The 72,089-nt window shown below is 42.4% G+C and overlaps 1 protein-coding gene across 2 annotated transcripts; it reads right to left on the bottom strand.

Moving 5' to 3' along the window:
• Positions 1 to 20,978: 20,978 nt before the first annotated feature.
• smarca2 (SWI/SNF related, matrix associated, actin dependent regulator of chromatin, subfamily a, member 2) lies at positions 20,979 to 66,320 on the bottom strand. Of its 2 annotated transcripts, none has more exons than XM_035165585.2 (34): positions 66,192 to 66,320; positions 64,678 to 64,935; positions 64,331 to 64,460; positions 63,584 to 63,997; positions 63,122 to 63,223; positions 62,705 to 62,957; positions 60,789 to 60,915; positions 60,031 to 60,204; positions 59,312 to 59,485; positions 58,944 to 59,114; positions 58,140 to 58,190; positions 56,062 to 56,192; positions 55,444 to 55,501; positions 55,063 to 55,160; positions 53,871 to 54,018; positions 52,069 to 52,232; positions 50,429 to 50,495; positions 50,209 to 50,319; positions 49,526 to 49,768; positions 47,457 to 47,570; positions 46,610 to 46,714; positions 45,767 to 45,853; positions 45,206 to 45,252; positions 43,787 to 43,953; positions 42,650 to 42,813; positions 40,709 to 40,951; positions 40,244 to 40,321; positions 38,840 to 39,058; positions 36,089 to 36,312; positions 29,669 to 29,774; positions 29,421 to 29,522; positions 27,521 to 27,647; positions 26,793 to 26,926; positions 20,979 to 23,125 (listed from the first exon to the last, which is right to left on the bottom strand). In XM_035165585.2, exons 2-34 carry the CDS (start codon positions 64,903 to 64,905, stop codon positions 23,090 to 23,092), a joined length of 4,797 nt encoding a protein of 1,598 aa, XP_035021476.1. In that variant the 5' UTR covers positions 64,906 to 64,935; positions 66,192 to 66,320; the 3' UTR covers positions 20,979 to 23,089. The 2 variants fall into 2 exon arrangements, with proteins under 2 accessions (XP_035021476.1, XP_035021477.1); XM_035165586.2 differs by having other exon boundaries at positions 40,724 to 40,951.
• Positions 66,321 to 72,089: the final 5,769 nt, after the last annotated feature.

Genomic DNA, 72,089 nt, shown 5'->3' with positions numbered 1-72,089 from the left:
AAGGTAGAACACATTTCACTTGTATTAGTATTCTTTTGGTTCTTTTCCTTCAAGGGTCTAAAAACATCTTCCGTCCCTGATTACAATAATGTTTTAAATGAGGCCACAAAGGGCCTCTTGAAAGACAATGAGTTCTTGTCTTGCAGTTTTTCTGTCACACGAGCAAATGATATTTACAAAAAGCAGACGAGAGAAAAACAAAACTGATATTTGTGTGGTGAAAGCCCATTGTTTAAAAATCCCTTAATTACAGCCTGTGCTGCCTGGAGCTTGTGGCAACTGGTGCTCAGTGAGAGAAGATGATTACTTGGCTCCTGCGCCTGATTCTAACTGGTATAATTATGCCAAGTGAAAATAGTCCCTGCGAGAGGACGGAGCCACCGTGGGTCCAGACCGAGGGGGACATTAGGGCTAACCTAATTACAAGACATAGGTATGTGCTTTCAAAGTTGGTTTCTCTAAAACGACAACTATCACCGCACTGGAACAAAGCTGACCCCCACTTGCATTATAAAAGGGGGCAAGCCGAGGCATTTCAGAGGAGGCATCTGGGTTGTTTTCTTTTCTCTCTTTCACGCTTTGTCCCCGAGACACAAAAAACGCCCGAGACAATGACTCGTGACGTCTAACAGCGAAGTTATTCCAGAGACACAATGTGCATCTAGGTGGTGAGCGGAGCAGATGCCCCCATGGGGTCAGCGCTGGGTTTTGTCCCGCGCTGACACCCCAGCAGAGGGTAGGTAGGGCAATAAAATTCCTCTGTGCTAAAGGAGACATTCCAGCAGAGGGAGGGGAGTGCTGGGATTTGACATAATTTAAAACATGGTTGTCATATTGTGAATGGGAGCCCCCACACCCCCCCCTCCTAAGTGGAAACCATTTCTTTGCTGTTCTGTTTTCTGCTGCTCTGACGTCAGCAGGGCCGCGGATAAACAGGGTTTTTTGGGGGAAATGGGAGATAAACAATTATGCCGAGGGCAGAGAGGTGACGGTGATGTGTCGCAATATGCATATGAATGGAGGGGAAGTGATTGGACACAAAATGTAAACAGATTAAATACGCTCATCTATTCCAGAGTGACAAGAGATGTGAGCTCCAATTATACTGTCAAAACTAATCATGACAAATCAATGCATTTAGTGCTCGGCCGATAGGAGACACTTTTATTTTACAGGATACAAATGATAGAAAAGATGTGAATTCACGATAATAATATGTTATGTTTCTTTTCAGAATCCTAGTTTTATATTTCTATATCTTAATCTTATTTCTCACTACTTTCTGTTCGATATTTACTCTATTTAATTCAAACCACAGATTCAGGTTGACGTAGAGTGATAATTCCATTCAGTCAACATTTAAAATCAGACATTTAATCAGTGAGTCTCTGACCTCAATGAAGTTCTTGTTTTCCTCTGACTGTGCAAATGTGTTACACAGTTAAAGTGTTTAATTGCCGTTTTAATTGTGAAGCCATCATTAATCTGCCTGAATTGTGTGTTTACCGTCTGTCATCCAACGGAAGCCTGTCACACAAGGAAAGACATAATAATGGTATTTAAAAATGGGGATAATGCTGCTTGTTCGGAGACGGTCTCTCCTGCAGGGCGTTCACAGTGTTGCCTTCACTTGTGTGGGTGGAGCTGCTTCACCGTCCGACAAACACTTTACAGAGAATGTCAGACACCGTGTCTGTGAGTTTGAATAAAACAATATCCATTTAAGAAAAGAAAATGGTAGGTGGCGACCTACTGTCACTTATTTATTCAAGAAACAAGATTCAGCCCAAAAACGTTTTCTTTTCTTTTCAACTTTTCATATTTTGTGTTTTACAGATCACTAATGGATTTTGCCCTGTGTTGATTGCTTTCCAACACTTTGGCCTTATTTCTGATGTTCAAAGTAAAAAGCTTCAGAAAACCTCTAAATTGAGTTTGTAATGAAACTGATTACTGATCTGGTGCAGGTCAAAAGGTCAAGAAAGAACAGTTTTAAGTCAGAAACCTTAAAAAAACCTTTTGCATCATCGAGATCATGTGATAGGATACACGGCTCAGGAACAAAGCTAAATGGACAAAGTGGAACCTATAGTAATACGTTTATAGTTCAACTTTAACTTTATTAGTCTTTAAAAGCAAAACGTTCTATAAAGATTTTCAATTTATCAGTTGAGCAACTCTCCAGCCCTCAGCTCCCGTCCTGAGTTCAGGGTCGTCTGGCCTCCACCTTCGAGACGGGGTGAAGAGTGCGGACATCAGGAGGGAGCCGGGAGTAGAGCCGCTGCTTCTTCACATGGACATGGCCCCGTCGAGGAGGTCTGGGCTTCTGATTAGGATTCCTCCCGGGCTCCTTCCTCTGAGGGCCTCTGGGCACGTCGAGACCCCGAGGTGGACCCAGAAACTGCTGCAGGGATTATTATCCAGACTGACCTGGGATCGACTCAGGAGCAGCTGGACAGCTTCGCAAAGGACAGGGACGCTCTGAGCAGCCCGATTAGCCTAGTGCCCCCCCCCCCAACCCGACTTCAGATAAGGAGAAGTGGGTGGGTTGGTATTTGATGTGACAAAACAGAGAAAGCAAACACTGTGGAAACATAATAAAATACATCAAACTAAAACTGACCACAAAATATATGTAAACTGAAAAGCGACTAATATAACGTACATTCACCCTCATGATTCAGAGTTAATAATAATTGCAACCCCCTGCTGCTTGACAGTGATTATGAAGAGTGATGACTGAACACCACTTTCAAAGAATGCATGTTGTCTCTTTGTTGATCTGAGGTTTTTACAAGTCAAAATAATGTTTCCCCTCATTTATAATCTGCCTCGTTACCTGTGAAAGCAAAACTTAGCTTGATCCATTAATTCACATCGTGTCACAACACTGACTGTTTAATGACACCACTTTTCTTTTTACTGGTTCCTTTTGAAATAAACCATCTTTTCTTTCTTTTGCTCTCGTTACAAAGTTCCTGCCACTTGTGAAAACCTGTTTCCAACCAAGTCAGACTCTCAGCAGATGATGTTTCACGACATTATGTTGAAAGGTTTTTTTTCCCCGTTTAATGACGGACTGATTTCTCGGGACGTGGGAGTCCGACCAGTGGTGTCCTTCATTCCTCGATTCCCATCCATCTCTCTGCTGTTACTAAGGAAACGGGACCAGCAGAGCCTCTGACAGTCTGTGAATTTCAACGAGCCTCAGCAGCAGAGAACCTGATGCCACCTTCGCCTCGGCAGCAGCCCGACAAAGACTCAACGAGCAGGAAAACACTCGTGTTGCTAAGTTTAACTCGTCTCCACGTCTGTACAACAATGAGAGACGCCTTCTGGTTTCAGTGAGGCTCGTGAGGCAGTAAACAGGGTTAGAGGTGTTTCCCTTGGAGGAAGTGTTCATCAAATGGAAGAGGGACGTCAAAGTGCCTCCGAACACAGACTTCAGGAATTGGTGCGGGGCCAGAGGGGCCGGGCCGAGACTGACAAGGACCTCACATAGAGGGGCCCCAGGTCTGTGAGCCAATGGGAAAAGAGCAGTGTCCCCATATGGGAGCTGCATCACTTCCTTTAGGGTCCACAAACATCTAAGAGCTAATTAAACTCCTTCAGACATAAAACAATACCATACAAGCCAAAGTTCATAAGAATAAAATACTCTGGTATCAACTTCACCCTCTGTCGTTTCTAAAAAGTGTAACGAGCATTAGTAGAGACAACGACTCACTCAGAATTAAAGGTGTTTCTGGATAAATTAATGACATAAAAAGTTGTTATCATCTAGTGGTGAAGTGTCATGCTGCAGCTGAACACCTCCCTTTCACCTGACTCTTACACACTGGACCTTTAAGAAGTTGACGGATTATTTTAAAGGTTATATTTAATCGTCACTTTGAAGGAGTAGCACCTTCATCACAATGTCAAAAGGCCCAAGTGGGAAAAAAGCTCATCGACCTCGGGCAAAGAAAGTGGATCTAAAACGCAGAGTCAGACAGAACAATTAACTCCCTGTGGCAACACGGCTAATTGAACAAAGCACCGTCGTCATCATTAGCTCATTGGCAGAAGTTGGTATTTCCTGTAAGAGTCGGTCTGTGTTTTACCGTCAGTGCACAAGTTACAAGACAAACCTGCCACAGGAAGTTGTTCTCCACCAAACCACAGAGAAACATGATGACGGGTTTAGAGGAAAAAAGATGAAGGAGCCGTTTTGCTTTGCTTGTGTTGTTGTTGGGAGGAGATGGTACCTGAGAAGATTCACAATTACAAAGAGAGCCCGAGTATATTCCAATGAGATTAAGTTGAACGGAGCAAACACACGGACCGTGCATACAAACAGGAGGGGGCAAAGCAGTGAGCTGTGGAGAACAGAATCTGGAGTCGTCTCCACCTTGAAGCTGATGATGAGCGTTAGTCATGAGCTTTTTGTAAAGGAGGATTTTATGTCTACTTCCTTTTTGACACGGTTCCGTGAACGTGATCAACAAAAAGCAAAAACCCACAGGAGGTGTTTAATATGTTCACTTTGATTCCAGTCCGTGACTTTTGTTTCCTGCTCTTGACGACAGACTAAAGTCCACGAGCTTTCTGTACGACCGTCATCCACCAGAAGGACGTCCCACTGATCCCAGTGCATTTCATTAATGAAGTGTTTCACTCGCTCAAAAACAATTTAGCCTCTGAACGATTAGGTGATTAGGTTTTGCTATCAAAACATAATTGGGTGTGATGTATAAACACAGTTTGCAGGGGACAGGGTTGTTTGATGCACAGCTCGTTCTCAGCGCTCTCATCAAACTGTTTTCCAGAAGAGCAGCCGACAGACTCAGGGTACGTTTCCTGCTTAGCACCAAAGAAACGTGGAGCATTTTATAGCTAAAGAACCAAAAGACTGAATATTGTTATTATGCGTTTCTATAAACTCCTGCCCCCTGGTGGAATTCAAAATCCAAACATTCATTCGAACGTGGGGGCCAAGTTCGTATTATAATGGTAACCACTTATTTGAATTTAAAATATACAGGCTAAAAGTGCAGTTTGTCTCCTGATCCACTAGAGGGCGATCACTCTCAGCTTGACCTATTGCATGCCCTTTGACCTATGAGCAAAACCATAATGACGCTAGCAAGTAATGACGCTAGCAAGCAAAGCTATCCCGAGTGGACAATCATGACAACAGACCATCTGAGAAACGGCCTGTGGGAGTGTCTCGTGTTCTACGCTGTAGATGACAAGCAGAGATCAAAGCCGTTTGTCGTCTTTGTTCCAAGCAGAAACAGTCCGTCCTTGTTTTACATCGTTAACCAGAGATTTACTTCACTCTGTCGCTGCCTCAGTGAAAATAAACAGTTATGGAACATAAGACATCACTAGAAACTCCATCATTTACTACAAAAGTTGCAAAACACTGCTTCATTGGAGAAGTGTTCAACCTTTCTTTACCTCAGAATGTTATTTTGTCGACTATTTCGTGTTTTTGAGTAGAAATGAGAAACAATTCAATAATTCATTAGCGTGTGAATCTTCGTTTCTGTAGTTTCTAGCTCCACATCACAGACATACCCCCGCTGTCTGTGTCACACAACCTGCTGAAACAATGGGGAATAATGAGTGGAGCTGTTCACCTCGCCCCCCCACCCAACCGCCTCCCTCTGCTTTCATGAGTCTCACTTCAGCAGACGTAGCTCAGCAGAAACAAGACCTAAACCGTGTCCAGATTGTGAAGGAGGTGGATTCGTGGGCCCCATACGGAGTCAGAACTGGGTCATGTTGCCTTGTCTCAACGTTTTACACGTCACCTTGTAAACAGGAGATGAAAAAGACTCCCACCCAGGCATTAGTCACCTCCTCAAGCTGCTGTGCTGCCCATTTCCTCTCCTACTGTACAACACGTCGACAAATAATGTGAACAAGGCAATTAAACTGGGATTTTCTTTCATCAAAAAGTCTTTGTAAGCCTTTGTGTGTGTGTGTGTGTGTGTGTGTGTGTGTGTGTGTGTGTGTGTGTGTGTGTGTGTGTGTGTGTGTGTGTAGTTGTGTAAGCACAATTTCGAGCTGCACCAGAACAACACTGTCCCTCTCACTGCTCCTGCTGCACACGTGGACAGTGCCAACATCACAAACCCCTGAGAGACCTGGTGTTCGTGTATTTATGGGAATAATGAGGTCGTCAACTAGAAAAGCTTGAATAGAAAAACTTTGCATCAATGTTGCTGAGTCAAAATAAACTGTTTTGCAGGCACCCAATAAATTCTACGTTCAAAAAATATAATAAATAATAACTGAAGACAGGGACAGTTTCAGAGCCTGAGCCTCACTATGAAACCGTAATTTTGTAAACACAACGATATGCAGGTTAGAGTGAAAGAGTCCAAAGAGTCAGAGCACAGTGAAAGAGTCCAAACACAGTAAAAGAGTCAGAGCACAGTGAAAGAGTCAGAGCACAGTGAAAGAGTCAGAGCACAGTGAAAGAGTCAGAGCACAGTGAAAGAGTCAGAGCACAGTGAAAGAGTCAGAACACAGTGAAAGAGTCAAAACACAGTGAAAGAGTCAAAACACAGTGAAAGAGTCAGAGCACAGTGAAAGAGTCAGAGCACAGTGAAAGAGTCAGAGTTTTCCAGTGAGTGCTGTGTACCGTGACTCCATATGCCACTATAGAGCTGAATTAAAGCAGTGTGATTCATTATTAAGGACTATATGGAAGAATGGGAACCAGTACATTCCTGTAGGGGCCCTCATTATCTCACCCAGTTAAACCTCCCACACAGTAAACCATTAAGAAAAGGAAACACCTCGAGCAGACGACCCACGGTTTCCCCAAACTGCATATTTATCAATAACAATGGATATTTTAAAGATACACCCAGGGCAGTGTATGTATATGCTTATGAATACATATCATGTAATAATGTCAGAGAACATTATTCATTCTTTAACTAGAAGTGTAAATGCAGCTGTAACACAGGACGGGCAGGAGACACTGAAAGCAGCATGTGGCTATAAAAAACAATCAGATCAGTGTTAGTTATCTAAGCTGCTTCTATTTCAGTTGAGTATATTTTGAGTAACCCGGCAGATAAACAAGCAAACAAATAAATAAATAACTACAATATTTTGATACTAAAATACTAGTATTTTACTAGAATACTGGTACTTTAGCACGAGTATAAACTTGTGAGGAGCAGGTGTGTTTCCCCCATCATCACATTAGTTAGTATTTATAGCAAAATCTTATCAAACTGATTCCAGACCAGCCTACACGCCACACAAACTGACTCACAGTGTGTAGATGTCTATGAGTTTGGGCCCGGGCCACGTGTCTGTTGTGGCGTTCTCCTCCCCTTCTGCTTCCGGCCTGTTTCCATTTACGAAATCCCTTTTGCTACGGGACACGACAACAACCTCAGAGCTGCAGCCGACAACCTCAAAGAGTTGTGGCTCCGCACACACTCGACACACATCCTCTGTTCTCGTTGCTTAATCTTTCTGGGGAATTAGTCCTTTTAACGACAGGGATCTCCTCCCCGTGTGCTGATGTTCCACCAAAACAAGTTCCCCTCCAACGCCATTTTGCAGCGGGCGCCGTCACCGGGCTTACTGTCACCAGAGAGCACTGTGATTGGTTTAAGAAGAACAAACAAACAAACCCCTTCAGGGAAACCCTGACTGGAAAGCAAATCTTCCAAGTAAACCTTCCAACAGAAACTGTACAGCAAGAGAAATGCTTCAAATGGGTGATGAGGGTCATCAGAGCTCAATGACTCGAGACCAGTGGAGCCAGGACATCAGAAAGTGGACAAGCTGTCAAATGGTTGATCAGTGGCTGAGCTGCAGCTCTTCCCCCGGGAATATTCAGTCTTATAAATGTGAGGATCTCCATTGCATCCTCTCAGAGTGTCTCTGTTGTGGACATGTCAAAGCACCTGAGGGACGCTGAGACAGTGAGAAACAGGATTCTTCTCATCTGATGAACAGAGAAACCATCATGTGTGGAAGAAACCAGACATGAAGGTTGAGAACCAGTTGTTCTTCTGTAGGTTTTCTCCGTCCATCACAGGACCTGTGGAGCTCAGCCAGTGACGACCGGGCTCTGGGTCACCTCTCCTACCGAGACCCGTCCATCACAGGACCTGTGGAGCTCAGCCAGTGACGACCGGGCTCTGGGTCACCTCTCCTACCGAGACCCGTCCATCACAGGACCTGTGGAGCTCAGCCAGTGACGACCGGGCTCTGGGTCACCTCTCCTACCGAGACCCGTCCATCACAGGACCTGTGGAGCTCAGCCAGTGACGACCGGGCTCTGGGTCACCTCTCCTACCGAGACACGTCCATGTCCAGAGGGATGAACTCGAGAAAGAGTCCCGCTCGGTTCACAACTCTTCAGGAACTGCTGCAGCCACTGTGCTTGTACTTACATGTCTCTGAGCCGGGTGAGGCTGCTGCTTCAATCAATAGACTACATCCTACAGCCCCCAAAAGCATCTTGATCGCCTCCTGGTGGCTGACTTTCATACAACTGTTATTACATATAACTGAGGGGGGAAATGTCCTGCTATGCCTGTCAAGCGTCCTGCTCTCAATTGAAACGTATGGACAACAGGTCAGTTTAACATATAAATGTATCATAACTGTATAAAAACAAATCCTTGACTCTGAGTAAAAAGTCCCGTCCCTGTTCTGAACCAAAGCCCAAAGATTATGTGGCCTTAAATGAATAAAAACAAATATCTTCAGTTTCCTTTTGCCACATTTCCATGATGTGAAACATCAGATGCCTGCAGGAGTTTTCCACATCCACACACATTCATATTCAGATTTCACAGCAGTGTTTTGTTCTGGCAAAGCAGGAAAAATGCTGATTGTGTTTGTAGAAAATGTTCAATTTTATGTGACTTTAATTTCTACTTTATCTGCTGCGAGCAGAACAACAACAGGGCCAACGCCACCGATCCTCCAGGTCCTGAGCAGAACCTGCTCATGTAACAATGTCTCTGTGGGAATTCAGTCTCTGCAAAGCAATCAGCCAGTGGAGCATCTTTCTGCCTCTAATGATGCTTGAGTTTGACCTTTTTCACGACAGCGACCACGTCCACAAACTACAGGCACACACACGTCTTTCACTTCAATAAAGAAAACATTATAATTCGTCTCATTTCTTTTGAAGTCTGCAGTAATAATAGTAATAGCAAGCTGTGCTTCGTTCAGCCTGAATGTGAGTCATGCAGAAGAGAGCAGGATAAATATAAGATCACACGTATGGGTGACGTCACCGTGGGTTCGCACTTCATCTAACATCACATCTTAGAAATCAAAATCTCTGGTTTTCTCCAGAAGTCAAGTATTATCTGGAGAAGAGGTGCAAGTGAATTGTCCCCACAACAAACACACCCCTGACATTTCACTAGCACTTAAACACAATAAACATCCTCAGCTCAAAAACCATCTGCTGTGACCAACACCTGCTGAACAAGTCTCCAGTTGGTCCCAACGATTCTGTGTAAAAGTGTAAATACAGACGATCGTTGTCAACAGCAGGTCTCTGAGGTGAAGTTCTCTCCAGCCTCTCAAGTTGTTCAGGGCTTTTCAAGGAGGGAAATGTTTGTGTGCAAGCAGGTGCGTGTTTGAGGAGGAAGACGAGGAAACCAAACCAATCCACCGTGATAATTAGAGCAGGGTATAATGGATCTGCATCTGTGAGCCGACACTGAGCATCGCAGCGTCACATCGTTGTCACGTCGTTTATTTCATTCAGAATCAGGAGCATTTATCTTGAGGGAGATGTTGCACAACAGCTCATCTTGTGCACGTCAGACGGATCCTGCAGCTGCTCCTCACTGAATCCGCTCTGGAGACATAATAATGATCTCTCCTCTCGTACTCGTGCTCCGCTCGAACAACTGCAATTAAAATGTTTTATTAATTACGACAATTTCGACTGCAAACTTTATGAGAAAGAACATTTAGAAAAACGTTCTGACTCCAATAACCTTTTGTATCACAACGAGTAAGAATTTAATCTACCATATTTAGCAGGGGACTAAATAATATATATGACAAAAAAATGCTTTTGCAGAAACAACCAGCCAAAATGGATTTTCTCTGTAGACGTAGGTTGAGGAAGTTGGACACCGAAAGCAGCTGGAAGCAGAACTGCTGTTTGTTGAAGTGCCTTTGAGCAGTGACACCGCTGCACCTCCACGGGAGAGAAATAATGATTTGACAGTTATCGTTCTGATCATCAAAAAACCTTATTTCTGTTTTCCAATTTAACTAAACCTCAGTGTCAATTATGCAAACGACATCCCGAGACTTTCAGATGTGTGATTTGTGAATAATAGGTCTGATCATAGGTCTTATCTTTGTTCTGCTGGCTGTCACATGATGAGATGAGATGAGATGAGATGAGATGTCATTATTCAGATCATTTTGTCTCATCAAAACAAGTCACTGCTTCTGTGGCTGTGTTTGATCTAATTTAAACGGAGGACTGGATGGAATGAACACTTTACTGTGAGAACAGTGTTACTTCAAACCCTTTTGTTTCTGCAGCGTGAATATCATTAACATAAATATGCAGTGTCCCTGATCCTGAAGGGAAGAAGAGACTCACAATATATTCTACCTACATTGTTTGTACAGAGACGCTCAGATATAAAATAACTGATATTCATAATGCAAGTGTCAAAGACAGCCTCTCTTTATTTGGCCGATTCTCTTCTCCGGAGGATACGGACAGTAGCTGGAGAATAAACTCATACATGACACAAACTAAAACACCTAATAACGAGAGCCATTCTACACATGTAATCATTTACAGGGGGTAACAATCAACTGTTATAATCATATTGTTCTGATGACAGAGCTGCAGCAGCGACGTCCTGCTGAGACACACGCTCGACCAATCACAGGTCAAGGTTCACCAGGTTTTTAAAGTTTAATAACTTAAACCTACCAGAAAAATGAACATTTGAACACACACCAGTGTGATAAGGACAAGCTTCAATAACACAAACCAGAGAAAAAATTGTCCATGTCCCATTTGCGATCATGGAGGAGACGGGGTGTGTGAACTTTACTGCAGCCAGCCACCAGGGGGCGATCGTTGGGAGCTGTCATGTCTCTGGTGTAGAGAAGCAACTGTTCATAGCCTCTCGCAGAATCTCAGAAATGTGTTATTTTGATTTTTGGAAACTTCTCTGCTCTCTCGTTGCCACAAATCACAAAATGCAGCTTCAAACATTTCTGTTCTGTAAATCTTTAAAAAAATATATTTTTAAAAGTAGCAGCAAAACCTCATTTGGATCCCATCATGTCGACAAAATTGCTCCCATGCGTTTTCAGTTGAATAACTTTAAATGGTGACAAACTTCCCAAATTAAACTTTTGCAACAAAAACACACAACCTGGATTGTGTGTTTTCTGGTTTTATTGCAATTTGTACAGAATCATGTTCAGAAGTGATGTGACGTGATGGCGTACGAGTCCTGAAGTGTAAAAATAGAAACGGACATGTCTGCTCTTCCATACAGCAGCTTGTGTAACAGCCTACCGAGACGTGCTCCTCCTTGTTTGGATTGGATTTGAACTTTGACCCCCCTCTTTGCACCGTTGTCCATCAAACGCTGGTGATGAAGAGCTGCTGGAAGAAGAGCAGCAGCTGATCTGGATGCAGAGATGAAGGGGATTTCTGAGAGGCAGCGGAGGAGCAGGGACGGGAGATGAAACAACTCACCGTGGAGAAGATAAGACTCGGACGCCCGGGGCTGTTTCCTCACTGTCTTTGGAAGTGATGCTCGCTGACACAACAAGGAAACATGGTGAGGGAGACGAGGTGTGGAGGCGGGTGTGGTTCGGGCGTTCAGCTCCCGGAGAGGGAGGCGGCGCCGAGCAGAGGAAGGTGAGTTGAACGGCGGCAGGAAGAAGCCTCGAGTCACACTCTCCTCTCTAATGCAGCAGCGGCAGGACTGAGGGATTAAACTCAGGATGGACACGTCAATTTATGGACATCAGAACATTTTGCATCATATGAATAGAATTATATGAAGAAAAGCCGTGTGGCAGAGCGGCCGGGCAGCAGAGCGCAAGGATTTAAAATCTGTGTGAAGCAGAAAAGATAAGATGGAACCAGAAGCTCTGTGTGTGATGCCTCTGCAGAGGAAACGCACACAGCTGATGTGTTACTTTGATCGATCAGGTCCAACAACTGGTCTTTTTTCGGCTGAATTTAATAATTTGTTCACTCGAGATTGGAAATGTTCTTCGTACAATTTCTACCACAATTTATTCAGAATTTATTTGGTTAACAATGATTCTTCAAGCCCTGAAGCTGACGAATGGCTTTGATTACCTCAGAATCTGATTCTATCTGTGTGTGTGTGTGTCTGTGTGTGTGTGTGTGTGTATGTGTATGTGTGTGTATATGGTGAATAAGTGTGTGTGAAACCCAAATGACAAGTACACAGAGGGGGCAGGTGTTATGCAGATGTCAGGTTGCCTACAGAGGACAATAAAATCTTTATGAATGTTATGACGGCCCGCAATTAGCAACACCGAGATATCTCCATCTATGACAGATGGGTGTGTGTGTGTGTTAGTGTGTGTGTGTGTGTGTGTGTGTGTGTGTGTGTGTGTGTGTGTGTGTGTGTGTGTGATAGAGAGATGCTCACAGCTCTACAATGCAGCAACGGTGAAAACCACTAGTTACAGATCTGTGATGTTATTTTGAGAAGAAGAAGAAGATTCGGATCATTATGAATTGGGGGCAGAACAAAGTCAAGGGAAGTCATCGGAAAAAAACTGCTGTAATGTGTGAAAATTGTTTTATTGATAACAATCCGTTCGGATATGAAATTCACAAGCGTCACAGGTTATTGCCTCGTTGCTACTTCGGAGAGGAACCTGCATATGAATCTAATATAGAGTAAGATCCATGTTGTGTTGTTTGTCGTGATGACAAATCCTCTGAGAAGACGTTTGGAAAGTAAAGAACTCTGAGCAGCTTCTGGTTCAACCGGAGCCTCAGAGGAAACACACACCCCTGCACTTCCTGCACTTCTTTATGTGTTTCAAGTGTTTCCCCTAAGTCTGCGCTCAACAATCAATTTTAACAAAGCATTATTATTATTATTATGAAAGCAAGGGTGTAAATCATTATTTTCTGATGAGTCCACCGTGTTCAGCTCCTGTTGAAAAACACTTTGTTCCTCCACTAAGAACTTGGATTTCATCATCTCCTGTGATCCTACAAGCAGCGGCTCACGCAGGCGATTGTATAATTTAATAATAACTCAGTTTCAGTGAGAGAAGAGTTCGTCTCCTCCTCATAATCTCAGGGATGTGAAGACCTGAGGAAGCAAAGACCTGCCCAAACGTCTTACTTTCCATTTCTGTGACCAGTTCAACTGGGACGTTTGTTTTCCCACGTTCACTTCGGCCAAAGGTAAATAATCACAGGTTCTGCATCATGTTCCAAATTAAAATGTATTAAATTCACCTTGTTCGACCTCCTTTCTGAAATAGTTTCTGAAATTCAAAGTAGCTGCACAGAACAGAAAGTTCAGTGAGAGTTTGCTCCCTGTGAGCGTTCAAGGTTCTTTACAGTAGAATATTCTATGTTTAATAAAATGTAAAGTATAATCAAATTGTGTTAATTCGATCTGAACCTGTGGATCTGATCCAGTTGCTTGTTCCCTCAATGGGATCATCAGAGGTGACTTCTCTCACAGCCCTGAAGTGATCACACACATAGGAAAATCATTATTTATGGTTTAGCTATAAGATTAAGATTAAAAATGTAAATCTAAATATTTGATGTGTAAAATTTCACATTGTTTTGCTAAAACAGGAGAATGGATGTGACACTGACAAAACTTTATATGAAGTTAAGTTTAATCAGGCCAAGTAAAAATGTGTCCATGTCTTAAATTGGGTTTAAATTTAAAGAAGAAGTAAATGTATAATACACGATTTTTCATTATATATTGTGCAATATATAAAATAAATCCAAATGATCATTTATTCAAACTGGATGGTTGTTCATCCTCTTTGCAAACATGACTCTACTAAGACATAGACACAAAGAATTAGAGCTCAAGTCCTACAAGCAGGCAGATCAGATCCTCGTCCATAAACAAAACCACACGAGACAACCACTCATCCAAAACCACAAAATATAAATAACTTAATATCAGACGTCAAAGGGGGCAGTATAGCCAATAGCTCAAGCAAGATGACCACAGCACACGAGGAAGAAAATCAAAAACTGGTGGAACTTTTTGAGACTGAGCGAGTTGAAATACGAATGGAATATTCTACTGGAAACACATTAGTGACTTCATTTAATGGTATATTTTGAATTAAAGCAGGTGGGAATATGAACTCCCCCCCACACATTGGAATGAATGTTAACATTTCAAATGAAAAGCATCACAAGCTTCTCAAAGGTTTGAAGCAGCCGTTGTTCGACCTCCAGATGGAATCAAGTGACTCACTGCAAAGACTTCGTAAAATAACAAATCACGACCGTGTGAAGTTGTTTTCATTTTCACTCACAGATGAGAACATTTGTTTTTCACTCTCCCTCAGCCCAACGATACCACTTATCCATTTTGCAATTAGAATTAAAAAACAACTATCTTGCATCACACAACATCTTTCAGAATAAAACAGGGGCTCATCCCGGTGAAAAGAATAATCGCTGATTCACTTCTGCAATCAGGACAAACGTCATCTCTCCTCCTCTCTGTCAGATCTCAGCAGATGATTCCTGTGACTGCTTTCCCAACCGGAGCAGGTCTTCACTGCTTCTTCTTGCAGCCGACTGAACTCTCTTCAGCTCCTCTTGTCTCTGGACGTCCTGAACGAGCCCGACGACAAACCCCTGAACTGTGACCTGGTGCAGCTGAAGCGTGATGCAATGATTTCTTCACTTTCCCCCTGTGGGAATCAGTAAAGTGCTGTTCTTAACTAACCTGTCAAACAGGACACGGGGGGAGTCACTGATTGTGTCAGGAATAAACATCTGACTTTCAGCAGGATGGAACAAAAACTACTGAGCTGATGCAAAGAACGACTCCAGTGACTTATGGAGCAGATTTGACTGAGAAGGCAGATCCAGCGTTTTTACTCATTTCTGTGTGAGATTGAGGTTTTTAATGAAAACAGATAATATCTGTTAACAAGTTTGGTGCAGGTACAGAAAGTAATCAGGATGAATCTGACCTCAATACACGTATATGCAATATGGTGATAAGGTGATAATGTGATAATTTGATAATGTGATAAGGTGGCCAATCAGCAGTGACTGAGGCTCTCTCTCTCTCTGTCCATATTTAAATCAGTGGGGGGTTTATGAATGAATCAAATCATTTTATTTCTAAACATTATCATTATCACTGTTTGACCACTTGAGGTTTGCATTTTCACGAGCCTCAGGATTTGTGCTTTAAACATCAGACTCCACCAGTCAGTGTATAGCAGTGCTGAGTGCCCCCGCCTGGGCTCCTCTGTTCCTTCTCTCTCTTCAGGTGCTGAGTTACTGGGAGATTTATGTAGACTAATAAATATAATAAAACTCACTCTGAAGTCCGTTCACAGCTCAAGCCGAGAGTTTAACTTTAATATAATTTAATAAACTTTCGTATTAGACGTATTCAAACCTTCAGTCCTTCAGTACAGAAATTAAAAAGTATTAATCAGCTACTGGGAACATGTTGACAGGTTCGTGACAGATTTAGATTTTAGTTCTTAGTAAACAAGTCAAATCCTATGATTTCAAGTGGATGCAGGAGGAACATCACTCACATCAGTGTTTTGTTTTTGGTCTGATAAAAGTCAGTCTGTTCTGGGATGGTTCGGTTCCATCGGGTCGATCTGTGTGACACTGGACCCGGTTCTACACACAGATCACAGCTCTGTAGAATCTAGATCAGCTGATGAGTCATCACACGGACCATGAAATCCTCACGGGAGCTGATGACTCATTTCAAACTAATGCTTCTATACACGTCTCCTCCGTCAGGGCGTCATCACGCTGCGTTTATCTGTACAGCAATCAGACGGAATCTGGCTCATGATTCTCAAATTGAAGTTTAATGGAGAGCAGTTCATTTTAATTTTACATCCGCTATAAGAAAACTAGAGTCGTACTTACAGGCGCAGTGTTATAAGAAGATCATATTAAAAACTATGAATCACTCAGTTCTGTAACGGTCTGACAGGAGGTCGAGTGTCACTCATAACTCATTTCATCTTGACGTCGGAAATTTGTTTGAACTTGCTCATATTCCGTGACCGCTCTGTAAAAAACAAGCACCTCCGTGACATCAAAGCCCAGATGCTGCAGCTGCAGAGGAGAACATGTTATCAGAGCTGAGCCAACACGCTGCCACCGTCTCTGTTTACTGTCCAGCCACCTGCCGCGCCGACCTGTCCTAATCCCGCTGGTCTTTCAAACGGGGAATTCCTCCTGAGCACATCAGGGTCAAACGGTGGAATTGAGAGATGACTTGAACGCTGGCCACACGCCACACCTTCTTATCTTCCCTGGCTTTGAACCCAGTGCTCCCAGTAAGGTGAGACCTCCGGCCACCATGTCCTGAGGGACACTGCTGCAGACGCACAGACAGGGCGAAGACATCCGGAACATGGCGTCCACTCAAACGCAGAATCAGACTTCGTAGTTTCAGCTCAATGTTGATGTCGAAACACAACAGACCTCTTCTTGGTAAATAGAGGTGATTTCCCTCGTCACAGGTTTACTTCATCGTCTCTTTGCTGTGGCCAAATGTCATCGCTTTCACAAATACTCATGTGAGCACCTCGCGCACACACGGTGACCTCGTCCCGTCACGTTGATCCAACGGACGTGAAGAACGTCCACAGTCTCAGACACGTGCTGGACACTGAAGGACTCTGATGCTCCAGTGGAGTCCAGCGTGGTCGTCTGGTTAAATACCAGTGTTCTCTCTTTGTCGATTGCGACGCCAGAGGAGACATCAGAGACATCAGAGAGGTCAGAAGACCTCAACTTCACTATACAACTGAAGCCTCAGCCATTTCAAATTGGATTCCACTGACCTCCACTTGCTCTCAGTGATTGTTGCTTTATCTCTGGTGTTAGAACATTCGTATGAAGGTGAAGTGGACGAGAAGCTCGTTGGTTCTTCATTCTCCCAAAACAACACTTTCATCTTCTTCTGTCGGTGCCACTTGACCCCGTGTTGACCTTCACCGAGCTGCTCGTCTACTGGGGACTGAGGCTTTGTCCAGGGAGCAGCAGCCTCCTCACTCACCTCCTCACTCACCTCCTCACTCACCTCCTCACACGCCTCCTCTTCACACAGTTTGAAAAACACATTCACGTCTTAGTTTTTAAAAACTGAAGCCGTACACAGACTAAACTGTGGCTCAGGAGGTAGAGCGAGTCGCCCACCCACCAGAGAGTCAGTGGTTCGATCTCCTCGGGCAGGACAATGAGCCCCTGACCATCAAGACGAGAGGAGAGTTAACACAGACGGTGTCTCGACTCAGGGGCCACGTCCACCACAGGCTCCAGCACTCGGATCCTTCCTGGTCCAACATATCCCAGAATGCATTGCTGTTCAGTGACGCTCAGACCTTTTGTTTGGGTTCAGCTCCTGAGGTGAGACACAGATTTATAAAGATGATCCAAAGTATTTAACTATGACATCAAGTATAATATCAACAGGTTTCCTCACAGACGATCCACAGTTTGGAGGATTAGAAAAATACGTGAAAACTAATCTGCAGCAACTGGAAGAGCGACTGAGACTCGAGTATCTGGTGCAAGAGAAAGAGAAACGTAATCTCCTCCGACCTCCTCGGCCAACGTGTGGCTCATTTACTTTAACCAGATGTGCTGCCGTACGAGCCAGATTAACCGTTAGCCTCGGCGTAGCCTCCAGTTCGTTGAGTATCGTAAGATCACGAGGTCAAAACACGTGATGACGCTGAGGTGCACAACCGAGGTTACGTCCCTGAGCAGAAGACCTTCAAACGTACAAGGGACAGTCACCATCTTGTCCTATGTTCTAAAATAAAAAGGTCACCGGCCACGTAGCTTCCACGCAAGCTTTAAATGCGCGTGTATGTTAAATGATACGTCCACTAGAGGGCAGACAGGAGGATCTGTCTCTATCCGCATGCTCTCTAACGTTGAGCTGCATTATTTGTGAAAACTGCAAAAGTTTTTACCCTGGAACCCCAAAAGTTTGATAAACGGAAAGTTTGTGAGTCTGTGTGTGTGTGTGTGTGTGTGTGTGTGTGTGTGTGTGTGTGTGTGTGTGTGACGTCCCCCAGCATCCTTCAGCCTCACTTAAATGTCTAATAAAGATAAACGCTGAGTGATTTAATGAGGGAATCACACAGAAACGGTTCAGACGCACGACGGATCAGTTCATCAGCGATAATCAGTGATGACGAGAATCCGGTCGGACACGATGAGAGTGTGAGACGCTGCAGGTCAAAGTCAGAGCAGCTGGAACCAGGACAAACTGAGACACACACACACCACATCATTTATCTGTTTATTTATCAGCTGGGACGACTGGACTTCAGCCACAGTGTGAGACTGAAAGTAACAACAACAACAACAACAACAACAACCTTTATTTATTTGTCTCCTCACTTTCCTTCACTTCACAATATGGACTCGGATGTAACATCGTCATTCACCATCGAATGAAATCTACGTTCTGCGATGTTGAAACTCAGGTGGCTCCGGTGGTCAAGAGGCTTGTCCACTAATGAGAGGTTTGGGTTCAATCCCCGGCTCCTCATGCTGAAGTGCTCTTGGGCAAGATACTGAACCCTAAGTTGAATAAAGACTGTGTCTCTGTCTGTCTGTGGAACGCACACTTGGCAGATACCTTCAATATTAAGAAGAGTTACAGGTGAGTCTTCAGTCTGTGGACCGAGTTGGACATGTCTTCTTCTAGGTCCTCAGATAAACTGCAGCCTTCAAGCCTTTTCACTGACGATTCAAAGAGGACAGTCAAAGTTTGAATCAGCCCTGATGTGAACTGTGAAGAACTCGTGTCCCTTCACGTTGTTGTTCGTGTCCCGCGTGTCCTCGTGTGATGTGTCCGTCCAGTTGACCTTCAGGCCCCAGAGAAGAATCTGCCTTTTCCTCGATCATGCGTTAAACTGATAGTGAACCCGGGAATCCGAAGGGAGACAAAGCCTTTTCCCGCTCTTCCTTTTAAGTTGTGCACGCGTTAGCACCGATCGTCCCCGTTTGCGGCCTTGAGTCCCGACACCAGACAAACTCCGCGGCTCTTTAATAATAGACAGCACCTGGTCCTTTCACGTCAGGAGGGAACATTCCCTGAATCCGTTTGGGTTTCGGAGGGACCTGCATCAGCCGCCTGGAGAATGTGATGATGGGAACAAAAGCTACAGAGGGATAGCCGGGAATCGCACCGGCACCTGACTTCTTCCAGCTGACATCTCTGGCACTCAGACCGGGATTAACACCCAATTGGTTTCTCCCTTCCTGGGCTCAGGTCTGTCCCAACAGCTCGGCGCTTCAAAGAGCAGATGAAACGGGGCCCGGCTGACGCTCGCTCCTCAGGGGAATCGGCTTAGTGGAAAATGACAGGAAACACAAAGGGGAGCTGTTTTGATGTGCTGCCGAGTGTTCGAGTCCGGCCAGCTGTACGGTGTGACGGCCCGTCTTCTGCCCTCCTGGGTCTGAACGGAACAATACCACCGTGACTCATTGAATACAGTAGGATTCCCCTCAGAGCAGCAGGTTGAGACAGGTGTGTCCACGATGGGACCAATGGGCCTGCTGGAGGCTGAAGGACGAGCTGGACAGAACCGATCTGTCCCTTGTGTCTCATGTCCCTCAGCTTCATGTGAGACAGAATCTGTTCTCTGCTCCACAATAAACAGGTTACGTTGTTTTTAGATTTGTGAAGGACATTATTTAGTCGAGGACACTTTGTACGATGAGGATTTCACGTCTCTCTCTCTCTCATTGTGTTTCTCCATAATATTAAAAGGTTCCTGTGATTTAGCAGAATACAAATCAAATTGAATTTTAATTAAATGAATTATATGTAGCACAGAACTCAGAACAGGTTCGAAGAATGAGGAGCGGTGAAGGTTGATAAAGTTATAAAGTCTCAGGAGAATATTTCACGTAGTTCAGTTAATGTTTGATTCGACAGAAAAAGGAATATCTAACAGACATTAAAACGTCATGAAAACATTGAGACGGTTTTAAACAAACAACCAGAACCTGACATGTTGCTCGTCATCACGTTTTATATAAAGATGATTAATTAACTTTATGACTTTTCAGTGCTGACTTCCTGTGTCTGAACGATTCTGCAGCTGTGAAGAAAGTGTTTTTATTCTCATGTATGAACCTGAGGTTTAATTTCTGCTTGTAAAGGAATTTTAATATATAACATTACTGTTATTTATAAATAAAACTTCATTATCTTTTACATAAGTACAAAGTGCCGAAGCCTCAGTGTAAAAATAACCCTTCTGTTCTGCATTAACATTGTTAAGGTTGTAATTAATATCTAGAGAAATGGACCCGATGATTATTATCGTTGGATCATATATTTTAATCTGTGAGCAGTATTTTATTATTGCAGTTGAGGGGAAACTATTTTTTTTTATGAATTAACTGTTTGATTTGTAAAAAACATCAGAAAACAGAAATGTTGGTAAAAATGATTCCTATTATTATTATTTTCCATTAGTAAAAGCACTAATGTCTCAGTGTAAAAATAATTATCTACTTCAGAATTCTACTTGTTCATATGTATAATACACTTATGAATAAAGTCATAAACATAAATGTAGCAGAGGAACAACTTTTTAAAGATGGATCAGATGATTAAACTTGATAAAAGCAGCTTTTATCTCAAAACCTGTCGCACGTGCACGAACTCCGACAGCTCGTAAAAACTGGTTCCTGGCAGTAAATAAACAGACGAGTGTTTGTTCTTGTGCTGAAAATCGGTGAGATTTTATTTGCCCTGGGCTTCGATATACAACCACAAAGACACTGTGCAAAGAAAGCAAAGAGTAAGTCACACTTACGGAGAGTCGGCAAGCACACGCACCAAAGTGAGACTATCTGCATGTACAGGGTTTACTGCCAAGGAGGAGATCATGCTACGAACCGATAAAATGAAAACACAACCACAACTCAAAAAGGTAGAAATCAATACACTGTGTGAAATATATACCAGGAAATGCAAAGTCACTCAAATCAGATATTTTTTATACTTTAACACTGTTTTCTTTTGTTTTTTTTAATCATCTGCAACGACCACCTGACACTTTACAACCCGCTGCTGCGACAGGATCTGATGTAACATGAATTTAATATTTCTTACAGAAAACTCTGAGTCTGCAGCCGATGATCAGACGTCGCTCTGTGGCCAAATTCTCGATAATAAAAAAAACAAAAACACAAACACACTTTTCTGTTCAAGAAAATCGACAAAGTTCAGAACCTCTGCTCCGATTCACAACAGCTTGAAAACGTCAGAAGGAAAAACACGTGAAATGCGAGGACTCGTCTGACGAGGATCGATAACGTGAGGTCACAGGTTTCTAAATGAGACATTTGAAAAAGCATTTGGCGTTTATGGCCTCGATTAATCTGAGAATCGTCCACAACTTGAATCCGTTAGTTGAGGAACAATTTATCGTGTTTTCTTGTTTGAGCAAATATAGTGAAATATTCCCATAATTTCTCGGGTTCCAGCTTCAGATATTAGAAGATTTCCTCTCGATCGTTCGTCGGGACAAAGTGAACGTCTTCGGGTTTTGTTTCTCACACTTTTCATTCAGAATTTCATTACAATTAATTCACCGACAATAAACTGAATTAATCCAGGAAAGAATCTGCAGATTAACTGGGAACTCATGTTGTTAGTTTCAGCAGATTAAAATCATTTCATGAAAGATTAACAGTCACCGGCAGCTAACGTTAACTCCATGAAGCGGTAACTCGTTTTAAAAAGGGTCTTAAATATTCACTTGAAGTTAAAAATACACATCTTCTGTAAAAAGTCTGGATTTGATCCGAGTCTTATTCTCGTGTTGAGAAACTTTCTCTTGTAATGAAGGAACGGTTAAAAAACAAAAAATCATCATCTGACAGTTTTTCTGTTCTGGTTTTTTCAAACACAATGTTTAAACTTCTAAAGCTACGATAATTTAATCTTATCAATAAGCTGTACCGTCGTGAATGGAGCTTATGAAACATAAAACTTCCTACTAACGATCAGATGATTGACTTTGTACCGAGGATACTTTGTCTTTAATGATGTTTTAAAATATCTGACCTAAAGTTTTATGGGAAAGACAAACAGGACGTCTTCTAACGTGAGAAGCTGGAATCTTCGCTTCGCTAAAAACAGTCTCTGATTATTTCTCTGTCGATTCTCAGCTTCAGTTTCGACTGCAGCTGAAAAACACGACTAAACTTTACGGGTTGAAGCTGAACAGGCTTCTCCAGCTCAGTAACGGTTGCTAAGTTACAGCGTCGATCAAACAATCTTCCGTCTGACGATCGTTTTTTTTTCTACGTTTCCAAATTTGGCACGAGGTGAAACAGAAACAGATAAAAACTTGATTGTAACTCGATCACCAGAGTCTCCACGTCGACGTCCTCCGCTTCACAAACTTACACGTTTATCTTTTTTATTACACGTTTTTTTTAAAACTTGGATTTTAAGACTGAATCTTCTAAAAGTGCAAGCAAGCGAGTACAAATGAAGCAAAAGCGCGTGAAGCATAACCAACTTTTCTTTTTTTTGTTGTTTTTCCGTACAGAATTGAAATCTTAGTCAAAGCGCCGAGTTAAAAAATATACTAAAAAACTGTCTTAAAAACAGGAATATAAGCGGATTGGTATTGCTTTAGCTTATTGATAGTAATACATTTCCAAGCTGGTGGGACAAGGGACAGAGTCACAAAATACAAATAGACAAATGGAGTCAAATAAAAAAAGAGAAGTTGCACCAGAGCGACAGCGATGGAAGATATTGTCCTTTTGTTTTCTAAGTGCTATAAACAACATCCTCACGTCCTCGTCTCACTCGTCGTCGCTCTTACTCTTGTCTGACTGATCCTGTGGACAGAAGAGAAACAGAGTGAGGAGGAGGAGGAGATGCAGCGTGATGAAGGTCAGTTCAGCACATCGACAGTAGGTCACACAGGTCGAGAGCCGAACACATCAACACCAGGGAAGGAGACGGATCTCAGGTGACCTTTCCTCAAACCCCCTCGTCCCAGTCAGAGTCTTTAACAACGGGGAAGAACAGAGGAAAGATGAAGACCTTTAAAAAACAAACATCCAGAGGCATCAGTAGAAGAAGAGACGAAGAGAAGAAGAGACAGAAAGAGAAGAAGAGACGAAGAGAAGAAGAGAAGAGGAGAAGAGGCGAAGAGGAGAAGAAGAGAAGAAGAGACGAAGAAGAGGAGGAGAGACAGAAGAAGAGAAAGAGAGAGAAGAGAAGAAGAGAAGAAGAGAAGAAGAGACGAAGAAGAGAAGAGACAGAAAGAGAAGAAGAGACGAGAAGAGAAGAGAGACAGAAAGAGAAGAAGAGACGAAGAGGAGAAGAGACGAAGAGAAGAAGAGACGAAGAGACGAAGAAGAGACAGAAAGAGAAGAAGAGACGAGAAGAGAAGAGACAGAAGGAGAAGAGAAGAAGAGACGAAGAGAAGAGACGAAGAGACAAAGAGAAAAAGAGACGAAGAGACGAAGAAGAGAAGAAGAGAAGAAGAGACAGAAAGAGAAGAAGAGACGAAGAGAAGAGACGAAGAGACAAAGAGAAGAAGAGACGAAGAGACGAAGAAGAGAAGAAGAGACAGAAAGAGAAGAAGAGAAGAAGAGACGAGGAGAAGAAGAGAAGAAGAGACGAGTTTCCTCTGAACACAAAGGCAGATTATTTTCCCAGCGTGACAGTAAATCCCAGGTTTTATATTCTTCAGTCGTGTGAATTCACTGAGCTGTTTACTAAACCTCGACCACTTCAGCCGACAGGTCACCATCTCTCCTGCTGAATGAAAACACCGAAGCATCGGAGAAGCTGAAAACTGAATTAGATCCAATGAAGCTGGAAAATGTTTTTATTCGATATTAACGTCGGTGTTTTTTGACCCTTTGACCTCCAGGCTCCACGTTTCTGACTGTGACGTCATCACGTAGAGAAACGAGTCAGTGGTTTGTATTTGACTGGATCTTGAAAAGGTTTTATTCAAACAGGCCGTTCACTAATGGTGAGTTAAGGGAAACCTCGCAGCAGCACGCGGTCGTACCACATTTCACACTGGACGTGACACGATGAGGCAGAAGACACAGGTCCTAACTTTCCAGTATAAAATGTTGTCTTATGTTAGATCGATTGAAACAAGCTCATGGAATCTCACATCCTGTTCCCGGCTGCAGGAGGAATTATATCACGATCCTGTTTAAACCGATCGAAAACTGAAAAACATTTCCAGAAGGTTAAATAGATCACAATGTATTTGTCTCGCTCCTAAACCGGATTCCCAGTGGAGACCAAAGACCAGTTGACTGGAATACGTTAAAAACAAACCTGTGTTAAAGGTCGGGTTGGTCATTTGCTCCTGAAACACTTGATCTGATTTGTTAAAATCCTCCTCACGTCCCGATAGCATCATGGAGATGATTGGCTGCCGTACGCGTCCGTCACTAACTGACCAGCCCGTGTTCTCACTGCTCGTGACTTCAGAGACGAGTGTTGGACATTAGCGAGCGAGTCACAGAACAGTCGTCTCTCAGTCGTCTCTCACTTGTCAGTTAATGAAAGTTCAGCAACAGTTTCATCTGTCCTCATGTTTCAACAACATCTTTCTGCCTCATCATTGAAAGTATTTTAAAGAATAACGTCTTTCCCTCCCAGCGCCGTGTGGCCTGTCAGCAGCAGATGCTTCAAACATCCAGTTCAATGGTCACAAGGAGAAACGCACTGATTCCTCTGCACTGTGTGGACAACACGTCTGAGACCTGCAGACAGACGGTAGCTGCGGTAGCTGCGTTAGCTGCGTTAGCTCGCTGACGGGGACAGAATGAAGCTAAAGTCTGATCCAAACACTGTTCACAAGGCTTCACATCTCCCAGCCAGAGATTATATCTGTCTCACAAACTCTAATCCAGACTCAGTTCTCAGTCTGTTCCTCTAGAGTCAGAAAAAACCATCCAGAGTCTGGACACGACCTCCTGTGAACTGCAGCTCGTCCACGTAGACGAACTGTTTAGGTCCAGGTTAACGAGACTGTCATGACGTATAAACTCTGCTGTGGAAAGATCAGTGTTGTTGTTTACAGCTCGTCCACACCGGCGTCGGCCCTCATCACCAAAAGATCTGGAATCTCCTCGTCTCCAAGTGGACGTCTTCGTCTTCTACGTGTAGATGTTTGTGTTCTTCCAGTTTCTAACGTGCGTCATCAACACGTCCACTCTCTGGTCTAAAAGCAGCTTTATTCAGACACAACCATTCACTCCTCCACACTTCCAGAGTTCAGAGCTTATTAACTTGCAGCTGCAGCACCTGGAGGAAGCGGTCCTGCCTGAGGCGATCGTGCTGCTGCTCTGAAATGTGTAATTGGAAAACACCGGAACATCCTCGGTGGAAGCCCAGAGCTCCGCTGGTCAGTTTGAGTCCTTCCTAATTTCCCCTGGAAGTTTCTGCTGCCGTCACACGCTGGTGATTTTTAATACAACATGAAATCTGATTTTTTTTCCCCAGGAGCTCATCTCCACTGTGAACTTCTTCACTCACGACGACACCCGACTCTCAACGAGGTAAATACACAACGACTGCACCGGACGGTCTCAAGACAACAACCACAACAAGGTGAACCTTCACACTGCTGCTGGTATCACCGAGCGAGAGAAAGAGTGAAGCAGGATATAAATGAAACGTGTGATAAACCGGTTTGTGTTGCAGTGGTGAAATCAGAAGGTTAAATCAAAATCTACGCTACAAAGGAGCCCTCTGAGCTACAATTACCCACAATGCCGCTCTCTGCACGGAGACATTAAAAGTCTCTTTGCAGCAGCAGCGTAATTGAAGGCTGAGAAGTTTCAATGCTTGTGTAACAGTTCCTCTTAAAAATAATGACCCGTTTACCTTCTTAACTACAACATTAATTCAACTTATTATAAAATAATGATTTCCGAGTAGGAAGTAAAAAGAACTTGTGACTAAGACGAATGTTCAGACTTCAGTTTACGATATAGAAAAAGACAAAATACCGAATGTCAGGTTGGAGCCCACGTGAATAATTCACAAGAAAAGAAGAAAGTAACTTAAAGACGAGTTTAAGTGGCCGGAGGGATAAACTTACACTGTAAGAAAATACAAAAACAATCACTGCTTCATCATAAACTAGTAATAACAATGAACTGTTTTCTGAAATGTGTTGTTGAGACTAATTGAACAACATGTAACTGTCAATCAGAACAACAACTGGCAGAGACACCGGACCCTGAGCATCACAGTAAATGTTCCTCGGCCTGAAGCGCTGCCGTTTTCTTTCTCTGAGAAACAATTTAACAGCAATTTAAACGGCTGCGCCTGACACCTGAGGTGTGAGGCAGAGGATCAGAGCGCTGGCAGGGAGCAGCTGAGTGGAGAACAGTGTAGTTTCAGATGAAGGACTCCCGTTTGAAAGTGGCCATCTTGTTTCTCTCTGAGTAAAGATCAGGTTTGGTTTTAGCTGAAGATGCTGATGAGCAGAGTGAAGCGCTGCGGAGTGGAATGACCTACATTGTCGTCCTGGTCGTCGTCGCTGTCGTCGTCACTGACCACCGGCTTGGCCTTCCCTCTGCTCTGCCTCTTCTTGCCTTTGTCGTAGCTCCGCGCCTCCTTGCTCAGCTTGATCTTAACCCGCACCGACTTGGCTGAAGGGAGCACGGGGGGGGAAAGCAAAGGTTCGAACAAACAAGGTCTTACATCACAACTTGATGAGTCACAAAATCATAAATTACACTCATTTAAGTTTCCACCCCCGTCTGGGCTCAGAGGACATGGTGACTGCCTCCGGCGAGAAGGTGATGATGCTTGTGTCTGTCAGTAGGATTCACTTCATTGAAACTTAGAGGAAGATACATGAAGAACTCATTCAGGGAGAAGAGTCTTTAACATCGCGCTCTTTGATATTTCTGTGTATTTATCAAGGAATAACTTATGGATCTCGATGAAAAAACATATTTCGGGGTCTGATAATAGAGGTTCTGATCTGGTTCTAGTTTAATCTGAAATCACTTATGATTTATGTTTGAATATGTGACCATTAAAACTATAAACTGCATTTAAAAATCATATTATTGTATTTAAACGTTCCGGCTGAGCAGATGGAAAGCAACACTTTGTACATCTTGCATTCACAGGGTTTGCAGTGTAGAATATAAATGAGATCACGTGTGTGTGTGTGTGTGTGTGTGTGTGTGTGTGTGTTTTTTTTACATGCATTTACATGAAACAGTGCTTCTTACCCTCGGCCTCGGACTCATCCTCGTCATCGTCGTCCTCTTCGCTGTCATCGTCGCTCTCCTCGTCCTTGGCAATCTTCTGCCTCGCGCTCTTGAAAACAGACTGAAGGACAATGGAGTCTTCGTATATCTGCAGGCAAAGAGAAAAAAAAGAGACTCGGTGATGTTAACATTTCCTCAAACAGCATGAATTACACTGGGGATATGGGAGCGAGCGAGCCGCGGCGCAGAGAGGGAGAGACGAGGTCAAAGATCATGTGGAGAGTGAGATGGAGGGCGGACGCCGGATGGAAGACGAGTTCAACTGAAACAAACTGAACTGAAATAACCTTTGTCTTAACCTCTTCTCAAAAGCTGGGACCTGCTTCACCAGTCAAGCCCCGAGTGTCTGAAAGTCGTGACATCTGCATTTGGAGCATCCGCCGCGTACGACTGACGCATCACGTTCACGCCACTCAGAAAACCAAGGTTATGTAAATAAACCAAATGATAAGAGACACTTGAATATTACCAGACAAGCAGCCCACGTACACACGAGTACGTGGATGACGCAGGTCTGACAAGGAGCCGGCGCTCATGACAGCACGAGTCAGGATCACAGACGTCCGACCCCTCGAACGGGGACGAGGACGTTTCTTACTAACCCAGAAACTTCAGCAGTGAATTAGGTCAATGAGTCTTTGTTTGGTGAAGAACTTCCCTGAGCGGCTTCATCCAGAATAAACACAACCGACTGCGATTCACAGACCGTGAAGATGTTTTAGTCTCTAAACGTTCAGTAGGAGGCTTTCATGACTCGTTCATTTACATTAGAGCCCGACTGAGATGGAAGTGAGTAAAATTATTATGATTCTGATATATCGTTATGATGTTATAAGTACAGCCAGACCGATATCAATACTAGGGAGTAAAACAAGATCCCTATTTTTAACGTCTTGGCAACAACATGCAAATCAGTTGTTTTCTTCATATCCTGCAGCAGCGACACGAACAAAACAGCGACGTGAACAGAAACAGAAACTCCTCGACTTGCTTTGGCAAAGGAGTAAAACAAGTACAAGAGGATGTCAACAAACCCAGAAATGTATTTGAGGTTTGAATATTTTAGATTTTAAACACAAACTTTATTATAAACAACTAGATAAAAAGAAAACAAATACAACCGGATAAATAGAAATGTAATTTATATATATAAACCCCAAAATTCGAACGGGAAATTAAAACACAGATGCCAATTTTCTCTTCGTTCCATATTCGGTAAAATAAAAGTTTTTGTATCTGCAAACAAACACCGACACTGACTCAAACCACTAAATCGCTCGGGCTCTAATATTCATGAGTTAACTTCTTTCAAAGTGCAGGAGAAACCAGATTTAAATCGATATTCCGTGTGACCTTCCTTTGTCTTTAAAAACAGCCTCATCGATTCTCTTCAGTGAACTTCCAGTTGTTCAAGGTTCTTCTGTGGATCAGACTCCCGTCTCCTCACGTAATCCCAGTCTGACTAACCAGGGCACGACATTTGCTGCTGCTCCACATAACTGAAGAGTGGAGCTGACAATGCAGTGAGCTCCTCTGCTGAGAATCAGCTCAAATAATCCAGAAGCATCAGGCCTCAAGGTCGTTCCCGGGGGGGGGGACATCAACATCATGCTACTCAGAGAACCAGGGTTACACGTAAAGTAACCTGAACTTCTCTGTGACCGCTCAGTCGTAGAAGTAGAGAGCGAGTGAGTTTCCTATTGATTGATTGAGCAGTTAATTGTTTCAGATAGACTTGAGAGTGACAACCTGCAGACTTGTGTCTCTCCTTCACACGTGGTTAAACAGCAGATTACATGAAGACAGATTCATCAGGTGAAGTCAATGAGAGGAAGTGAAGCTCTGCAGCTGGGATCCTGACCTGTGACCCCTCCAGGTTGAAGGTCTGTGCGTTGTGACAGAGCAGCATCACGTCCTTCTCCAGGTCTCCAATGATTCTGTATTTGTGACTTCTCACACGCTCCTGTGAACAGAAAGACAACAACAACAACAGCGCCCCCATCAGGCTCTGCAAGGCTTCATTTAAGGTGAAACTTAAGGCAACCAGTGGACTGTCAGATGCAAATCTTTGCTCCTGTTCATTATTTCTACGGATCATAACCATCATACCTTGATCTTTTTGAAGTCCACAGGTTTTCTGATCAGCTCGTAATATTCTGGCAGCTCCTTCCTGGACGGCAGCTGGACAAAGACCTCGCTCAGTTGTCTTCCTGCCCTGGAAACCAACACAGAGGAATTCAACATTAATCATCAATCACATTACATTTGTACAGGTCATATTCACAAATCACGGTTTGTCTCACAGAGCTTAACGAGGTGACTAAGTGCAACAGATGCCTCCTGCAGCTGAACACGACAACAAGGTTACAATATGACTTGGATTTGATTATTAATTAGATTCATACTCTGTCAACTGGCAGAAACTTCCACCTAGAAAGTGTTTTGTCGTGGCCAGTTTTTACAAACGACAACCGATTCTCCAGTTCAGGCAAAAGCTACAGTGCAATATCTGTTTCTGCAATTCAGTGTAAGAATGTGTGTTTTTACAGATTTTTTTTTTTTGACTGCAAGTTTCCCTGTGGGAGTAGAAAATGATTATCTTATTTTATCCAGGTAATTAATAGTTAGGCCCATGAATGGTTGCATCCAGTGAATGGTTCTAATGAATGGTTTGGCCCATGAATGGTGACGCTTATGAATGGTTGCTCTCAATGAATGTTCCCAAATGATGGTTAGGCCATTGTCGTGCATTGCCTGCAAGGTAAACCAGTGGGAGCAACTTGAATTCAATGTCCTGTTGAGGAAAATGTTGTAGCTGTGTGCTATGTACAGTCTGCCTGAGGTCCTTTGTGATTGGACGACTGAAAGGCACCGGATACGTTCAGACTCTACACAGTTGCTTTCATCAGCGAGGATTCACGGATCCTTGTGGAAGGTTCACCTTTGAGAGTAAGGCTGGAGATTTTCAACAAATCCCATGAAAAGACCAAAACAAACAGTGAATGCATCCAGCTGATGTATTGTGTGGATCCAGAGCCTGGTTTAGATTATTGATGCGTCCCACGGAGCTCTGTTGTTGTCCAGTAAATACAAAGAGCACATCCATGAGACGCTGGACGACATAGTCCTAGTTACAAGCACTGTACTGTATTTGGATACAGCTCCACTGACTCACAGTGATCACTTCCAAGAACTACACAACTACACAACTACACTGCAGCTATGAGGAGCGATCAACAACATGCTGTAATGCTTCGGGCCAGGTCAGCGGTGGTAAACAAGAAGCTACTGAGTGCAAGGGAAGAGGAAGAGGAAGAGACCAGGGAAGACCTGGCAGCTCGAATGAGAACCAGAAAGAACAAAGGTCAAGTGAGTGGGATGTTGAATACACAACATCAGGTCAGGCTGCTCCTATACAACATGTATGAGTTGTTGTGGCTCTATCTTTTCATTTTTCAGAAACATGTACACTGATATAGTCTTTATACTTTATTTAAAGTAAAGTTCCTCAAATCAAAGAAGCAGAGATAAGTTCATACCTCGCCCTCCTTACAGGGACATGACAGAAGAAGATCCATCAGCTGTTAATCAGTAACGACTGAACTTAAGACTTCTCGCTGGTTTATTGACGCGTCCTCTTATGTTGTTGGAGTATTTTGTTCAAACGCTGTCAGGCCAAGTGAAGATAAATTAAGGATCACTCGCTGCTTCTTCGACTGACAGTTAAAGAAGTTCACCCGCCAATTAATCAGCAACCTAGAGGTGAAATGAGCTGCTTTCACACAGGCACCGAACCTTTTCCTGAAGCTTTCAGGAGAGGGTGTGTGTGAGAATGTGGTCTGTTGCGTACGTCCATGTGAGAACAGAGCAAGACGATATCCAGAGAATTCATCTTGAGTGAGTGCGGGTGTTGATGACGTATGCGATGGACATGAATACTAATATCTCAGGATGAAAAACAAGAGCCATACACGTAGACGACGCCGAAATTGCCAAATTGGAAAGATGACGCTTTGACAATAAGGGCTGATGCCGGTGTCAAAATGCTGTCAACACAAACAGCAGCTGAATTAATACGTCATGTTCTGCCTCCTGCTGCTCTACCCAGACCCCCACCTCGCCTGGATGCTTCAGATTCGATCCTGTTGTTGTGAACTCATGTGACTCACACAATCTCCCGCTGCGTTCTTCATATGTGAAAAGCAAACTCTCGGAAACTCTCCGGACAATTTCCAGAATTCATGTCTGAAAACAGCTGTGAGCAGAACAACACCTCCGACCGTGGACCGGGCTTGGAAAAGCTACGCAAGAACATTTAATGAGAAGTTTACTTCACACTCAGCAATTTGTGTGACTTTAAATCTGCGGTGATTTACTTACGACCAATCGAGGTAAAGCTCCGGGGGATCAGAGAATTTAGGTCGTGCTGCTTGTCGGTAAATCTCTCGACGGCTCTGAGCCCGAATACACCTCTGACTAATGAAGCTCTCGGGTTATCAGGGGCAGGAGCAGCGCTCTGATCCCAGAGGACAAGCTGAACACGGAGGAGCTGCACTTATCTACTGGCCACGTTTAACCCAGAACAGTTATCTCCTGCACTTTGCCTGAATATTAAATACTCACCATGAACCACCCAGCCCCCATTTCCTGAATCGATTTATGTTTTTTTTGTTTCCTTGAAATGTTTCTATTCCTTTTTTGCATTTTATTGTTTTAATGCTGTTGCTGTTTTTCTGCAGCAAACTGTTTTTTTCTTTTTAATGTTTTAAAGAGATTATGTAAAGTCCTTTGAAAGTGCCCCTTTGAAGAGCTCAGCTTAAAAACAAAAGAGCTTTTCAAATCTTATATATATATCATTTTGAGACATTTTGCCTTTATTTAGGAGTTTATGTATTTAGGAGTTTATGTATTTAGGAGTTTATGTATTTAGGAGTTGACAGTCTAGAGACAGAGAGACAAGGAGAAGAGAGAAGGGTGTGACATGCAACACAGGTTCGCTAGCTGCCAATCAAACCTTGGATATTGCTGTTAACCACTAATCATCATTGAACGAGATCGTGGTGCACGACAGCCTCCAAACAGAAACGCACAAACCTTCTCAAACAGCGAGATGTAATATACAAGTGTCACTAAAAAGCTATCTTCATATAACGAACTAGCAACTAGGGAAGTGTTGTTCAGTCGATTGGTCCATAAATGTTTAATCAGCCTTAGACGGATCTAAATAAGACATTTTCTAATTTAAATTCTAAACACATTTAATTTAAAACCCATAATGAATCCCTCAACTGAGTTCCTGCTGATTATCACTTATCATTTACAGGAGACGATGTTTACAGGGGATGAGCAAAGAAAATCCTGTCAGTAATATGAAGAGAAAAACAGGGGAAAAGGCAAAAGTGCTGCAGATTGTACATTTTAAATAAAAAACGTGTTTGTGTTCCCACTGTAAATACCCTTTGAAACCCTGAGATCTCACAAGCTCTTGCATAGGTAAAATAATAAATTCCCAGAGTGTAAAATAAGCCGTGTGCAGACAGGCTGCGGATCTCAGATCCCCTGGTTATCGTTCAATCTGCCACTGCCGTGCCGCTGACTTCTGAACGTGCCGTGGGCTCAGATCCACTGTGTAAACTGTGCAGAAACAACAAAGGAGCTGGATGGTATGTTCAAAATGGAGCTTTATACTTTGATGTGTAAATCGTGATGCAACTGGGGGACCCTGAACGGACCCAGCGCTGACTTCTGTGAAAGACACTGGGATTATGGGAAAATGTGAGCCAGAATTTACAGGGTTTGTTCCAATGGGTTGACATAAAACAACTGTATATGTGTGTGTGTGTGTGCGTGTGCGCGCGCGTGTGTGTGTGTGTGTGTGTGTGTGTGTGTGTGTGTGTGTGTGTGTGTGTGTGTGTGTGTGTGTGTGTGTGTGTGTGTGTGTGTGCGTGTGCGTGCGTGCGTGTGCGCCATACTGAGCTGGAAATCCCAGTGAACTCTGCGGCCGTGTTTATAAACTGTTAATCTGGTTCAGGACATGAACCCTCAACGGTTGCGTGGCTCCATTTAAGAAATAAGAGATAGTAAAGTTCCAGGAAGCTCCAAATTAAACCAAAGAGATGTTGTTTGTTTTATGAGGAAACAGATTTGAAAGCTCAGGAATCCAGAGTCCTGGAATCCTCCTCCCACTGGCGAAGTGGGAGGAGTGACAGAGCGATGATTGAGATGCTCTGGGAAGAATAAACCATCAACTGGGAGAGGAAAGAATTTGACTTCTGGAATAGCAGGTAGCGGTTTCCTGGAAAAGCTTCGGCGGAGAACCCGGGCCAATGCATACTTGAGTAATGGGAACACAAATGCACATGTTGGTCCATGCACGGGAGACAGACGCACTCGCAAAGGAAGAAAACACACACGCCCATACACACATTGAGGGCTTCTTGGACTGAGAGAGTATGAGGATGTTTATCTCACTGTACTAAGACATGACTTCATGTCTGTTTTTGTGTTCTGCTGACCAGGGAGAAATCTGTACTTTCCATTGGATGGTCGTGGCAGGGCTGGTTGCTGCAGACTTACACACAGAGGAACTCTACACACGCACGCACACACACACACACACACACACAACAGGAAGCCAGAAGTCTCTGCTCGGCTCCATTCACACATTCATGAACTACCTTCACTTGTCCCTGTCAGTGTTAATGTGTTCAGTTCTATTCTGCCACCACAGCAATGGCGACAGCACATAAATCAACATCTAGAGTTAAATTCAAATCTCTCGTCGGTTGTGACACGGACTGAAAAACAAAGTTAATGTACCTCCTCTGTCCACTTTCTGGCTCGCGATCATCAAACTGTGACGCTCATCAAACGGAGGAGAAAGACACCATCTAATGTAACTCAGACACAGACACTACAGTGAAAGTGGGATTTTAAATGGGTGTGAGATGAGCAGGCAGACGGCTCCTGTGTCAGGAGGCTGCTCACGAAGGTAAATATGAAGATTTATCTGTGAAAGTAAAATTAATTTCATGGAGCGGTGACTTGTGACACGCTGTTGATCACCGACAGTGAAGAGAAGACGTCTCTCCGTCAACACTGGTCTAAATTGTGTCCAAATGTTTCTGTTTTTTAGAATAAATCTGATTTTAGTTTTAAAAGTTTGTTTGCTACGTTTTCAAAATACAACTCGTCTCTTGGCGAAAGCGATAAGAAGCTGAACTGGTTTACATGCAGAGTGTTGGACACCAAACAAACAGGGATCACAGCTGCTTCACCAGGCAGAGGACGACTCTCTGGAGCAGACTGATGTCTCCGTCCTGCTCCACTGACGGATTGAGGAAGTTTCTGTCCTCAGGACATTGGACTCTTCAATGTCTCTCAGTGGGGGTGCGGTGACGGTGACTGAACGCTCACCTGTTTTATGCTTACATACATTTTAATGCGTAAAGTATATTATTATATCTTTTCTTTTTTGTATCCTTGCTTCTTTTTATGCTTGTTTTAATATTTCTGATTTCGATTTCTCTTATCACTTGTTTCCTATTTGTATTCCTGTGTATGAGGGAAAGAGGGAAGGAAGGAAGGAGAGGAAGGAAGGAGAGGAAGGAAGGAGAGGAGGAGGATATAACTACTGGAGACGTGCGGATCCTCTCGAATCCGCACGTCTCCTTGACTCATTCGCCCATCACCCCCCCGAAGGCATTATTTTCTCCAATTCAGAGACTCGCATTGCATGACCATTCCACTCCAGCTCTACTGGTGATAATAACATACTTCACTTAAGAAGTCTGCTTTTAATTAAATCCACAGGTATTTAAAGTAAAGTTTTTTTTTTTTAGAAACGTTGAAATTGAACCCCTCTGGCGACATCTGGGCAAGAAAACATCGTGCGGCCACGAAATAACGCCTGGGAACGAGATAAATAACTCGCGGCCACAAGATATTAATCAGTTTTCTACTAACAGGACGTGTGGAACTGAAGTGAAGAAGCCTCTCGGATGAGAGATGAAACTTTTCACTGAATCACATGAAGTGGCCTCTCTGGGCTTCAGTTGGGACACACGCTGTCTGCACCGACTCCGAGGACACACTGTGGTGGAAAGCTTTGCAATTACTCGTCAATAAAAACACATGGACCTATTTTCGGGAACGTGACATTTGGTATTTCGGCGACAGGATGCGTCTGGAGCATCTGGAAACAGGGACAGATTGAGATGTACTGGGTGTGTTAGCGGCGAGGATCGACTCGACAAACCAGACATTGTCTAACCCTCCCCTTGTCCTTCCCTTTAAGGAGAGCGTGCAGCGAGAGAGAGGAGGGGGATCAGAAACACTTTGACCTCCATCACAGCCCAACACACACTTCTTTAATCTGCATATTTTTCCAGTGACCCAAATCAGCCTCTGCCCGTGTGTCTGTGTCTAATCAAAGTTCTGCTGGAAAGACACAGACACTGTTTGCTATTGATTGGCAAAAGAAGAAACGCTATTCGCACACATTTAAGTCCTGAAAATCAATGTCCTCACCCGTCTCTGTAGTTGATGACCGTGTCGATGATGGTGTTCATTTGCTTGGTGAGTTTCGAGGGGTTGGGGGAGAGCTTCTCCGCCGGGGGACGTCCACGTTTCTTCTTGGCTTTGCTGCTTCCCTCGTCTCTGCTCGACGACTCCTTCTCCGGTCGCCTCTTACGTTTGCGCTTTTTCAGCCGGATCTCCTCCTCCATCTCCTCCAGGTTTCCGTCCTCGACGGCCTGGAATTTGAAAGGAGCCGACAAGAGACGTGGTTAAATGTTTGCACGTGATTTGAAATTGTCATTGTCACACTTTTCTTAAAACATTTCTGTCATCAGATTCACAATTCAAGAGGCAACACAGGAATAAATGACCTGACAGCAACAAGTATTGTCACCGGTTAAAGTATTTTTAATTTCAGTGGTGAACTCATTAAACTCTTCATGATGCCGCTGACCCTGAACAGTTTGTCTACAGTATTTTCTTTTTGAGTTTATTTCAGGTCACTTTCACACCTTGCTTGGTTCAAACCTTCAGACTCTTCAGTTCAGTCTGAACCTAAACATCAGGTGTGAAGGGTTCCTCAGAACAACACACCAACATTTAGTCCGACCAGACGAGGAGGTCTGGATCAAACCGACTCGTTCGCAGAGTGAAAACACTTTATAGGATAGTTTGGACTTTTGGACCAATCACAGGAAGTAGAGAAAGCATTAAACAATAGAAGAAGAAGAAGAAGAAGAAGAAGACGAAGAAGAAGAAGAAGACGAAGAAGAAGCTGCAGTCTTCATCTCCGACGATATAATCTTTGAAACATGAGGACGTTTATTTGGTGCATTTGAACTAGTGTGGAATACTGCAGTACAGTAGTACTGTGGAGTACTGCGCCTGATGCTAGTAATACCATCATGAGGTTACCATGGAAACCAGATGAACAGCTTCATTAACTTTCTCCATTCAACCAGAAAGACTACTACCCCCGACAATACGCCCACGTCAGACGCCGTCTACAAACCAATCAGAGTCGAGTATAGTTCGCCCACGCAGGTGATGACGACAGGACGCACGTATGTCAGACTGAATTTTGTTTAGTCCCTAAATTACAATGTGAAACCAAATGTAATGAATTTAATTACATTTATGGGACCTTGCATAATCCTATAGCTCTTCTCCAAATACTCTTTTAGAGTTTTAGAATTTTTTTATCTGTATTTTAAGCCTCGCCGATTATTTTTTTTCCCACTAGATCAGAATCAGATGTGACAGATTCTTTTTCCGGGCTTTTCTCCAATTAGCAGAGCTCCATAATCTCCCTGTCACATCAAACTGCCTAATGATGAAATGAAGTACGGTCGCACTGTTTTAAAAATACTCCTGGGTACGATGCGATCCAGCAAACTGAGCCACTTCAAGCTGTTTTGATAATTTCTTGAACGAACAAAACGAAAACAGGCTGGATCGGTGTCACACAGAGATTTTTTTTTTTTTACTCGCTCAGAAATGGACAGCCTATAAATTGCTTGTTTTTCTTCTTTTTAATCAGAGCCTCTCGGAACCACAGCTTCCAACATACTGTCACCTCCGGCTCAAAGTTTCTTTGTTCTATTCTTGATTTTTCCAGATACACCTGAGCCACAGTCATTAAATGGATCTGCCAGCCCGACCCGTCTCTCCGAGGGGAATGACTCACTGTGTGTGTGGTGTGGGTGAATGGGCGCCATTAGCATCACAGAGGGAAATAGAATCAAAGAAAAACACCAGCGTCCAATTACGGTTGGGACGTGTTTTGCCAACAATGGATCATAATTTGCTCGGTGCATAAAAAAGGAGGCGGTTGTTTTACACCGTAAAAAGTCTCATTGTTCACAAACTTTTATCTTCGACAAGTTTAAAAGAAATCAGGAGCAGAATCTCATCTCTTACCCGACACGTTTAGAAATAAGTTTAACTGAAACTCTTCGGCTGCCTCTAATTTCACTATATAAACATTTACCACCTCATTAGAGCCGATAGTTGTGATGATTTAAATTCATTATGACTAGAACCTGATCGATAAGTCATTTAAAAATGACAGCAAAGGAATCATTGCCTTTGTTTTGATAATAGAATGGTTGATATGAAACTTTTTAATCCCTAATTTCGATGTCAGCCCCCAAAGTTCCATCAGACTTTAATAATCAACATCACTATATGTATTCTTATTGTCACCAAATACAATTAGAACAAACCCCCCCAAAATGCGATCCCATTAGCTCATTGTTGATTGTGACACGTTTTGTTCCTCGGTGCCACAGAACTCCATTTTCATCACATCAGGGAGACACACTGTGGCGCTGTGACATTTTTCTTCATTATCAAAGTATTTGTTTGCTTTGAATCGGTGTCACGCACACAGAGCTGCTGCTGTCAACGCTCAATTAATGCAACAGATGTGATTTATTCCCCCCGGTGAAAAGAAACAACAACACATCTACTGTTTCCTCCGGTAACTGTGACATTTTTGTAAAAACTAAAGCATTAAAGAAACTTTGGAACGTGGTTGGGGAGCTAAGGAGCCCTGCGAGATGGATTTGTTGGCGAGACAACAAAGCTACGAAGCTACAAAGCATTCCAACAGGTGTGGAACACAAAGACGTTTTTTACCGTAGCGATATACAAGACTTCAGACGGCAGCTTCATGATTCGAGTATAGTTTAGCGACTTTGTTCCTTGTTTAAAAGCAGTTACAATTATATTTTTTACAATCTATATGTGTTCGGACTTTACCCGTAGCCACTGCTTTTCAGTCAGCGCGTCACTGTAGTCCACATCTCGACGGCAGCGCGACCCTCGGCCGAACAGCTTGTCCTCATCGTCGTCGCACGTGAGCCGCTCCACCTCAGCGTCGTCTTTGATGATCCAGGACGGCAGCTCGTCCTCCTCCATCAGACGGGGCTTACGCTTCGGGTTGCGTGCGTCCTCCCGGCGTCGGTCCATGTCAAAGCGCTGGAGGAGAAAAGCAGGAGAATCACATGATGACTCTGCTTGGTTTGTTTATATTTATAATCACACAAATGTAACTGAAACTGTACTTGAACGGAGAGATTATGGAGAAGCAGCATCAGATCTCACCACTGCATCAATAGATGGATGAATAATAAGCAACCAGGCCATGTTGTGCTATAATTATATTCCCCACAGTCCCTATGTGACATTCTCTCATTAACTTGTAATATAAAGTGACAGGTACTAACATCACTAAGTTTCAAGCCATTACACAGTGTCACCTTGTTTTATAACTGAACAGATTACTACTGTCGGGCAATCACTGCATTCCTGCTGGCAGAGCAGTGGGGAAGTGGGGAGGTGGTGAGGTGGGGAGGACGGCGTTTGGAATGGAGAAGATGTTGCTACGGGCGGCACGGTGGTTAAGTGGTTAGCACTGTCGCCTCACAGCAAGAGGGTTCTGACTCGAAACGTTTTAATGCTGCTGAGATATTTGTGTTCTTCGACTTTCGTGTCCGTCACCGGTTAGAAACATCATCAACACGCAGTGAATCTTCCCGCTGTATTCTCACATTTTGCCGATATTTATACTGGAAAGAGAAGTTCTCGAAAAATGTCTGCAGCAACTTAATCAGACATTTACATTCTCACATTCAGCCCCTTGGGATAAATTCCATCGTCAACTGGGATTTGGCAAATCCCATTTACCACAGCTTCAGTTACAGGGTGTGCATGAAGCATCTTAATACTTAAAAATAAACTCAACAATAAATGAATTAACACTTAGAGCTTGTTCAGAAAGTACCGTCTTGATCGTTGAAGCACAATCACCGATGTGGGCTTGGATCTGTTAAATTCAGGTTCTTATAAATAGTCATGGAGGAAGCAGTGGAGCTTCAGGCTGTGTGATGCCAAGTTAATAAATACAGACAACACACATTTGTTTTTTACATACATAAGCTGCCAAGTGTGTTCTGAAGATGACAAGGTGACTGTGAGTCATGTGTCCATGGTAATTTAGTATGTAATTGGACAGTTTAGTCTGAAAGAGCCTGCACAAATAATAATGTTTGATGATCTCCATATGATTGACAACAGAAATTATTTTGGGGCTAAATATAGAAGAGAAGCATGTGTCCATTTAACAGATTTTAATTTAAATGTCAAGTGACTTTTTTTTTTTACCATAAAGAGCTCAAATTCATCCTCAAGGCGGGCGATCATCTGGTTCAGGGTTTCATCATCAGGCACCTCGTCTTCCTCCTGCAGTTACAAAGGGAGAAGAACAGGAAAACACGTCAACAACAGAATAAGATCTTGATTCTGTGTCAATTTGAACTGTGGCAGCAAAAAGAGGAGGTTATCGTGCTCAGTCCCAAAACACAGATGTGATCACACCCAATGTAAATCGCTGAAATTGCATTACAACCCCATTTAATATTGTAAACGACGGGCGGTTTGCTCGCTGATCATATCTACAGAGCTGTCTCTGGGCCTGAGGTGATTCAATCAAAACCAGCATGCATAACTTAACAAGATGGGGACAAATCTCTCGTGTTCATTATATAATCCTGGCTACTCAAACACATTAACACCTCTTGGGCTTGAGATGCTCAGACAGAGAATAAACATCCAAAAGACACAACTTACAGGCATGACTTTTACCTCGTTCTGCTCCTCGTGCTCTAGGATGGCCTGGAGGAAGACGCGGCGCTCGTGGCTCGAGGACTTCTGGTCAAACATGCCGGCCTGGATCACCTTCTGATCCACGTTCAGTTTGTACTTGGCCGCTGCCAGGATCTGTTCCTCCACGCTGTTGACGGTGCAGAGGCGAAGCACGCGCACTTCGTTCTGCTGACCGATGCGGTGGGCGCGGTCCTGAGCCTGGAGGTCCTGGGTTTAACAGAGGAGAGAGAAATGTGAGACGGTTTCTGATAAGTTCAAAAAGCTACTCAAGGTCCAACTTTAACACCGGTTGATTGATTTAAATGATGGATTCTGGATTGACGATAATATATCTGTTTGCTGTTGAAAGCAGATCTTCTGTCAACTTGTGCTTTGCCTTGTTGAGCTCTGACTCTCCAAAACACAACAAAGAGCAATAAACAAAACTATGCTGCTGTGCGTCGGTCCAGCTAACTTTTTAAGCTGCATTTGCGCTGCAGGAACTTTCCGCAGGAACCAGGAACCTTTGCAGGGACCAGGCCCTGAATTAAGTTCTAGGGAAAACGTTTTACCCCCCAAACAATCCCTGCTAAGACGTTAAACTTTACGAAAGTACCGGATCCTTTGAGGTGGGGCTTGTAGCCCTGAAGATACCTGATTGGTATCTTCGTTTTATTTCAGGTGGACAATATCCACAAGAGCTCGTAATATCTGTTTCTTTACCATTCCAGTGTCTTAATGACTTGCAACCTGCATTTATTGTATTTATTGTAATAAAAGACTTCAGAGTCTGAGGCAGATATTCACTAAGCCTGTCAAAGTTTTGCATCAGTGCAAGTTCTCAGTCTAGCAGCGTATTTACTGAGACGTCAACGAGCCCCAGCCACAGTTTATCTGATTTGCATCTTGCATCTCTGGAAAGCAAAGGAGCACAAAACAAAAGTGTTCTGATCTCAGAGTATCAGTCGCAGAGGAGATATTTTGGGAAATGCAAATGTGAACTCAACTCGCCAGAGAAAGACATTTTAAATAGCTTGATGTTGTCAGCTCAACAAAAAGATCACTGAGGCGGGGGACAAAAAGAAAACTGTGACTAGATTATTTCTGCAAAACTGATAGAATAAAGCAGCTCGCTCCACAAGGACATGTGTGAAGTCGACGCTGCTGCGGGACACACAAATGCTGAAGTTGGGGAAAAGGTGATAATCTAATAAAGTTTTGGGGTGAGAATAAATAAACAGTTGCGTTGCTGCTTGTCTTGTGTTGTGGTAACTTAATAATGCATCTTTTGCATAAGTCGGGGTATCAAGGTAAACACATGCTCGACCAATCGCAAGTCAGTCTCAGGTGTCAATCATGTCTCACCCCATTTTAAAATCATCATAATTAAAACCAAACACTTGATCATCAGTTTTTAAAAGAACTACCTAAAATGACACAACTCTATTTGACCTGACTTTGCAGTGTGGCCCATGTCCTATCCACTAACATGGAGGAGGCGGGGCTTGTGACCTATACTTCAGCCAGCCACCAGGGGGGTAGCAAGCCAAGTTGGCTTCACTTTGGGGAGTCGTCACGTTCCTCCTTCTATATTCACATGTGTCCACAGCAACGATTCCACAAACTTTGCCTGAACTTCCACAATGTGCTGCAGGGATCAGCCTGTGGTCGTGAATAACGAATAAATTTGCATCTGTGAACAAACATGCCATGAAATATACATCATATGGAACCTCGCACGCTGCGGTTTGACTGGCAGCACACGAGACACACATCCTGAGTAAACATCCCTTAATTTAGTATTTTGTTAGCTTCACCGGTGTCGGACTAATAAAAACTGCCAACCATATCCGAGAATCATGCATTCCCGCTGTGAGCAGTAGGGTCGTTACAGGGCAGAGTAATAAAGCGAGCGGGGGGACGGACCTGGTGGGGATTCCAGTCGCTGTCGAAGATGATGACCGTGTCTGCGGCCTGCAGGTTGAGGCCGAGGCCACCGGCTCTTGTGCTGAGCAGGAAGATGAAGTACTGGGATCCTTCCTCATTAAATTTCTTCAGCAGTAAAGCTCGATCGTCGGCCTTGGTGGTTCCTGAAACAACAAACGTAATTATTTTTGAACCGTGGAGTTTGTTGAGGTAACTTTGAAAAGTGCGCTCTTGCTTCTTCTCGTTATTCAGATATAGAAGCGTCTTATTTGAGGGAAAGTTAAAATGTCACATGTGCACTCGCCGCGCTGCGTCTCTGACCAATTAAAGGGTCTCAGAGGTGTCTCAAAGGACACGTGGTGGATTTAATGACGCTGGGTTCAACACGATGAAACCATTTACGTCCCAGTCTGTGTGTCTGATTAAATCACGACAGCTAATGAGGGCCACAGACCACAGCTGCATATCAGAGACACGTCTTCATTCTCTTAGAAAAGTGATGTGTGGATGTTATGAATGTAAATCCAGGTCCACTTATCCAAAAGATCGGTGAGAGTGTGTGTGAATGGTGTGTGAGGAATGTTTGAATGTGGCTCGGACTGTATTATATCTACTCATATTACATTTTATATGATATTCATATTTTTTAATTGGTATTACTTAATTAGGAGAGTGGGAACAGAAACCCAGCGACCTCCCCTCACAAGCTTATGACGAACAAACCAGATTTAAATGTGTCTTGTATTCAGGTTATTCACAGAACTAATGTGAGTTGTTAAACAGCAGGTCTGTTCTGCTGTGGGGACGTTTGCCTTATTAACTGGACAGAGTGACAGACAGTGTGGGACAAAGTGTGAAGGGGCTGCCCGGATGTTTGGTTCACTGCGCTGATAAAACTGAAGACATCACACGTTTTATAACATCGGAATTAATTGAATCTGTTGCTAAAGCAAATGTCAGAACAGAGCCGCTGTTATTTTTGGCTCATACAGTTTAATTAAAATAGACCCACATCGTACCTGGTACCAATCAGCTTTAGACAGCTCATATAATTGTTTACTACATATTATATTTCTAATTAAGTGGAAATCATCCTTAGATCTGAATCTTTAAACATTGTTCTAGGGGTGAGGTTACCATCGAGACGCAAATACTGGAAGTTGCGGTAGCTGAAGTAGTCCTCCATGATGGTCATGAGAGTGGTCATCTGGCAGAAGAGCAGGACTCGATGGTTGGTGGCATGGAGCTTCGGCAGGATGCGATCCAGGAGCTCGAACTTCCCGGAAGCTCGGTACAGATCCGGCCTGAGAGGAGACGAGGAAAACCAACAGGGGGTCATTGTCAGTGGGAGGGATGATCATTAACCCTGAGGGGCCCTCGGCTTCTGGACTTTTTTAAGATTCTTTTGATATGTCCTTTACATACACAACTTTTGGCATCTTTAAATTTCCGATATGACCAGACGATAAACGCTGTGTTGTCTTGAACCATGTGATTTGAATATGCCGGTCTGATCAGTGACTCCATGGAGTTTAAGTCTGGTGGTTGTAGATGATGTTGGTAAATAGAGTCATGATGATGTGTAGGGATGGAAACCGCCTCTTTAACATGTCTCTATAAAATCCTGTTTTTCATCATCCTGGAAAAATGGAGTCAACACGAAAAGCCCATGATTAAATCTGTGTGTTACTAACAAAAGAGCAAATTGAAACCTTTAACACTGTCCTCCACACATGTGACTAATCTACTTCAATAAAAACTTTTGATTTAAAGAAGAACTTTCATAAGTTTCATAATGTCCGTAGTTAATATGACAACAAACAGGCCTCAGCTCGTTTTAATCACTTCTTTCAGTTTGCTGCCACAGCTTTACCGTTCACTCTCTGTCCATAAGGGGCAGGATTTTTTAAACTTCAAACCTCCAACTATCACCATGTGTAGCTGAGATAATGTGGATTTCGGAGAATTAACAGTTTATATGAATCTTCAATAGTTTTATAATTGTGTCCACATGAATAAGCAAACTTGGTGCAGAACTTAAAGGGTCTGCTGTTTGAGATCAGCCCCGTGGATGAGAAACCAGAGGGGTAAACGTCAGCTGCCTCTCAGATATAATAAAACACAAATAAATAATTTATACTGCTGCCATGAATAATGTATTTGTTGCCAAGCACATTATCAATTAAGTGGCACACAGCAGCTGTTTAAAATGTGAACTTGTTAAATCACTTCACTGTTTCAATGAGCTTCAAACAGAGTCAAGGAGAAAGGAACAAACCTCGGAACACAACGCTGAGCTCGGTGCTAAATAAACATCCACTGGGTGTGAATCCGTTTGTTTCTGGAAATGTGTGTTTTGCTCAGAAAAGAAAGTCAAATAAACGGATACGGGATAAATAAGCTCCTAAGCCTTAAGTCCCCTTATTAATAATTCATAAAAGAATATAAACATGGTGGTGTTTAAACAGATAAAGAAAGACAATATGCATGTTTGTGAGTGTGTGTCTGTGTGTGTGTGTGTAGCATTGGGTGATAAAAACACGTTGTCAGACTTACCCGCTGATTATGCCGTTTGGATAACCCATGTGCTCTGCAAAAGATTCCTGTAACAGAGAACATTTACTGGTTTAAATAACGAACAATTAGCAAACTGAGTCCTACATTTAAATTTGTTTTTTTACTGGAGACCGAGCTCTGACCTTTATTAACAATTAAAAAAAGGGGAATTTGAAGTTTTGTTCAGGCTTTCTACACATTTTTCACAATCAGGTTTTGTTTTGAAGGTCTGAACCTGCAGACACAGACGTCTGTACCCAGGGAAAGGCTGACGTCAAGGTTTAAACAGCCGATCTATAAAATACACGGTTGTTTCATAACTTCAGTCAAATCTAAGAACAACAAAGAAAGTGGCAGGATGAGCAAAAAAACCTAAAATGAGCAAAGACAATACAGAAGAAATGATTGTCTGGAAATGATAAAGACTTTTATAGGAGAAAAGAAAACGTTAAAGATAAGGTCATCATTAATAAAGAAAATTAAATTAGTTATAGTTAATAGATATAGTTAAGACTTGTTCATGACAGCCACTGCCATCGCTCCAGGTCAAACAGCTCTCACCTCAATGTGCTGGAACATGTAAGGATGATTACAGATCTTCTTCAGCTGCATGATGGTGTTCATCAGGGTCTTCGCTCCTCCTTTACCCTGGAGAACGTTATTTCACAGTTAGAAGACATTTGATTCCAGATCAAAACAAATTGTCACGATGTGTCATTAAACCTGCAATAACAGACTCTTATTTAGGGAATTCATTGAAGTGCAACGTCTCAATCGTCTCCTGGGGGAAGTCCTTTGCTCTTCACCTGATAAATGCTGCACTTTGTTCACAGCTGCCGTGTCTGTTTGGTGTTTGGTGCAGAGCAGGTCTGGGTACAGTCGTTTTTTGTTAGAGCTGATAATCACTAAGCTGAACCTCAGTGTGCAGCTTGTTAAACTCGAGGGGAGCTGCAGATCTATTCTACAGACAATCCTCTGTAGGTTCTTTACTACAAGCGACACTTTATACACTGACTCACTGCTCTCAACTTGTCATGATAAATCTATCAACGATTTGGGGCAGCTGATTCAGAAACTTCTCAAAACCTTTGCAAAGTCTTCTGCTTTCCTAAGTGGCACTCTTCTGCACGGAGAACTGACGTGAGGCTGACAGCTGGGACGCATCTTCGGGAGTTAAATAAAATGAACGATATACACGTCTCGTTCACAGCACTTTCTTCTAAAAGCACCGGTAAACTGTGACTTCAGTTACACAACACAATCTGGGTACCTTGTGATGTCAAGCTGCAGGAAACTGTAAATATCACTGAGCGCTCAGCCTTGCGGCTCAGTCTGTCGGCGTGAGACACCGATGAATCAAAGCGGTGACATTCAGTAAAGACACAGGAGCCTCGGCATGTTTACCTTCTTGTCTTTCTCTGAGCCGTCTGTGAGGAGGATGCCTTTCTGCATGTGGCGATACAGAACCTTCTGAATGGCCGACATGTCACACTTGATGACGTACTCCACCTGCACGGACGACAAGGACAAAGCTTTGGTGACACAGTCTTTTAAACTGTGAGGTAGTTGGAGCTGAAAGCACATTTCTGAGCTCAGTCAGTCAGTACAGATAACAATTAAGGTGAAAGAAATTTGTACCATATGTGTAGAAATATATTTAAAGAAACTATCTGAAGAAGAACTATAGGATGCAAATTAACAATTTAATAATTTCAAATTGGTTATTAGTAGAGCTGCAATGATTTGACAATTAATCAATTAGAAAATATATTTTTTCTAGAAAGAAATCCCAGAATCTTTAGTTTGATCTTCTCAAATGGGAGAATTATAATTTTTTGTAACAGTTTGAATTGGTTATTTGGGGGTTTTCGACAAATTACATTTGACGACCTCATTCAGGACTCTGGGAAAATATGATTGACATTTCTCAATATTCTCTCCATTTTTATAGAGGAAACCTTTAGTTCATTATTTGAAATAATGAAAGTGATTGTCAGCTAAAGCCCTGATTTTATAATTTCAGTGTATCCTCTACACATAAGATTCATAGTGGCATCAACAAGGCATTTGTGTAGTTACATTAATTTATTCCTTGCCCCTGGGAAATATATGATCGTTATGAGGAGTGATAACTGTTTTATAGCTGCTCTGTACTAATAGAATCAAACAGCAGAACAGGTTTTATGCATTGCAAACATTATCATTCTCCATCAAATCTAAATAAATACACAAAGCTTAGTTTCCATTTCACCTTCTCCGGCAGCTGCGACTCCACCTCCTTCTTCAGTCTGCGCAGCAGGAAGGGGCGGAGCACCTTGTGCAAACGGCGAATGATCAGGATGGTCTCCTCCTCGTTGAGGTCGACCTGAACGAATCAGAACGTGTTGAAGATGAGTGACAGACAACCGACTGCGTGTTCTGCAAATCCGCCGCAGTGACACGATTGTGACAAGCAACGAGACCTGTTGAAATGTCACTTTCTAACATTGTTGCATTAATAACAACGCAGATAATTCATCAACTAGTTGTGCAGCTGCATTTGAACCTGCCTCTTTGAGTGAGGCTACATTTTGAATAATAGAGATGTTTCTGAGCATTGGTTGTGTGGATTTGGCCGGTGGCGAGAACTAATACCCTGCAGAGCCTCTGAGCACTGGTAGCAGTGTGCAGCAATGTTGTTCTGAGTGGGCTCCTGCATTATGTATGTGTGGCTGAGTCCTGCCGTTGTTTTCACACTGTTCCACTGATCAACAGTTGGTGGTGGCCACAGGGAAAAAAGAAGCCTGCAACGATCATGAAGACATCGACAAAAACAACTGTTGAAGCTGCCGTTCAGAATTTTAAGAACAGATTCAATAGCATCAGATTCTCCTGATTATTTTTATAACGCTGTTTTCCCTATTTTATTAAAAAACTTGATTAGGTGGAAGTATAAAGGTATTTTTAAATCTCACTCTGGCCTGATGACAGGGACACGGAGACTCGTGTGGTTCATAATTCTCCCTCATGTCTCTAATCCCCAGAAACCAAGTTGGTTGATTTCAGCCTCACAGTTCAGCAGCTATTACTGAATTTGGGCAAATTTTTTCAGGCGGAAATTCCAAAAAATATTGCAGAGGAGTCGACCTTTCATTTCACTCGGAGGAAAATCAATAGGAAAAGCTACCGGTTCGCCCTGGAACTAAACGTAGCATCTTTGATATAATAACACCACATATATAATTATAATATATCATTATATATCACATTTATTATTGTTATTATTATTATTATTATGCTCTCCAAGCTTAACATTTAATTTGTATTTTTCTTGCATCTTTTTTCCTCGCTGTCCGAGCTCAACCTGAAATAAACCTGTGGGCTCATTCGAACCAGCAGGTTGAATGTTAGACAGAATAATGTGAAGACACCCAGCGGCTGAAGCAGCGGTATTTTTTGCCTCTTCTGTATTTCTTTAACGAGTGGTTTTGAAAACATAAGCATTTCACTTTCTGTTTACAGCAAATTGGGTTTACAGGTTCCCTCAGCCTCGGGCTAGATGTGAAACCTGCAGTCACCTTGAGGGAGGGAAGTGGAGAATGCTACCAGGACTCGAGGTGAAACATTAGGAGAAAGGTTTGTTGCTGTAGGATCCTGAATCACTAATGAGGATGTTAGTTTGTGACTGAGCTGGGTTCCATCTTTCCTGAGGGCAGAAAACATTCCCTTTGGAAAATAACGTTATGGTAAAACAACGTTCAGCCTCATCCTTCGTTTCCTGACTGTTAATTTTGTATGTAAGTTAAAAACTTTATTCTTACTTTGAATAAGCTTCATTAAAAAAGCTCAAAACGTTTTACTGGTGTACAAAACTTCACACTTTACTCGACGTAAACAACTTCCCTTTTACTTTCAGTGGGAATGACAGCTGTAATCACCGTGAAGGGAGAAAAGCTCCTGGGGCTCAGATCTAAAGAGAGATCCATTCAGGAAACCTTTCATCAGCTTTCAGAAGATGCACATTATCTCCACGTTTAGAAAAACATGGGTCCCAGTATAGTGTATTGTAAAAACTGCAATTCAGTGTGGGCAGTGTGTGGCAGTGGCAAGATGATTTATGTGCTGGAAAGTAATTTAAAAACATTAAATACACTTTGTATTATCTGAAATCTAATAACTGTAGGAAATAAAATGATCAGTTGAATCTTTGGAAAACCGTTCATCTCTGTCTGTGTGGCCTTGGATGCTGTGATTCTAATACTGAGGATAAAGTAAGAGCAAATCTATCTGATGAACATTATGTCTCCACCTACAAATGTTGCTGCTTCTGCTCGCACTCACCCTCTCCCCTGTCATGGCGAACGGGGCGTTGAACCACTGCTCGAAGGTGCTGCAGCTCTTGAAGATGGTGGGCAGGAGGAAGTTGAGCAAGGCCCACAGCTCGGGCAGCTTGTTCTGCAGCGGCGTCCCGGTGAGGAGGAGACGTCGGGGGGCCACATAGTGGGTGTTCAGCACCTGGGTCAGCTTACAGTGGTGGTTCTTCATGCGGTGACCCTCGTCCACTATCATGTACTTCCAACGAATCTGTGTGTGGAGCGAGACTCATTCAGGGTTTCTGCAGGTTTCAACACGTTCAATTTCAGACGTTCTAAGACCGTGAAGAATGAAATTTAAGATCAAGTACAAGAGATAAGAAGGAATATCAGGGACTTACATAAGTCTTCCATTAGATTAAGACATATTATCTGTTATTCAAAACTGTGTTTCATGACAAATAAATAATTACGGTTATTAAAACCACGTCTGTTTTATATTTCTACGATAAGAACAAGACATTCGTGTGCTGGGTTGTTTGGGCTTGGCAGAGGAATAAGCTCCACTGAGTTCCAGTAAAGTTTTATGGAAAACTGTAAAAATAAATGTGAATTTAAAAGCGTGAGTCACTGAGTATGTGAAGCGTACGGAATGACAATAGAGAGCAGGCGGGGGGATTACACAGAGGGGACAGAGCTCGTCTCTTTCACCTTGGCCAGTATTTGCTTGTCCTTAATGATGTATTCATAGGTGGTCAACAGGACGTTGAATTTCCCGCTGCGGAGCTGAGGCACGAGCCCACGGCGCAGCCCGGGGGTCCCCTGTCATGTGGAGACACACAGAGGAAAAGACAGAATAAGACATAAGTCGGCCAAAGGCAATCACATCTCAGACTTCAGACGAAAGAGACAAGTGACTTCTATTTCTTACCTTGTAAGCAATTTTCACAACAGACGGTGACCACTTGTCAAGTTCATAGATCCAATTAGACAAAGTCCTGAAAAAAAAAAAAAATGAAAACGACGATCATCAAACAAAAATGTCGCATGTGAGAACGTGGTTTGAATTTAGAGCAATTAAAGGTTTAATGAGTTTGGCAAAGACGTGAGGAGCAGAGGCAAGAGCAACTTGAAGAATCGCCCATTAAGAGGCCGCGCACTAATTCACACGTCTATCATCAAGGTTCAGACATAATTTGCTGGATGAACATCAAAAGGAAAACATTTTTTTAACAGCTTTCCAGAGCAGCTCACAACGAGAATCCTTCTTTTCATGGCTTTGTTCAAAACTTTCCCCGCCAGGCAGATCAATCTCTCCTCCCATTAACTTTAAGCCTCTAACACATAACTGCTATTAAGGAGGAGAATATGAGGCTTTGCTGCACATTAAAGAAAACACATTTAATACAGTGGCAATGAAGTCAAGTACGAGCCTCTGCTGGGCTGTTTGACTACAAAAAGAAAAACGGATATTTCAGAAAACACACCCATCGTTCGTTCTGATCCTTTAAGACCCACAGTTCTAAATTATGGGTAAAAAGAAAAAACTAATTAGGTGAAACTGGGAATAACAACACTTTTCTCTCCACCTTAAATCTACAAAAGGGAAATATGTGAGTACTAAAGGTGCTGGAGTGTTTGTAGAAGCTGAAAAGAACCCGGGAGCATTAGCCTACTTAGTTGGGAGTTAGGAGTTGGACTAGTTTGCACTTGAATGCGTTTTGTAGAAATTGAAAGGATCTATTGTGTGGAAGCAGCGAGGGAAATCACATTTATACTAAGAGGTTCCCATAATTACATCAGAAGATCGAGAAAATTCACGCTTGTTTTCTTCATTTACCCTTGAAAATGTAAATCTATGAGTCGGAACATTTAAACGTCTGCTTATATTTATGGAATCAACATTTTTGTTTATAGTTTTTGCTTTGAAGTTTGTGCACTGAGTTTTGCACTGGTCCAGATACAACACAGTGTTTTTTCAAAGAGCAGAACGTCTCATACTCGAGGAGAAGACAATTACATCTTCACAATATCGTACTATTTTTGAGAGTTGGTTTAACAACAGGAACAAGAGTTAGTGTTGCTTTCACGGGTGCTGCTGCTGAGAGCCTGTGTCAGCAGAGGAAGAATCCCTACGAGTGTTGATGCTCGACATCGGGGATCCCTGATGTGTCCACAGATGACACGTGGACCACAACACAGCGGCTACACTTTCAGTTATTACTGCTTTTTGCTGTTAAATAAAGTCGGACCTGTAAAAGGTTGAGTGAGGGTTCAATCTTGAATCCTGATTCTTGTATTCGGACCAATACTGCAGATATTTAAACTCGAGCACACAGAACACTCGTGTCTACTGAGGCAGTTAATCGATTTATACAAACTGGATATTAAAATATCCCGACTCCCCTGTCCTCTATCACGTGATTGAGGCTGATGAGGTTGGTTTGTTTCCATCTAAAATTAATTACTGAAGTCGTTTTTATTGCTCCGCACATCTGTCCCGCGGCATTTCAACGTGTCATGAAGCCAAACGATAAAAGCCACGATGGATGCGTGCGGAGGAGAACTGACGAGAGAGGAACGATGATGAGGAAGGGGCCGTTGATCCTCTTGTTCTCCATCAGGTACGTGATGAGGGCGATGGTTTGGATGGTTTTGCCGAGGCCCATCTCATCAGCCAGGATGCCGTTGAGATTGTTGTTGTATAGTGACACCATCCACTCCAGTCCCTGGACCTGGAAAACACACAACGCTGAAAATAAAGCCTGCAGGCACGATGTCTTTCCTCTATTTACTTCCAACACTTTCATGTATTAGTGATGAGCCATATTAAGGAAAAAATACATTCTGCATATCAAAGCTTTTCAAAAGTTTACACCATTTTAAAGCGAGTATTACAATAATATAACCAAAAGGGGAAAAACTGAAGCTCTCCTTATTGCTCCGATGGCATAAATAATACTGTAAATGATTAAATAACGCCTGGTGCATGTCATGGCTTTGTGTCCGGAAACAGTAAAGGAAAAGAATTGCTGGAGGATAAGTGAATGTGTTAAGTGTGTCTTATCTGCATGTAACAGTACAAACTGTGAAACACATCTGAAAAAAATCAATTTAATGCTTTTCATAGTGAGTTTTGCAGATGCACTTTGATCGTACAGCCACTGTGGCGTCTCTTATCCCAGCTGATTCACACATGGTGGAAAAAGATCAACTGTGTGACCAACTGCACAACTCGCCTGTGGCGAAAACACTCCGCAAAACACAGAACAGGGAAACGGGACGGAACAGGCGACACAACCAATTATTTAACTGCATAGTTAACAAAACGCCCGACAGCAGATCTCAAAATCTCACAGATTTCTGTTGTTACTGCAGACACTTGATCCAATTATTTTAAAGCTGAAATATGTCCAATTATCCCCCAAGGAGCTGCCACCATATCTCCTTTAAAGACTGGGACACGATGAATCGGAGACGAACCGGGGCCGAACCCTGATTGGAAGAAAGAAAACGCGAGCAGCAGCAGCAGCAGCCAAGTGCCGGCTCGCTATCTCTGGTAATCTATCTCTCACTGCCACAGCAGAGATGACTTTATAATGTCGGGCTGAAAACCAATGTCGCTGTGTCGTTATGAGCAGACTTAAAGACGGTCTTTAAGCTCCACTGAGATGATTGAGCGTTTAGTTGCCTGGCAGCAGATGTGGTTGGTCACACCCTCCGTGCATCGTGGTGTCGAATGGGTAGAAAGCTCTTCTGTCTCCAGCCAAAGTTCATACTCGACTATGAGGTCAAACCAAATGTAACATCAAGAACGACGAAATGAAAAACCCAGCCGGTGAGAGAAACACTTCCAAAACCCTTGAACACAGTTTGACACCTGGTTCTGAGGTGCAGCACCAATGTTCTGTACGTTTTCTCTCATGAATGGAAACTAGACCAATTTAAATTCATTTCAGGTTTTCCATTACAGTCACCTCTGTTCTGTTTGTCTAATTCCCTGTCATGCGTCAGAATGCAGCTGCCATGTTACAGAAATCCTCATCCTAGTTTTGATAAAAGACCCAATTTTCTTTTTCTATTCATGAGTTGTGCGCCGGGAAACATCTCAGCACAACAAAAAAAAACACAATAATAAATAAAAAGTAAAGAATGAAAATGTGAAGCTGGTTGCTTCTGGTAGTAAACAGGCGCTTCGGGGGATTGGTAATAAACATTCAATTGGAACCTAATTTAAAAGATAGTGGATGAAAAATACAAAATCTAAAATAACAACAAACACAGAGCTCCGGCAAAGGTAGACAAAATAAGAGCAACTGCAGGTATAGTGTGTGTGTGTGTGTGTGTGTGTGTGTGTGTGTGTGTGTGTGTACCTGGTAGTGCTTGAGCATCCCGTTGATCAGCAGCGACGACTGCTTCTCCACCCTCTCAATGACAGCGTGGGCCACACCGTAGTAAGACTGGGAGCTGGTTTGTCCAGTGGGAACACTGTACTCATCATCCACATCCTGCTTGGCAGACCTGTTGGTTGGGGGGGGGAGAGAGAGAGTAAATGTGAAACCCCTGTCGCCCTCTCAACTGCTCTGTGCACATCAGAGCTGTATCTGGAGCAGGAAGCAAAGACTGAAGATCAACCTGAGCCCCTCACTAAGTGCCCCCCCCTCTGGTTGAGTCTGGACCAGGGGTCGCCTCACTCCAACATCTAAAGAGCTTGATTTTCATTTAGCTAGTGAGAAGAAGAAAAAGCTGCAAAAACATTTTAACATAAATGAGCCTCTAGGAGGTTATTTATTCAGTTTTAACATAATTTAAAGTTTTGGTGCAATAACAAATTAATAGAGCGACTGCAATAAAGAAAACATTTGATAAACCAAATTGTCTCTCCTCTGCAGTTTTCAAAACACTCTCGTTCTTTCATGCTTCAATAAATCCAGTTCTTCTGGAACTGTCGTTCTACATTACATCTATTGTTGTTTGCTAATTTCTCACAGATGAATAAATATTCTGGTAAAGCTGCAGCAGTGGCAGAGAACCTGAAGAACCTGAAGAACCTAAAGAACCTAAAGAACCTAAAGAACCTTTACCTAACAGGTTAGCTGGCTGAGGAGTGTGATGTAGCATAGGATGCAGATTTGTATTCTGTGTAGAAGTGTTTTCACAGTTGGATGAGTATGAATGTAGGACTGCATCAATGATAAATAAATGTTAAATATTAACTTCCATATTGTTTTATAAAATAGGGCACCACTAGAGACGTTTCACCAATGTGTGTGTGATTCTGTGATTATAACCTGTTTGACAGAGACTACTTTTTACCTTTCACCGAATCCTCTTTTCTAGCATTTTATGATTTTATCTTTTTCTCGTCTTTTTTGGTATTTCACTGTTTTATCTTTGTATCTTTCTTTGTGTAACTTCCTTTGGTGTTTCCTCATTAAAAATACTTCATAACACATCAGAATGCACTAATTTTCAAATACTCCAAGAGTTGGATGATATATTAATTTTCTTATTCCCTTAAATTCCATTGAGGTAAAAACATAAAAGGAGAAATGAAATCCTTACTCAATGATGTGCTTGGCAACTTTCACAGTCACTACGTTTCCATGGGGATCGATTATCTTCTGCTCCTCTGTTTCTGCCTTGGCCCCCTCCTCTTCCTCCTTATGAAGACAAAGTTGATCAAACATGAGTGGATATTTAATATAATCACAACAGAGAGGTCACAGAAGAAGATCCGCTGGGGATAGAACTAAATCCTCAGCAGTAGCATCACTGAAGTGTACAGCTACAGCCCCCTGGTGGATTGTGATGTCTGCATGTTAATCTGACTCTCACACTCTGAATAACACTGAATCACATTTTTATGATTTGAAGAGTTGTAGGCGAGGGAGCATGATCTCATATCCTCCACAGTTGGAATTCATTAGTAAGAACGCCACTGACCTCGTCCTCAAACTCAGACCCGCTCTCCTCGCTGTCTGACCGCGGGGCGACTTCATACCTGGTGTTCAGGAGAGGGAAATAAGGAAAGTACAAAGGTGTTATAATAGGCTAATTAAATTCTGTTCTTGCTCATCTTCAGTAGAACATATCCAGCCGTGGTCCCCAACCAAATTAAGGGGAGGGATTTTATAACATTTGCAGGATTGAATCCTCACTCGACCTTAACAGATGCGACATCATTTAAAAGCAAAAAGGTGTAGCAGCGGTCAAGGGTTCAGCTTTGGGGTCAAATTACTGAACCAAAACTTTGGCAGTGCTCAGGAGTCGCTTCTGAATCTGAGTTCCCCGTATTCTTGGGGGAACGAAGGCAGCAGGTGGTTTGCAACAGTGCAAACGCTGCAAGGCATTTGTTTAAACTACAGGGTCATGGGTCTTAATAGGCAGTTTAATTTCATTTCCCCAGTAATCTTCATGAAGTGTTTTTTACACGTTCACCTGGGCGGCAGCCACTTACTGCATTAATTCTCCGGGAAACAAAGGAAGGGAGAAGAGCGTCACCGGCAGAAAAAGACAAACAATAACATCATGAGCAGACTGTGGAACTAAGAGCCTCCTCACCCAGGGTTCATCTCGAGCCAGGCCTCCAGCTGGCTGGATTTGGGAGCGTCGGTTCCCTGCAAGACTTTCCCCGTCTCCGTCTGAATCACCTTGACGGGCAGCTCACTCATCTGGCTGCTCTCGTCCATGGGCTGCAGAGCAAACAGCACAGATATCAAACTGAACCCCAACAGCTTCAGTTCCAACAGTAAATGCTGATTATTTCCCTGTTTTCACGGCTGCACTTAATATTAATGCAAATTGACATAAACAAATTAAGGAACCACGTCGGATTTCCCCCATAAATGACATAATCATGACAGCAAATCAATTACTTGCATAACCCTGCTTCTCTAGATGAGGATGTCTGTGAATACACGAGTGTGCGTATCTCTATAGTCAGACACATCTAATGAGAAAGAAAATAAACTGTGTAGATAATTCCTGACATTAATTTGAGTTTTGTCTTTGTTTCACTGATTCATCTACTTAATACGTACAAGGATAATAAATCCCAGTTCGGAACCAATCATCTCCCTCTTCATCAGAATCCACCATCTGGGACGTCTGAAGCCTTTTAAACTTTAACAAGCACTGAGTTTTGTCTCTACCCAAACTGGCCTTGAAGGCAAATCTCCTTCTGCAATTAAAAGCTGTGAAAAAATGAGAAACCCATTGGATTTCTGTTTGTAACATTATTTACAAGATGTTTGATTTTGCTTCAGTTGTACAATCACCCAGAGTCCTGTTATGTCTCTGGAAGAATAATTCCTGTTTGTCCAATCTGATGTGTCCGAGCACATCATGAGAAGCAGGGTAGAGTTTGAGGGTTTGAGTGACAGCAATAAATATCACTGGAACAAGTTTTGCTTTGAAGTTGACGCATCCTCAGAGGAAAAGGTACTAAATTATAGTAATTTTACGTTTTGAATGTGAAACTTGGGAAAACCCTTTAAAGTGATACTTCACACTTAAATGTGTTGTAAACTAAAATGTTGTTCTCTGATTAAATACATCAATGCTGGTTTGAAAACCACAATTATTATTGAATGTATAAATATGTATGGAAGCAAGATGTTCTCTGATGCACACGCACCACTCACGCAGCCAGTGCAGCCGGGGCGTCGCACTTTAAAGATGCAAAAAGTGATTTGGGTGGAGTGAAAACAAACCGTGAATAAAGCAGTGACAAATCCTCCCTTCATTTGATTTGATGGACACATGCAGCAATTACGAAGCAACCAAATGTTTGTTTGTGTCACTGTTTTGTGTTTCTACAACTCCTGAGAAGAAACCCTCTGGCTCTCCAGCTGCTAAATGCTTCCCTTCACCAGCGGCTGGGCTCTGGCTGTGTCTGGCTGCTTTGTGATGCTGAGCAGGTCGTGGAGCCTATCAGAGCTTTCTCTGAGCTCAACAGCTGAAGTCGTAGGTCGTGGGCTGGACTGCCAACCAATGAGCTGAAGCCTGTTGTAAAGCTCTGTAAAGCTCTGTGAAGCTGCAGAAAAAAACTTTTCACTGTTTTTATACACTACGTACACTGTCGAGTAAAGCTGCCTTAAAGAACAAGTGAGTAGGAAATAGAGGAATCTATCAGCAAAAGTTGAATATAATGTAGATAGTTATGTTTTAATTTGTGTATGATTACGTGAAACTATGAAAGTTTGTGTTTTCTTTAGCTTAGCATTAGCCTGTTACATCTACACAGGGAGCAAGTTTTCTTCAACAGATTCCACAATGTTTCTACATCTCAAAACCACACAGAATGTCACTAGAGCGCATCGATCAGATGTAACGTTAAAAGTTAGGGATATATAAATGTTCTGCATCCATGGAAAAATGTATTACTGTGCAACAGCTGAGAAAATCCACTAGATCTAAAATAATCATGGAAATCTGTCCAGTAGTTTGAGTGTAAACTTGCTTACTGACAAACAAACCAACAAACAAATGGGCCGAGGTGAAAACAGAGCTTCCTCGTTTGCAGCCACAAACCAGTGTTCCAGGAAGCACCTCGATAACCTCGATACCAGATGGGTTAGGTTAATGATATTAAACAACCAGAAAATATAACAACACAGTTCACCACTGCAGCAGCTTACCTCTCCGTCAGGTCCAATGGCGCTGGTGCCTTCACCATCTCCATCCACCTTCTACACATCAAACACATAGACCCGTTCAGCCGCCACACTCTAAGTGCTGTGATCACATCACAAAATGGTATTTTTCAAAGTATAGATCACTCCAGTATCTCAGTAATAGTGGCCCTGTAATGGGGCTACTGGGTTTTAATGGCACAATTTTGATCCATTCCTCCGTTGCACAGTGATCAGAGAGGAAAAGCTCTCCAACAGGATTATTAACTCATTATCTAAATTACTCCGTGTTTACCTTCAGTGTTGAGACTTTCTTAGATGCTATTCCCAGATTCATCATTACACAGTTAAGTGAGATAGCAGAGCTCGTGGTTGCAGGGTTTCTGATTGGCTAACGTCAGCGTAGCGATGTGTTGGATTCAGCAGGTGTTGTTCTGTGACGACACCAGAGGACTTTGTTGATTTGTTCTGCGTCTCTCACTGAAGTGTGCGTATGAAATTGTGCGAGGTGCCGTGAATTCTGAGCTAATGTCTCTTTGAGTGTGGGACCTTTGGCAATCACCTCATTGTCACTGTGGAAGAGGCTTGAAGTAAACACAATAATGAACCGTGAGATTAGAAGGATTATGGAAACGGAAAAATAGGTCACGGATCGACTAACATTTAAGTGTATTTGTGGTCTTTTTATATCTTCTGTGGGAGAGCATGGGTTTAGGGATGAGTTAGAGTCGAGCAGCCACAGAGTACTGAGAGACATGATGAGAAAATGTGAAACTTTGCTCATCACAAAACCACCACTTCCCTTCCTACCTTCTTCTTCTTCTTCTTCCTCTTCTTCTCCTTGGCGGCCTGGGCAGCTTTGTGTTCGTACACCAGCGTGGTGAGGTTGGCCACATATTCATCTGTCTGCTGCAGCAAGTACGCCAGACGCTTGTCTTTCTTTTGGTCGATGAGTTTTCTGTAGCCTTCCTCGTCTTCTGCCTGAGAGGGAGACGGTGACAGGAGGTTGAGCAGAGCTTCTCAAAGATAATCATCATCACAATATCATGTAAAAGTGATTATTTGTTTTGTTTGAAATCTATATTATTAAGGAGAGACAGCCATGAAAAAGTGTAAAGCTTCCAGCTCTTATTTCCAACAGTGCTGATGACATTTGTTTTTGTTTTCCGGGTTCTTACCATGAGCCTCCTCATCCTCTCCTTCTCGATTCTCTCAGTCTCCTTCTTCTGCTCCCGCTCGGTGTTGGTGTGCCAGTTGACGACGGCTCTGGTGACTTTCTGGACTTTGGCGGACACGGAGCGGTGGTACTCCTTGAAGTCCTTGGCATGCTGAAGGATACTGTTGAGATATTCCTGAGAAGACGAGACGTGCAAGTTGTTGAAGTATTAAAAACAATCTTGAAGGATGCAAATAGTTAGGCTGCATAAGCCATAAGCAGCTGGATAAGTTACTGTGCATCATTCTGCAACTTTCCACCTCTTTCCCTGTCCATCCTTCACTGGAGATATCATATAAAAGCATAGAAATGTCCATAAATTCACTTTGTCTTCCACTTGAGATGGAACATTTCAATATACAGGCAGATTGATGCCTTGTTGGAGGGATTGATGAAGGTGTGGACGCCCTTGAGGAGAAATGTTTTCGATGATTGTTTCAAAGTTTTCTCTTCTCAATCTCAAGTGATGACATCTGTATTTTGTGTCAGAATCTAATTTGTTTTGAAAGCACTTGTTTTTAAAGGGGATTCATTTTCCAATGTGTGCAGCGTGGCGTGTTTAGAAAACAGTGCTGCTGCTGTAGTGGTTCAATCATGAGACCATTTGGATTCCAAACCCTGAAATCAGCCCTGACACTGCTCTGTCCTGACTTTTAGGACAGACGCCCTTGTGCTGGTCACCTGATGCTTCTGCCTGCGCTTCTTTTCCTGCTCGAGCTTCTGCTGCTTCTCCAGCTTCTCGGTCATGCGGGCCTCCCTCAGCGTCTGCCGCTTGCTGCGCCTGTACGCCTTCGAGTTGAGGGCGGTCTCCAGGGTTGTGTCTCGCCTCATGCACGCCACCACATCCTGCCTCAGCTGGAGATGAAAAAAAAGGTTACACATCAGAAGTTATTTCTATGTTTACTCACAGTGTTGACACTTAATAATGTAAAGTTAACTTTCCTCATGACATGAAACTTTTCATTATATTCCTTAAAACCTTTGTAGTATGTCATCGAAGTGAATTTCAGGAAAATAGTCTAAAGAGACTGATAATCCAGACAAATGCAACCCAACAAAAATTAAATGACTAATTTCCTTTATCTGCATTATTCTATTTTATATCATTTTCAATCCCAAGTTAAAATAACATGACAACTGCCACAACTCATGTGTTTCATTATCTTCGACAGTAAGGGAAGGTGGATGTGTGAAAACCTCGTTAATAATAAGAAAAAAGAGTCATTCTTCGTCAAATTATCACACTTTTGAGCCGCACTGTCACAGATTTGGTCACATAAGAATCTCAGAGAACAGAATATTCCATGTTTCTAATTAAGAGGGACACGGCCCAACGAAGTTTGAACTTTTTGAAGGGAGTCTGTGACCGTATTCACTTAAATGAGGATGAGTCAACAGTGAACGAACTGCACTCAGGAGTGTTGAAGGCGGTCGTGTACCTGTCGCTGAAAGTTGAGCAGGCGCAGAGCCTTGAGCTCCACTGTGGCTTTACTCCTCAGGTCCGGAGGCAGCGAGCCCGGCAGACTCTCCAGCTCCTGAATCCGATGAGCGATCCGAGCCTGTAATCTGAAGAACATCAGGACCACATGGAGTCAATTTCACTGGAATTATGAGACTTGCAATTCATTATTATTTGTCAATCTTTGTTTGATTGCTTAGTCAATAAAACTGACATTTTCCTGAAGCTCAAAGTGATTTTTTAGAACAATTTTTTTGGTCTTAACAGACATTTTAAGTAACGTGATATAATTTTATGCTTTCATTTGAATCAGTAGATATTTTTAATAGCTGTGAACACAAAATGACTTATTATCTGGCTAATTGTTAAAATGGCACATGTTGGGCCAGTTGACTATAAAATATGAAATTAGAATCAGTAGCATTATAGAAGTTCAAAGTATCATTTATCATCAGGATGAAATTTGATTATATGAGCAAAATAATGATCTTTCTTTGATCATTCACCCAGAACTTGTTTTTAACTCCTGGAGGAGTGAGAGTTTATTATGGACTTTGACTGTGAGTCTTTATTTAAGGGCTGATCCTAATACAGCTGTAAAAACACAGTTCTTACATTTCTGTATCCTAACTTCTTTGGTGCAGGTACCCGGTGAGCTTTGTAAAAAGTTTCACTGAGGAAAACACAAAGTCTGTCCAGAGAAACTCTGTCATACTAACCCAAAGCATCCGCTCATAAAGACAGATAAACCCGGATATTATTGGTTTTGAGCAACAACTTCTTTGGAGTCTCGGGTGTTTATCAATAAATTATTAAGTATGTATGAGCACTACCCATGGTTCATTTTTTTCCCGACAGTTTAACGAGATAGTGTTTGCTGAGTCGGTATAATTGGACAGACAAGGTGAAGAGAGGTCAGCTCTTCTTCTTCTTCACCTCCTCTGTCTGTCAGGGCAGATCTGAAACCACGAAGAAGATTCTATCAAAACAAGAGCCTTGAAGTTTCATGAAGAAAAACAAGCCTCAAGGCGCCGTCTCTGTTTTTCAGAGGATGGTACAGTGAGTAATCTCCCAGTGAGCTGGGGAAGTGTATGTACGTCACACAAAATGCTCCTCACGATGGTAAGTGCACAGGTAAGACGAGGAAGTTGAGCCCTTTTCAAATTCTGCAGGAAATCTTTAATGTCGGGACCCTGAGTCGATTTTCTGTAAAAACCCACAACACCTCCTTCACAGGTCAAATCTGAAGAAAATCAATGTTAAGCTCAAGCTTCTGCACCAAAGTGGTTTAACACCCAGCTCTCTCTCTCTCCGCCTCCAGCATGTTGTGTGTGTGTGTGTGTGTGTGTGTGTGTGTGTGTGTGTGTGTGTGTGTGATATCTCCAGCTACGATCTTCACTCACATAACAACTTCAAATGTGAACTGTGAAATATGCACTCCTCTATAAGTGCACATCTCTTTATTTAGCACACATCTGAGGGATGTAAAGTCGATTTATCGGTTGGTCGATAAAATCCTCCAATGTGAGCCTTTGCCGGACTTAACGGTATCTGCACGTGTTTGCCGTTATGCTATGAAATGAAACTTGTTTATATTAAAGAATAAGCAATGCAGAAAAGATTGCATAAAGAAATACAATTAGGAGCCCAACTAATTTTGGTTGAATTTAAATTATCATCCGCTGTTGTAAATTAAAAAATCTAGAGATATGAAAGCAATTAATGTCTTTTCTTCAACATTACTGCTGAATATTTTTAACAGGATAATACAATTGAATCATGGATCTCAAATGTGTAAATGTCGTTCCATGACCTAATGATTACACCTCAAAGGCAGTGGAGATAGTTTTATGAATTGTTTATGAGTTGTATGTGCAGGGAGCGGGTGATGAATACCTGTACTCCCTCTCCTGAAGGATTCCCACTGGGTCCAAACCTTGGGGCTTCTGGATCGGCGTGATCCGGTTCTGCTTCTGCTGCATCTGGAGCATGGGGGACACCTGCTGCCCGGGAGGCTGAGGGGCCACTGAGCCGCCTGGCATCGGCCCAGTCGGCACAGCAACAGCCTGAGCTGGTGCCGGGGACGGGCGTCCACTGGAAGCAGGGGTTAGGTGCTTCTGAGCATTGGCTTGATTATCACCACCTGGACCTGGAGACCAGAGACGGGGTCAACTCTTACTGGGGCAGGTTGACAAAGACGAACACTGAATACAAACCAGGGTTTCTGATAGAGTTAAAATGCTCGTGTGGACGTTTGTCTGTTTTAAAATGAACTCACTCATCAGTGTGAACGCAGCCTCTCACTGTACTTACCATCAGACCAAGGCTTGGGTCCTAAGCTCTGATTGTGTCCTTGCATGGTCGGGGTCGGACAGGGACTCAACTGGGGTCCACCCAAAGGTGCCATTGCCATTCCTTTCAACAAGATACAAGTTGTTATATTATTTTATTGTGTTACTAAGGTGCTTTTATTCTTTTCTTTGAGATTAGATTCATCTCTGGTTTCCATATGAAACAGAAAACTACTTAGATACTTGTCACTTTCATTGTAATAAATATGTAAATATACAAACTACAGTATCTCCATAATAGCAATGGTTTCCAACACTAATGGGCAGATATCTTTATATATACATTTCTTAATATTAGCATCACAAACAGAAATGTATAGGAATGAGTTAAGTGTGTTCAGATCTGTTCATCGGATATGATTGTCTTGCTCATAATTAAGAAAATCCCATTGTGTCAATAACCAGTTAAACTGTATGTCCATACCCGGAGGCCTGTTGTACGGACTCGCACTTGGTGGCGGTTGTTGCTGCTGCTGCTGCTGCTGTTGTTGCTGCTGCTGCTGTTGCATTATGGGTAGGCTCCTCTTGCCCTGAACAGCCAGTTGGAGGTTTTCAGGCAGGGGTTGCCCGCGGCCCAGGATCTTGTAGGCCAGGATCTGAGCTCTGAGCTGCTGCAGCTGGACCGGGTTGAATGCAGAAGGTCCTCGCGCCTGCTGGCCCATGTTGGACATACTGGGCATGCCTCCCTGGGGATCCATGGGCATCATGGGGCCTGACTGTGAGGGCGTCATATGGGGCGGCGTGGGACCGCCACCTCCTCCACCTCCTCCACCTCCCGACATGGGGCTGGAAGAATGCTCATGGACACCCATGGGGGATGGATGGGGAGACAAGTATCCTATAGCAGAAAGAAAGAGGTTTTTAGAAAAGCACAAAACGTGACTGTTTGTTTAAAAATTTGATTATAATGATTGATTATTTTATTGTTAACGACAAATAAGATTGTGAGAATGAATAATGACCATTTAGCTAGTATGGTTATATTTTGAAGACATAAGCAACATGTGAAGAAGTATTTCTTTAACGAGTCACAACCCTCAAAAGGTTGGGAGTCACTGCCTAAAAGAACTAATTACAGTTCAGTTCCCACTGAGGAGTTCTTCTTTGTTTACATCAGCCTGTTTAGAAAGTCAACAACTTTTAATTTTAGTAAAACAAATCAATATGAGACCTTGGCTGTGCTGGTCCATGGGACTCTGTGGAGGCCCCATCCCACTATGCAGAGATCTCATCCCCACACCTTTCATGTGACCAAAGTGCATCGCGTCTGCCATCGTCTTGTCATTCATCCCCTCCATGGGCTGAAAATGGAAAGAGAATGAGTAAGATTAAATATGTATACTAAATATTAAGATATTCTCTAGTCTTTGTGATCTGTGATGTCAACAAAAGACTAATATATGTAATGTAATCATCATTTTGTCATAAAAACACAACATAATAAATAGACGATTTGGCCTTGACTTGAAATATATTTGGGTATTTCTATAATCCAAATTTATGTTCCTCATCATGTACCTTGTGCATAGGATACATGCTGTCCTGAGAGTAATCGCCCTGGCCCTGCATGCCATGGGGTGCATTGGGTGTTCCCGGTCCAGGACTGGGTCCCATCATACTGTGAACAGAGCCTGGGGAAGGGTCCGGTCCAGGGCTGGGGCCCAAGATGGGCCCTGGGGAGAGACCGGCCCCCGGAGAAGGGCCAGGATGGGACATACCACCTGGTGTGTCTGAGGGGGTGGACATCTACTGAACTGCTGGAAGGATCCCAGACAGCTACAGTGGATACAAATGGAGACAAGTCCAACACCACAATAACATTGATTATCAACATCATAATTGGATTTTAATATTCCCTTCATATTCTTCAACTGAATTATTATATTATACTGTGGAAGTTTTAGCACAACTGATGTTTACATTCGTATCCATCAAGCAGTAAAACCATGAAGGCATCTAACTGGTCCCAAACTCCTTCTGCAGCTTAGTGAGAAGAAGCCCAATCACCTGACCCTCTGTTTGGCTGTAGCTGGTGTCCTCACTATCACAACATCCAGATGAGTAGATCTGCTCAGGTCAAAAACCATCTATCGTTTCTCTTCAGGTCGTATGAATCTTTCACCTTCGGTCTTAGAGATCAAAGGAATCTATGACCACTAAAAATTGGAAGCATCCTTAGTTACGTTGTAGTGCCTGAAGCTCAACCCTTCATGTTGTGCTTGTAATCCAGCGTGTCAGTGTATTTTGAATGGTGCTGTATGAATAAAGAGTATTTTTATTATTATTATCAAAACTGGACTGGAAACATCTTCTTTCCATTCACCAGTATCAACAAACTGGTTTCACGACTACCTCGTGTTGTCCAACCTGCACACGACTGGTGTCCAGATGCAAACATCAGCTGCCCGGATGTTACAGTTATAATATGTTTATTATCATTATATATAACACAATGTGATGATGATGTTGGGAGTCAGACTGTCAAACGTTCAGCAGCGGGGGCGTCGGTTAGTGTTGAGCTAACAGCTTTAAAGAGCCAGTTCCACACGTTATAAATCAGGTATAACTGCTGAGTTGATATGTTTTTAGCAGATAGATGAAGTAGCGTTAGCATCGCTGTCACTCCCGGACTGTAACTGTCCAACTCGGACTGGATCGTGGCTTCCCCCTCTCCATAGAACAACCTAGGGGCCATCACAGATGTGCACGAACATCAAACTTCATCCGGAAGTGGAGCCCCTGAGCCCGGTGACACGTCCAGAGACGCAGATACACTTTACCGTCGACCCGGGGGGGGCCCCGGCTCCGCGAGGACAGGCCCCGGGGACGGTTTTAAACGGCCGTGTTCCGCTCGGGCGTCGGAGCAACTTGGCTAACGGCTAGCTTAAAGGGCTAACGCTAGCTTAGCACGTAGCCCCGCTAGCTCCGCGCGGCAGACCCCGCAGCTTCCCGGAGCCCGGAGCCTGGGGGCCCGGGCGGAACGTTTGACAGTTACCGGGACTGGTGTCGGGTTCGCGATCCGGTGGTTTTACCTTCGGGCTGCGCTGCTCCTGCTCAGTTTGAAGTGTTTGAGTGTTGCTACAGCTTCACTCCGCCTCCATGTTGTTCTGCTGACACCTTCAACTTTCACTCTGTCGCCATCGCTGATTCGTCGACGTCGCCGGAAGTCCCGCCCACCTCCGCGGGGATTGGCTGGATCACGCCCACCGTCTATCTACCTTCTATCTTTGAGCAGAAGCTGCAAATAAAAACATTTTTTAAAAAGTTCATTCATGAGATTATTGTGATAATCTGTGTTAAATAGCCAATATGTATAATAGCAAAGAGTCAAAGAGCATCAGGGTTAAATCCTCTTCTGCTGTTTTTAATAAGATTTATTTCGTTGCTTTTAATTCAGAGCTTTTTAAAGTTAGTTACACAAATAACAAGTAAGTAACAATAGCACAATATAAAGTACAACAACCTAAAGTGTACCACAACAGCAAATAAGAAAACACGACAACAAATTAGTTGTGTATTCTTATTTGTTGTTGTGTTGTTGTTGTACTGTCCTATATATACAGGGAAAGGATCCCGGTGTAACCCCAGGAAATAAAACCCTTCCACACTCAACAAACAACACCTGAGATTGTGAGTTGATCACCTTGAGATGGTTTACTTTAAGATTTACTTCATGTTTGTTAGAATCTTCCTTTATTTGTTTCTTCTTCTCTCTGGACATGAAACCGTCTCTGTCAACATCCTCACCTGTGATTTACTGGAAGTGAGCCATCACACGACCCATCTCAAAAAGAACAGAGGTTTCCATTCCACTTAGTTTGTATATAATATATCAAATAATGGTCTTGCAGGTCTAAGGTCTTCTCCTTCACCTGCGCTGGATGTCTGTGTTTTTAAGTAAAGGGATTCTTTCCCCCTCATCAGGTTGTCAGCTGCACCAGCGCGGTGAGAGAATCATAACCACCATTAACTTCATCTTCAACAACATCTCTGAATGACACAGGACAAGATGAAACTATTTTCCAGGTAATTTCACTGAGGGGCTGATGAGGATCTCAACCTTTCATCAGACAAATCAGTTCATGACTTTCACACCCTGTTGACTTCTCTTTGTTTTCAGACTTCAGTGGAATATCTGAAGGTGTTTTACTTCAGGGGATCTTAAAACCTAAGAGACAGTTGAGGGTGTTGAAGAGTTTGAGGTAAATACAGCGGAGAGCTGGATACAGAGGGAGCAGAATTGTTTACAAGTTCCCAGACTCACATTTTGCTTCTGGGTGAACTTCTGGTCGTCCAATTTCTGCTACTTCCTGTTGAAGACCCATTTCCAGTCTGATTGGGAAATGATCCATCACTTAATTGAAATTTTATAGTTTTAACATGGTTATCTGTTAATCTGTTGTTTGTTTTTAAGGCAAGATCACACAAAAACTATCAAGTATATTTACCACTAAAGTTACCAGATTTCATAAGAGGACGTTGAACTGCAAGTTTAGAGGAATGACATAAAGAAACACACAAAGGTAGACTGAAAAGTTGCAGAATTATTCAAAGTCTGTCTTTGTGCAAAGCTCACTCACCATGACGACATCCCATAATATCCTTATTTTTTATATATAATAAAAGAAAAAAGATACAGATGAAAAGAAAATAATTTTATGGCTCCTGCAGCACAATGAGCTTTTTCCTTTGATGTATTAAATACTTGTTGTTGATATTCACTTTTACTTTTGAAGAATTATAAATGCAGGACTTCAACTTGCAACTTATGCAATATATATATATTTTTTTTATTGTAGGTGAAGAATCTAAAAACCACATAACATAAATCACGTATCAATTTTACTGCTCAATTTATTCAATAAGATTACAAGAACATCAACGCTGAAATGGAATTCAGTGTACTAAATCAAATGGTCATATTGAATATGAATATTACAGATACTCTCTGTGCATCTCTGGGTAATGGGATAAACAGTAATGTCACCATGTGTCATCATCATACGTGAGTGTTGACACAGATTCATTCTAAAAAGATGAGTGATCTGTGGAAACAATATTTTTTAAACCTACACGAGGAGCAAAAAACAGAACGTGGTGTGTGTGTGTGTGTGTGTGTGTGTGTGTGTGTGTGTGTGTGTGTGTGTGTGTGTGTGTGTGTGTGTGTGTGTGTGTGTGTGTGTGTGTGTGTGTGTTGGTCCGTGCAGTCTGCAGAGTGGACACCGGAGGGCAGCAGTGACCAGCGGTGGCCCCTGTGAACTGGCCCCTGCAGCAGCGAAGCTCTGAACAAACATGTCAGCTCCACAGTGATTGAGGAGCAGCTCACACTTACATGCACTAACTTAGTGAGTCCGATCACAGCGTCGTGCGCTCATGCAAATCACACACAGGTTCCATTTGCATCGTTGTGATATCAGAGGCTTTGTTTTCGTTTCAATATGAAAAGATGAAGCTGTTTTCACTGCACATTTGATTGTTCCAACTCCGGTAATGAGCTTTTCTGTCCAGATCATCTTCAGCTCAGTTCAGCTGCATTTGCATCAAGTGTATGTTAGAAAAATAAACTAAACAATAGAAATATATCGAGGAATATTCTATTTTTAATGTGCAATCCTTCTGAGATTCGTGATTTTTTTAAATTAAACATGGAAATAAACATTTTTGAACGTTTCCATCTTACTCTTGTAGAGAAAGACAAGAAATATGCACACGCTGTAGAAAATCATATTTGTACAATAATCCTGAACAATTGGTGGGAAATATGAGGTGTGCACCATGGTGATAGATATTTTAAGACCACTTTTACAATAAATATGAGGCTATGTTCAGATGTATCTCATTGGATTTCTGAAATATGAAGTATCAGTATGATCAAATACTTGTCAGATAGTGTTTTAAAGCTCTTTATTTCCCTCGGTACACACTATCAGTCCATCTGTGGGCGATGACACTTCGATGACCTTGTAAGACATTCAAAGTGCTCCGTCATTTGAATACCTCACAGATCAATTAACAAAGCCGCACATTTAAATGTTGATCTTGACTTCCCCTCCTCAACAAGCCTGCCCTTTCTCACACGGCTCCATAAAGGATGTGCTCAGGGTTCCTGGATGTAAATTTCAGCCAAAAAGCGAAGCTGATTAACTTTGTGGTTGAAACCGCCGGCCCCTTCAGATTCACCGATCCAGGAAAGGGCTCGGCCGCAGTCATTTGGCAGTGAAAGGACTAGTGGTTGTGGCTTCCATTCACCTTGATGCCCTCGGTAAAAAGCCTCAGGTGAAGCACAGGCGTGACATTTTGTCAAAAGTCTGCATGTTTCTGCAGAGTCGGGCTGAACAATGGACCGTTCCCTCACAGATGCAAAGAGGAGCCCTTGAGTTGATCCCCCCTTTTCTCCTTTTCTCTGAAGAACCCATTCTTTCCTTTATTTTCTCTGTGAAGCCAGAATGACATAATTAAAAAGAATCTGAAACAAGATGCCATGAAAATCTCATCATAAGAACAATATGCACTGAGGCAACACTGAAGAAAATGTCCTTCAGGTTTGTTGTTTTACTTTGAAAACCCTTATGAAAACCCTTATTCAAATTTTATCTTTTAGCAATAAAAATGTATTAAATGGCTTTTAAAGTTGTTCATATTAACTCTGAACTGTTAACGACTGATCTCTGGCACTGTACAAATTCCTCAGGGAGACGTTACACATGCAAATACTGTATATTAATGATAATACTGTATAATATACTGCAAAAGATACCTTGATCCAAGTAAGAATTACCTATTTAATGTGGTTTTGATAAATAATTCATACTTAAATAATTTTGGTTCATATGGTGCAGTCAATTTTAATTTACTTGCTGTTATAAAATTGCTATTGGCTTGATTAAGTAGATTTTTTATATTTCATATTATTATAAAACACATACAGAACCTCATCATACACTTGTGTTGCTTTTGATTGACAATTTATGACATTTTTGTTATGATGATTTCAAGTTTATTTATTGATGCATTTCTTTGCAGTTCAAATAATCAACCTTGTATTTTATTATTTATTTTAAATATATATTTGACGGGAACAGTGACTCAGAAATGAGTCAGAGTGGGTGTCCCAGCCGAAAGAAGAACAAGTGGACGAATAAAATAACAACCAATAAATCTAAAACACAATTCAATCTTTTGAACATATAATATATTTGATGGCAGAACAATTGATGAACACCAAACATCTCATTTATAATTCTGTAAAATATTAATATTTCTGGCACAATTAACAGTACAACTAAATTTTAAGACATTGTCAAGAACACACTGAATAAAACTGTGTATCATTAATCTTTGTGTATTAAATGTTGAAATGCCTTTACATGATCACATAGTGTAGATACAGATACACTCACACAGTGTTTTCTTGCACAGGTGTGAGCAAACACAGTGTGAGTTATAATTAGTTTTACATGAGCCACATTAGTCATCGAGCTGTTTGCTTTGTCCCAGCGTCTCATTTGAATAACCAGAGCTCAGGCTGCGTTGTGGTGGACTCGTTTTATTTCCCAGTGCGACGATGGAGCGTCTGTTTGAACAGTGAAGACAAATCATAGAGTTTGTTTGTTGTGTTACGGTTGTCTCTGTAGGATTTCTATTTTTCCACATTCAAAGTATCACACAGTTTAAACATCACATAGACGAGTATGTGCTGACATCAGCAGCTGGAAGAAGCTTCTCTTCTTCCTTCACTTTCCTTCTCACGTCTCTTTGGTTTTTAATGGTGGAGGAAACATTTTACTATAATTAAAAGTAATAAATAGACACGAAATATACTCAAGTTAAAGTAAAAGTACCACATGAACTTTTCTACATTAATACAAATAAGTAAGTACTTGCTTTTACATGCAGTTAAAGTATTAGAAGTTAAAGTATTTGTGTATTTTATTCCCTTATGGCAGAGTCGTTATCTCTTCTGAATCCATGTCAGGTGAGGAGGCGGAGTCTCGTGTTACCTGCCCGCTCTGATTGGACAAGGTGACCAATGACACTCTTCTTATTGATTACTTTTAAAAACATAAAAACTTAATATAGATCTACTGGACTAGAAAGTACAGACATTTGCTGGTATGTAGAGGAGTAAAAGTACCTGAAAATAAATCTACTCAAGTAAAGAACAGATACATGAAAATGTACCTAAATACAGTAACTAGGTAAATGTACTTTGTTATATTACACCACTGAATATTTTATTTTCCCACTTCATTTTCCATATTTATTCATTGATCTTTATTTTGTATTTATTCATCTCTTGTTTATAAAAAATAACTTTTGACATCAGAACTTGAGAGAGGTTGAAATATCTCAAATTTACAAAAGTGCTATATAAATTAATTATTATTATTACATCAGTAAATGTCCTCTATACAAAAACTCCTGCTTGAATCAATCGAATTTAATTTGTGTGGTCAATATTCACAAATCATAATTTACCTCAAATTGAGGAAAAAAACCTTATATGAGGAAAATAGCACAAACAAATTGATTTGGAAAAAAGTTTTCAATGCTGCTGATGTGAAATTATTTTCTATTTCACCCTTTTCATCTTTTGTCTCTATTTCTCAGTTCCCACATATTCTTTCACACAGGTATAATTCTTTGTTGCTGCTTAATAATGTTTTCCAGAGTTATAGTGATTATATGTGAGTCTCTCTCTCTTCATGACATCATCATCATCAGTGTTTGAAGTGTATCTGTTGCTCGCCCACAGAAGTTATTGGGTGTAACGTTACCAGATCAGTGCACATTCACACAAACCGCTGGACAAGACAAACTCTTGGATCTCTGAGGTGTTCGACTTCACTCCAGCTGTTGAGTCGTCTCAGGGAATGAACATCATCCTTGTCCACCCGGCTCCCCCCTCTCTCTCTCTCTCTCTCTCTCTC

Source organism: Hippoglossus stenolepis, chromosome 9, assembly GCF_022539355.2.
Source record: "Hippoglossus stenolepis isolate QCI-W04-F060 chromosome 9, HSTE1.2, whole genome shotgun sequence".
Taxonomy (NCBI): domain Eukaryota; kingdom Metazoa; phylum Chordata; class Actinopteri; order Pleuronectiformes; family Pleuronectidae; genus Hippoglossus; species Hippoglossus stenolepis.
The sequence above is the reverse complement of the archived record's forward strand: the minus strand, read 5'-3'. Positions and strand labels throughout refer to the sequence as shown.

Bases quoted from the DNA above. Each gene is read 5' to 3' on its own strand.
- smarca2 (XM_035165585.2), bottom strand. From the start codon at position 64,905: ATGTCCACCCCCTCAGACACACCAGGTGGTATGTCCCATCCTGGCCCT. The intron at 60,916-62,704 runs GTATTCATCACC...GATGTTCTTCAG, and splicing joins CTTCAGGAGAGGGAGTACAG to ATTACAGGCTCGGATCGCTC. The intron at 50,320-50,428 runs GTAAGAAATAGA...TCCACATGACAG, and splicing joins TTGTGAAAATTGCTTACAAG to GGGACCCCCGGGCTGCGCCG.